The sequence below is a fragment of the Numida meleagris genome, chromosome Z, assembly GCF_002078875.1.
Source record: "Numida meleagris isolate 19003 breed g44 Domestic line chromosome Z, NumMel1.0, whole genome shotgun sequence".
NCBI lineage: Eukaryota > Metazoa > Chordata > Aves > Galliformes > Numididae > Numida > Numida meleagris.
Genome location: NC_034438.1, coordinates 69713729 through 69785817, shown reverse-complemented (window position 1 = coordinate 69785817; position 72089 = coordinate 69713729). Strand labels below are relative to the sequence as shown.

Below are 72089 nucleotides of genomic sequence, written 5' to 3'. Positions count from 1 at the left end.
AAACAAACTGGAAAATGAGACTGTCTTCACCCCATGACAGAAAGACATCGTGATGCATACTGTGCTAACAAGTGTGGTGATAACGGTTTGCTATTTTCTGTGCAGTTGTGGCTTTCTTAAAGATTAACTAAGAAGCAAGCTTTTTCATTTAAAAAACAAACAACAAACAAACAAAAGCAAACTGCATCACATCCTTATTGCCGGGAAAATCTAGATCTTAGGCTTTGGAACAAAGAAGGTATTATAGGCTGCAAGAGTATTCTGCTTGTTAATGTTCGGGTCCATCCTTTTTGTTGACATAGGATAGAGTATTTCAACTGAGCTGTCAGATTAAAGCACAAATATCTCTTCCAAAAATGTGAACACCAGACAGCTTTGATAGAGCTTGATTTTACTTCTGACTTTTGAATTGAGGATGTGGAGGAAAGGCGCAAGGGAATGATTTTGGTGGCAATACTTCACTATTAAACATGTTCAATGTTCCAGGTCAAAAACAGTGTCCATCAATATTGCAAGATTGCTCAGTGGAGCAGCTGTGGTGGTCCAGCATATGCAGGTTAGAAACCATTGCTGTGTATTAGCCACCTGGGGATGATTGGAAATGCCTGCCATTATCTGCCTAAGGCAGCAATTTGTAGGAGCCATAGTGCATTATGATGGATTAGCTCTGCAGCTGAAGATGTCATGACCCATTTCTTTGCATCTTCTTTGGAACACTGCAAAGCACAGGCTTTTATTGTTGCAGTTTTGGGAGCAGGAATCTAATTTGTAATGGTGCTGTAAGACAAAAGGGAGGAAATGCTTAAATAGCCACTATGCCAGTGAACTTGAACTTCAGTGCTAGACTGCATTGCACTTACCTGCTTCAGGGCATTCCTTATTCAGAAATTGCTTACATAGCTCTGTATACTCAGGAGCTGAGCCACTGTCACCAAACTGGGACTTGTTTGCCAGGATGCTTCTTCAAGTGTTGCTCACCTGCCCAGACAGTTCCTTCTGTCCCCCTCCTACTCAATGCTCTTGCAACCTTCTCAGTTGCCATCAGACATAAGCTACTCTGGTAGTCCTGGGCAGCTCAGCTCCTGGGAGCTGTCTGTGTTCCTGCCACAGGGACATGCACAATACTCTGTGTGATGCTAACTTGTAAGAAGTATTAGTCCTCCATGATCTTTACCTTTCATGAGTTCCCTTCTGATGGATCTCTCTGTCCTCTTGTGACTGTGGGACTATGATGAGATATCATTAAGTCAGTTTTTTCTTTTTCACCTCTCATATTCATAGAATCATAGAATCATAGAATTGCTCAGGTTGGAAAAGACCTTCAAGATCATCAAGTCCAACTGCAACTTAACCATACTACCCTAACAACCCACCACTAAATCATGTCCCTGAGCACCACATCCAAATGGTTTTTAAACACATTCAGGGATGGTGACTCAGCCACCTCCCTGGGGAGCCTGTTCCAGTGCTTAACAACCCTTTCTGTAAAGAACTTTTTCCTGATATCCAACCTAAACCTCCCCTGGTGCAGCTTGAGGCCATTTCCCCTTGTCCTGTCACCTGTCACCAGTAAGAAGAGACCAGCCCTGCTCTCGCTGCAATCACCTTTCAGGTATTTGAAGAGAGCAATAAGGTCTCCCCTCAGCCTCCTCTCCCTCAGACTAAACAGCCCCAGTTCCTTTAGTCACTCCTTGTAGGGCATATTCTCCAAGCCCTTCACAAGTCTTGTTGCCCTTCTTTGGACCTGCTCCACCACCTCAATGTCCTTTCTGTGCTGAGGTGCCCAAACTGAGCACAGTACTTGAGGTGGGGCCTCGCCAGTGCTGAGTACAGGGGCAGGATCGCTTCCCTAGTCCTGCTCACCACACCATTCCTGATACAAGCCAGGAAGCCATTGGCCACCTGGGCACACTGCTGGCTCATATTCAGCTGACTGTCCATCAGCACACATCCTTACATCTTTAACCCGGGCCCCCAGGAGGCAGCAGACCTCCCTGTGTAGTGGGTCTGGTCTACATATTGGGCCTTCTGCTCCCTTCAGCAGTGAGTCGCCAATGACAGTGACCCATCTTTTTTTCTTTGCTGAGGAGGTTTTAATGCTAAGGGTTGTGTCTGTGTGTTCTTACCTTCTCTTTCTGTCTCAGTTCAGTGAGCTGTACAATGAGTAGGAACAGTTTTACTGTGATAGAATTCCTTGCCTTTCTGTTAACACCACACAGAGAAATACTGATGCTTGACCAGTTGGCAAATATGTGCATAAAGACATGGATGTGTATACTTTCATGCATATGCGCATGCACGCACACTAAAACAAACTAGTGCTGATGCATATGTAAGCACTTTGGTGCTAGGCTCCTTACCACATTTAGCTGAGCACGTTTACCTTATTTCTGAAGCAAGCAGTCACAGGATGTTTTGTGTTTTTTCTTTTTTTCTTTCTTTCAAGGAGCCTAAATGCTATGCATTTTTATTTATTTATTTTTGAGTGGCACCTGGTTGTGTGGATCCCAACTGCTCTTTCTTTCTCACCATTGCTCTGACCTCTGTCCAGGCCAGTTTCCCCAAAACATCAAGGGAAATAGCTACATAGTTGTTGGCTTGTCTGCTCGGATTATTGCTAACTGTTGGTTGATCTTTCATTCTCCCTGCTCAAGAAAGTGACTGCAGCAGACCCTATCTCATACTACTACTTCTCTCTCATGCTGACACTGGCATGAGCAAATGCATGTCTTCAGTCCATACTGAGCTCCTCTGCAGTCTCTGATACCCAGTTGTATGCAAAACTGACGCATTAGGAACAGGACAAGAGTTAGATGGATGGGGACAGGACTGACACGGGTACAGGGGATTTGCTGTCTAGATGATTCTGTAGGAGTGTATGACGTTGATTCTCCCACAAAATGTAGACATTTTTAAACTTAAAAGTCCCTGTGACAGGAAGATTGACCTTCTGTGGATGTAATCTTTGAAATGTGAAGTATAATCTACACTTGAAACTATTTATGCAATTCTATTCACTTAAAACCTTACAGTACTCTTTCACTGGCCCTTTGAGAGGCTGACAGTTGAAAGACATGCAGAGTGCAATGTGGATACCAGCCAGGGACATTCATTAGTTGTTCCCGAGTGCTTCACAATTAATTGGAATTGTGGGGTTGGGACAGAAGGTTAACTGGGACGCTGATTCATGCATAAGGCAGGCATATTATTCAAGGGCTGGGAGATGAATGTTGTGCTTGTGAATTAAAGGGATCAGCTGTACATCAAGTAAAAGCAGACAGGATATAGAAGATGTTATCTCACCAAGAAGAGGCAAATCTAACAGTAACCTTGCGTGGTGGACACTACACTGTGGAAACATACTGTTTGTGTAAGTGGTGAGTAGTCCCAGACAACAGAAACAGAATAGTTCTAGTCAAAAGCAGCCCTTCTTTTGCTTTTTCTTCTTTGTGGAAGAGTTAGTGCCTGGAGGAAAACTATTTCACAGTCTTCTGGTGAATAGCGCTCTCTAGCAGACTTACAATTGCACATATTGAAGAATGGAATGGCTATAAGAAGAAAGTCTACTAAAAATTCAATGAACCTACATGTCCTGAGCACTGAAGTGAGTGTCAGCTCTTTATTTGTTGACAAAGAAACTCATCTCCTTTGCTGAGAAAGGGAAGAGGAAGATATGTCATTGTGTTATATATAGGTTTATCATTACTTTTTTTTGTCTAATAACATGATGTCTTTTGTACAACTAAAGTCTGGAAAGTCTCACAGAACAACAGTTGGATACTTTTACAGAATGCTCCTAGGGGACCAGCAGAGAAATTGGAATTTCTGTTAGCAAAATGCAAAAGAGGTTGCCTATTGGAGTTTTCATGCAGAGCCTGCCACACCAGATCATGGTAGACTGAAACTATTAACTCTGAAAGAGGTCCCACATATGGCTCAGCAATGAATGCAAGCTTGTGAAAATGTGAATGGGAGGCAGGTAAACTCAGGGGAGAAGAGTGACGGTGTAATTCCAAAAGTGAAAAAGAGAAAATATGTTAAGAATGTTCTTTAAAAAACACAGAATTCCCAAAAGAACTTTGAACGAAGTGTCAAGGCATGAGGGTGCACAGGGGTCACAGCCAGCTACTGTCATTGCTCTGAAGGAACACTGGGGCAGGGGACTTGTGTGACAGCTGCGGCTGAAGTGGGTGGACTCAAGAAATGACAGCAAGTATCTTCTCCTTGGGAGCTACAAGACACTCAAACAAGCTTAGGCTTATATCTATCCCAAGCACTCAGACAAGCTTAGGGTTATATCCAGGAACTGTGGTGTGCTTGGTGTCCAGACTGCGTTGAGGTCATGATACCATAGGCTTGAACAGGAAAACCCAAGCTGTCTGTAAGAGCTGACAAATAATGCTTGCCACGTGTACAGTTGAGTGAGGTACTTAAGGTAACTGTCAGGCTCAGAAATTTATAAGTGGTGCTGGAGTGTTTAATATACTGGTCCATGAAAAATTATGTAAATGTTTCTCAGAGAAATCAGTCACTGCCTGTGAGGAGGGACCATAGAATTACAGAATCGTTAAGGTTGGAAAAGACAATTAAGATTGCTAAGGCCATCAAGTCCAACCATGGACCCATCACCACCATGCCCACTAAACTATGTCCACAATGACATGAGTCTCCCATGTTGTTTCTTTTTCTGAAGCACTGGCAGCATATTTGCTGGGGTAGAATGAATGAAAAGGTGGGATCATGCCATACTGCTGCTCTTACTCTGGTAACACCTGTGTGACATTGGGCCCTCTTCTGGGATTCATCCAGCTGAACACTGAGTGCATGATGTCATGTACAAAGCTCCAGACCAATGACATGCCAGCTATGGAGTCAGCAGAGAAATGGTCTGCTTTCAAAGAAGGAGGTTTTTGCCTTGGTTAGGATAAAATTGGTTTCTGGCAATGGGGAAAACAGTATGCAAGTTGCAGGGATCTGTGTCGTAAGGATCTCAAGGAATTAATGAAGAGTGTGGTTTAGATTGATCAGTTTCAGCCCTGAACCGAGTTTCACAAGTCAGGAACTTTCTTTTCCTTACCTCAGAGGACTTTAGTGAGGACAAAGACACAGTTGGTGCTCAGATAACACAGTAAGGCTCTATGTACGGTGGATGTGGAAAAAGCCATGAGAAGATCTAGGCAGCGCTAATTGGCTTTTGTTATTTCTTTAGAACACCTTCCATGGCATTCATTCCTATGACCTCATTTCAGCGGCATGGCAGGTATAAGTTTTTTGCCTGCTGCATATGTTGTTTCTTAACATTTTGAAAAGATCTTATCTGTTGTCCTAGGGATGCCTCTGGAGAAGTGCTGGCAGTTCATGCTAGAACTGGTTAAGGTGTAGTGACCCTCGTCTGTCAGCAGCAGTTGCAGAGGGAGAATGGGCAGTGTCTCTTCCACCTGCTTGTAGGTAAGGTGATGTGTGTATTACAGTGAATTGAAACAAAATGACAAAAACACCATCCCAAGCAGAGGAGACCTCATATACTGGCAGGCTGACTTTGGGTATTTTTTTGAGCTGTATTCGGTCACAGGCCCTTTTCATACCCTTCCAGTGATTAAAGAAGGTTGATCCATTTTTTCTTCTTTCTTCCTACCTTTTCCTTCCTCCAGGGATTCGTCTTGAACCAAGACACGAGTGCAGTCTGAAGTAAGACAGGAAGAGGTTTCATAAAGATGTGCTTGAGCAGAGATGAGCTAAGTAACAGACACTCTCCTCTCCTTTCTAGACTCGGAAAGGTTTTTGAACAAGGTACTCAGTGCTGTCCTTCAAGGGTGCACAGGACTTAGCAGTCTCTCTTTGAAAAACAAATGTGAGCAGTAGTGAAAGCTGGCTTCTGCTGTTTTTATCATTATATTATTTTCAGAGCTGGAAAATAAGGCCTCCTCTTCAACATTTTCCTTTTCCTGTCTCTTTTTTGTAACCACCAGAAAAACAAGATCAATCACTTGACATTCTATGCTTGCTGATTAATGACTGCATTCAAAGGCAAGTGTGGAAGGTCATTACAGTGGAATTGAGGGACCTGGGATCTGCCACTGAGCTCCTCAGAGTATGCAATAAAATACTGTTCTGTAGTTGGAATTGCATTATTAATTGATTTCAGTTTTGATTTTCAAGCTATTTACAAACTGGAGTGATAAATATGTCCTTATTGTGCTTACCTAAACAAAACATTTCCCAACAAAGATTCAGGGATCAACACTTACAGAAATTTATTTCATAAGGCTATTATTAAAAAAAAACAATAAATCCTATCATGCAGTCCTGAAACTCATTAGCATTTCAGCCACACTGATTAGTTTATCAGTGCATCAATGTGTGATTAGATAATAATATAGAACCTTGTTCTAAACAGGGATCAGATTGCTGTTCCAGCTTTCTACGTATCCTACAAGCAGATGTAGGAGAGTGCACTGGGTATTAACCTAGTGGAAATGCATTAAGGCTGTCGTACTGTGAAGGCAGTACTTTATCAGATCACAGAACCTAATGCTAACAGTGGTGAGTGGCTTCAGAAAGCCTACCTATGTCTATCCTTCTATGATTAACATATTTTATAGTGAAAGATGTGATTACAGTCTAAAGCAGTTAAAATACTGGTTGCACTGGTTAAAATGACTGTGTGTCTTTGTATATAGGTGAAGACAATTTCTCCAAATGCTTATGCCTGTGTTCTTATCTATGACCAAGTCCCTGTATCTCTAATCATAAAGTGTTTACTCCAATTACTCCCCCAGCAATTTCAAATAGACAAACACAACTGATGAAGTGATGGCAGCCCAGGAGGATCTTGAGAGGGAGGTGTTGGAAATGTTAACAACAGATGAGGTCAATACATTGTTTGAGAAAGTTGTAGCTAGTGGACTCATTCATCATTATGACAGCAATACTGACAGCCCTCTGCAGTGGTTCATCTGTGAAATGATGGATCAGCAGTGAGGGTGAGCTGGTGAGAGGTCTGAACCTTTGAAGTGTGCCTTCTCTGTCATGCTTTATTCATGCTGTGTAATGGTGAAATGCAGGGCTGAATCACTGGCTTGGACCTTGACATCCTGACCGGTGATAATTTGCCTTAATCTGCATAATTTTTCTTTTTCCCTTGAATGCAATAGGGAAGACAGTGGCAGAAGGGGGAGAAGATGAGATCTCTTCAGGTGGGCCTGGCCACTTGGAGCTATTCGGAGTAATTGCATTTATAGGCCTGCAGAGGAGTTATCTAGGGCAGAAGGAAAATCCTTAGTGATTTGCTTCTGGAATGGAGTTGGCCCAGATGCTTACGACTAGAAATTATTTCAAAGCTATAAATCAGCCCACGAGCTTTATGCACAGAGGCAAATTAACAATGACATAAATCTAATGGTTTGTGTACCTCAAGAGCAAGTGGAGTTAATGCTATGACAACAGCAGATGTATTCAGTGAGGAAGTGAAATAGACTTTAAAATTTGGCAAAGGTAGTTTGAATAAAGATAATACCTTGTGAGCATGAGTGAAATGCTCCTTGACAGCACCATGAGACTTGGCTTTTTCTTCTTTAGAGCTGTGAAGCTGGTAGGAGACTTTGTAAAGGCAGAGAAGTAACAGCATCTAAAGCTGTGCTTTAGTTAAGGGTCAGTGTCAGTGCTTTCATTATAAAAGTTGTTCCTCCAGAGAATATAGTACTGCAACAAAAACACTCTCTCTGGCCTGAAAGATGCTGCATGACAGTTCAGTCCAGGAGCACAAACACCGCAGCGAAACAGCCAACTGAAGTACACTGAAGTCAAGGGCAAGGCTTTGGTTTGCTTTCTGATCAGGCCCCATGTAAGCTAACTGGCTGTGAGATGAATTAACAATGCTGAATTTCAAGTGTCAGCAGAGCATCAGCAGTGAAAGTGTGTTTTCCTACAGTGACTACCGACTGAGCATTCTAGTTTTACAACTTGCATATTAAATGAGGACACTCCTGACATTTGACACAAGTCTTGGTCAGCTGATGACTTCACCCTCCTTTTTCCTCTAAATACATAGCTATGAAATGGACAGGGGGTCTGGTCAGCTCAGTTGCACCAGGCATGGACTACACTGTTGCTTGGATCCTTCACTGCCAACGCTGGGAAATGGATTAAGATATCTAAGTTAGGATGTACGTGTGTGTTATAGTTCTGATGTCAGTGCAAAGAGAGAGAAAATTTCAAAGGCAGGCAGTGATGTGGAGGGGTATGGCTCCAGATTTAGCTCCTCACTCCAACGGACAACATGAGATTGGGAGCAGGGACTTTCAAGTGGTCATAAAGGAGTATCTACCAAGGCAAGGAACAGTTGTTGTTCTGCTGAGGTCCAGAGTCAGGTTCACCATGGTTCCTTACAAGGGAGTCGAGTTAGGATAGGTCTGGATACCCTGTGGAGGAAGTTTTCTTTCATTCTTTGAGATTAGGGTGATGCACGTTCCATGAATGGATGTCACTCACAGCTTCACAATTTCCTGTTAGGCAGGGATATATGGAGATGCTTCTGTCAATCAAGGCTTTCATACAAAGTGCAGCCAGGGCCTGAAAAACAGTGACTTTCAGTTTGTAGATCCCTAAAATGTGTGTAGATTGGAGATGCAGACAACTGTATACTGAATTCAAGCCAACAGATAACATTTTGCTTCTCTTCATTACCTTTTTCAGATGCATTAGGTATAGTCTGTGGGCCTCAAAGGGTGTGCAGATCACAGACAGAAAATCAGCTCCTTGAAATAGGGGTTTTAAATAATATCCAATTTATTTTACATCTTAATCAGGGTGAAGTAAATATCAGCATTAGCTCTATTCCTAATAACTGAAATATGCTCCAACACTGGGGGTTGGAGCTTGATGATCCTGGAGGTCCCTTCCAACCCAAGCCATTCTATGATTCTATGTGAAGAATTATGTGGTTGTTGAAGATGTGTAATGTCTTAGAATTGGAGTTCAGTCTTGCTGTTTAATAAGAGCAAGAGTTCAGTCCTCAGCAGGCTGACAAGTGCCCCGTCCTGGTGCCAGGGCGGGAGAGCTGCTCAATGCTCTCAGCTGATGACCTCAGCCAGAAGTATGGGAGAGACACTGGACAAAGGCTCTCTTCCTCACAGTCTGATTTTAATTCATCATTTCACTTGAAAATAGTGCTGCATAATGGGGCTTTGGCAGAGATAACAGCGGATAGTTTACTCACTGAAACTCCTTGAGCTGGACTGACATGGAGTTCACACTGCTGCCTCTTGGGCCAGAAGTGGCTGCTGGCACCCAGGAGGGAGGCATGGTGTAACATGCCACCATGTGAAGCTTCTTCATGCTTCGGATTGTGGGAAGGTTTGTTCTGTAGGCCTTCTCATTCTTTTCCTGGATCTAACAACATTTGTTACCATGACAACCAATTTGGTAGCAGGGGTGTATTTTCATTAATTTCAATCGCTCAGTGTGTGTGTTTTTTTTTTTAAACCAAATTCTGGGACTTCAGGAGGAACAAGTTCATAATTATTTAGGACAGTTGAGTTTGTAACTTTAAATGATAAATTATCTCCATGAAAGTAAGCACGGGATCATAGAATCGTAGAGCCATTAAGGTTGGAAATGACCTCTAAGACCAAGTCCAGCTGTCAACCTGTCACTACCATGCTCACTAAAGCATATAAATTGTAAGCCCATTTTCAACTGTTGTGTCCTAGTATTTTTACAGACAGAGTATTTGAGTTTTCTAAAGCAACTGATGCATTTTGTGGCAGTAGATTCATACATTTCTGTTACTCTTTGTTTTTATTAAAAAATTGCTTTTTTGGATCTTGTAAACACACATTTACATAGACAACCTCTAAGTAATTATGGTAGTTTGATGTTTGCTTACTGCTTCATCATGCTAAGAGGAATGGGAAAGAGCAGTTGCCAAATTAATTCAGTTTATACACTCATGCGTCTGAGTGTCTGCCACCCAAATTTGACCCAGTGATGTTCCCTGACATTTTCTATAACCTGCTGTTGTCCTTTTGTATGTTCAGGATCCATCCAGTGTACAGAACACCTGGGAGTAAGACCAAGTGTCCAACTAAGAAACCTTAAGGCCACATTTTACCTTCCAAGTACACTGCTACAATTGTTATGTGTTGGCATTACCCAGACATTTTGCTGAGATCAGAGTCCTGTCATCAGTGCACCTGGAAACTCATCAGAAATACCGTAAGGAACTCTCTTAAGGGAAGGATGACCCACTACTGTGAATCTGAGCACCCTCCACTGAGAACCGAGTGTGCTAGAGCTGAAATTTGTCTTTTCCTTCTCTAAATGAAATCACTGGACCAGATGAAGCATTAATCTAGTCAGTTCCTAAAAATTGCTGTATTTTGACATTTGGTTTCAATCAAGCTCAAAATCTAATAATTTTTTCACAAAACGAAAATTTAATTCACAAAACTTTACAATACAATTAATAAAAATTTGGCCTGTGTAATTTATTGTGGAGTTACTTGCAACTGGCCATACAGCCATTCATTGCTCTTTCCTGGTATATCCTCAAAACACAAAAAGCAGGATAGCATACATCAAGAGCATGCTTATCACTGGCATAACTACTTACCTCTTGCCTTATAGTCATCATGCACTAAATCTTTTAAGCTGAAAGCATGGCTGCAATCTGGAAAAAGGCCTAGAATGTCTTGAAAATGTTAAGGTTTCAGAAATGGGGAACTGAGGAATCTTGAAGAAACCAGATGCATGACCGCCTATAGAGCCTAAATTTGTAAGCATGGTCTTGAATCAGAAACCCACTAAACACTTATGTTTCTCTTGGAGTCACTGGAAAAGAGGAATACTCAGCACCTCTGTAAACAATGAGTATTTCTCTTCCTGACAAGAAAACCTCTGGGACCTGGTTTTAACACTTCACTACATGGAGGAAAACTCCTTGTCAGAAGCATTTAAGGAAAAACCCGCATGGAGAGGCACTATGCCCATCTCCCATGCTGTATCCCCACCAACTTGCAACTGCAGAGCTGGACCTACCCCATGGTGCAGGGCCCTTTCAATGTCTACCTGCACTGGCTTGTAGAGCTGTACAGAGTACCCTCTCCTATACTTGGTATCAGCTCTGCATAGGGATGGAGGGTTGGCAGGACCTGGTACTATACGGGGAAGCCACAAATTTCCAAATCCTTGCACAGCAGTGAGCGCTGGAGTTCACTGCAGGGGTTGGAGTGAGAGATGTCAACATTCTTATCCACATTTTTGAGGAAGCTTAAAATAAACTGCATTGTAATAGCTTGTGTAAAGCGCAGGGAGACATCTTCTGATACAATGGAATTTGTGCCTGTGCATTTCCTACTACAGCACTTGCAAAATCCACATAGACAAAGAGTTATTTTGGTTCCTAGGTGTATTACAACATACAGGCATTAGTAGAGTCTGTTACTACGTTTATGACCAAATGATATTTCACTGAAAAATACTATTTCATTGCGAAAGAAGAAAGGAAAAATGTCTAGAAAATACTGCTTCTCAATAGCATTGTGGGGTAAGAATGCAAATATGAAACACATGAAATCAGAAGCATATTTATACTTCTCATCTACCTCATTCAAGGCTATATGGCATGAAAAATTCAGGCAAGGTACAGTCCTCTGCCTAGAATTTTTCTAAGCTTGGCCCATGTTCTAGTCAAAAACATGTATACTTGAACTGGAAAGCCTAATAATAGGATTTTAAAATACAGCATTTTCACAAAATTCTGTTCTTGAAATTCTGAGATTAGTGCAGATCTGCACGCTTGGCCACAGAGGAGCCCCCGGTGCAGCAGTGGATGCAGCCTGGAGGAGGTACGGCCGTGGGTACCCCGCAGGAGCAGTGCCATGCTGGAGCTGCAGCCCAAGCAGAGAGGCCTGTGGGGTGGCAGGAGGATTGGGGAACAGTGCCTGAAGGGTGGCACCATGCAGGAGCAGTGCTTGGAGAGCTGCTGCCTGTGGGAAGCTTATGTAGGATCAGATTAGGAAGGATGGCATCCATGGGAAGGACCCACGTGCAGCAGGGGCAGAGAGTGACCATGGGCTAGCAGCAGAGACAAAGTGTTATGGGCTGAGTGCTCCTTCCCCTGTTCCCATGTAGGAGCAGATGGATGGGGAAAGGTGATTTTAGTTTGCTTTTAGGTCTCACTGTTCTTGTCTTTTAATAACAGGCAATAGGTTATACCAATCTCCCTATGCTCCATCTGTTTTGCCCACAATGGCAGTTGATGATTGATCTCCTTCTACTTACTTCAACCCTTCAGCCCTTTTTCATTGCATTTTCTGCCCCTGATCCAGTGAAGACAGAGAGTAAGAGAGCATAATGCTGGGGGTTATCTTCTAATCAGGGTAAAATCACTGCATCAACGTAGCAAAGTGCAAGGTTTTGCACTTGGGTTGGAGTAATTCCAAATACATATCCGGACTGGGAGAAGAACAGCTTGAGAGTAGCCCTGCGGAGAAGGACCTGGGGGTCTTGGTGGATGAAAAACTGATCATGAGCAAGCAGTGTGCTCTTGCAGCTTGGAATACCAATGGTATCCTGGGTTCCACCAGAAGAGGGGTGGCCAGCAGGGCGAGGGAGGTGATTGTCCCTCTTTACTCTGCCCTTGTGAAGCACCATCTGGGATACGGCGTCCAGGGCCCCCAGTACAGGAAAGATGTGGAGCTGTTGGAGAGGGTCCAGAGGGGGGCAACAAGGATGATCAGAGGGCTGGAGCACCTCCCCTACGAAGACAGGCTGAGGGAGCTGGGCTTGTTCAGCCTGGAGAAGAGAAGGCTGTGAGGAGACCTCCTTGCAGGCTTCCAGTATTTGAAAGGGGATTATAAACAGGAGGGGAATCAACTTTTTACAAGGGTAGACAGTGACAGGACAAGGGGAAATGGTTTTAAGGGAAGGTTTAGGTTGGATGTCGGGGGAAGTTCTTTAGAGAGAGTGGTGAGGTGCTGGAACAGGCTGCCCAGAGAGGCTGTGGATGTTCCATCCCTGGAGGTGTTCAAGACCAGGCTGGATGGGGATGTGGGCAACCTGGTCTAGTACCAGATCTGGAAGTTGGTGGCCCTGCCTGCGGCAAGGGTGGTTGGAACCTGGTGATCCTTGAGGTCCCTTCCAACCCAAGTCATTCTGTGATTCTGTGATTCCATGATCAAAGTTTTTTTTTTCATAGAATAGGTCAAATCATGAATGGGGATTTGGGAGTGCTGGATGAGGTTTGAAGAAATTTGAACACAGTTTGCCACATGCCTATGTCAGTTTCATCTCCATGAGTTTTCACTTCAAACATGTTTGATGGGATTGTATGGGTTTAGCCTGCTGATGCTTGAAGAGGAGGCGGACATCTCTATGCTACTGCAGTGGCAGCAAATAGGAACTGAATGCTGATATGTCTTCTGTCAGAGCATATTCTGTATGCATATACTTCCATTTCTGTCTCTCGGAGCTGTTTGTCTTGACACAAGGTCTTGCCATATAGATACTTTGGCAACTGCATAGAGTGCAGCACCATTTATACCCTTCCCTAAAACAGCTGTCGTACTTTCTACTGCTTTAAATTAAAAGCTTTTGCAGTTGCACATTTTTAGGGATGCATAAAACTGGTTGTGTTCTCAGTATTTCTTTTGATGTTAGGCAACTCAGGATAAGATAAAATCGTGAATGCTCCTTGGGTTATAACTTGAATTTACAATCTTGACAGCTCTGTTCAGGCACAGTGCCAAAAAGCTCTCCGTACATTTAAACAACGATAGGACGAAGTGATATTGTCTCCTAAGGGACAATAGGAAACAACTTGGCCTTTCAAAAATGTTACATTGATGTGCTTTCCTAGGAGCATCAAGTCTAAGTATGGCAATCTCCTGGTAAAGTATCTCCAGAGATCTCAATTGAAAGAAAGCTATGATACGATAAAACTGCTGGGTGGAATGAAAATAAGGAAAAAGAATGGAAATGGAAAAGCTGATTCTGATTAAATAAACCTTAAATCTACGGAAATAATTTCTCTGTAGGAAAAGGGATTCTTTGTTCATTAAGTAACAGTTTTAAGGGACACTCCTGTTGTAATCTTTGCATGATAAAAGTGCATGATGGACTCCCAGTGTAATCTAAAACTGCATTGTCTGATAATACTGATGAATTTGTCATTTTTTATTTTTATAGCAATCAATTCTGTTCCACCGTGGATGAAATGAATACCAAAACACAATCTTGTAAGTCATATTTCTGTCTCAGCAGTGAAAGGCTTACCAAGGAAAATGTGGGCTGAATAGCATGGACGATTTAAATGAAAAGCACTGCAATTCTGTCTCTTCCATAGGCTTCACTGGCAGGCTCTCCAGAGGCAGGGCTCAGGGACAATGAGAATAACCAGAAGGAGGATGAGGGCTGATTCAGCGACTACTTGCAAAACTTGATGCAAACAAGGCCATGGGATTCCAGATTTGCATCCAAGGTTGCTGATAGAGCTGGCCAATGGCAAGGCCACTCTAAAGCATTTTTGAAAGACTGTGGAAACTGGAGGTGATTCCCAACAGCTGAAGAAAGGACGATGTCTTCAGAAAGGAGAAAAAAAGGTAATTTGGAGAACTACAGGCCAGTCAGTCGCACTTTCATCCTTGAGACTGTCATAGCATGTGTCCTCTTGGAACACATCCTTGGGCACATGAGGGTGAAGACAGTAACTGGGACAGTCAGCATGGCTGGGTCAGACCTGGTTACCTTGTGTGATGAAACAATTAGATTTGTGGTCAGGCAGTGTCCTTCACAATGACTTCAGTATGACTTCCAACACAGTCCCACAATAGCCTTGTGTCCCAGTCAGATGTTAGGGTCTGGGTTGGTGCCCATCAGGTGAGTAAATACATGGTTCTGAGGCTGGGTTTGGAGGTGATGGCTACTGGGTGGGATCTGCTTGGAGGCCAGTGCCTCACAGGGTGCTGGAGGTCCTGGGGCCTGTCCTGTTTAACTTCTCTGGTGGAGAGCAGGTGAGGGAGCTCTGTCACGTTTGTAAGGCTGTGGGGTGGCTTTGATTCAACTGGGAGCAGAGAGAGCTTCCAGGCATTATGATAGGCTCAGGGATGAGCTCTTTACATCTGTGCCTGACTGCATATACAAAACTGCTTTTGTTTTCCAAGGATAATAGCGATGCCCCAAAGGAGCTGTCCTGAGAGCAGTGGGATCTCCATCTTTGGAGGCTTCAGGCCCAGAGCTGAGATCCTGCTTTGTGCAGGGGGAGACAAGGGCCTTCTGGGGCCCCTGCCTCCCACAGCATCTCTGGGAAGTGAGTCTTCTATAAGTTTGTGAAGCAGAGAACAACAGGCTATTGTTTTTTAAAGTGCAATTGAAGGTTTCACGTAAGCGCAGTCCTGATTAAGCAGTAGATGGAATTTTCACAGTCTTTGCTTTACTACAACGTTTTATCATTTTAGACAATAAATGGGATGAATCAAATCTGCTATCAAAACGCTGTGACTTTGCAGTTGCAAAGACAAGGGCAGCCTGCTCCCATATCCTCTCAGCCAGCTGCGATCTGCACGTCGGGTGCCGAGGTCTTTGTGTAGGCTCATTTACACCTCTGAAAAGCCATTGTAAAAGTGTTACAGTCCTGATTGCTTACTGCTTTGAATCTCCACTCACTACGTAAAAAACTGAGTTCCTCTTTTATCTCTGGCAACTGTGAAGTTTTAGCAATTTTCGGAAAAAATACCACCCTTCGAGAGTTTTATTTGCTTGCTTGACTGTACGGCTGGAAGAAGTATGGGTGAATAACCCCTTAAACGACTTTCTGAATCTAGTCCTTCTGCTCCTTTCAGACTTTGCCAAAGGTGCCACAAGCATCCACAGCTTTGTTTTTGCATTCATGTTAGTTTTGGTTTTGAGCTATCAGCCTTGCCACATACATAGATTGCTCTGAAAGTAATGCCTCATATTTACTTCCATGGAAACTACTACAAAGAGTACAATAACACTGTATGGTAGAGTAAATTCTCAGCTACAGAACACCATTTTTCAACGTAGTCACTACTATTAGTTATGCATTTTTGCCAGTGATGAACAAAAGCCTGCATGCCACACTCATAAACATCTGCATCAGCAGAGGTAGCACACTGTTTCCCAGCTGCTGTGGTGCTGGTGTTGGTGAAACACACCATCCACCACCTCACTATGCTGACATCCACTGGCTGGTCTCCGTAAATGTTCAGCAAGTGCCAATGAATGTCAGTGGGTGCATTTTTTTTCTGCATGCAGGAATTCAGTGACACAGCTTTGCTCCATACATGCTTCCATGTCAGACACCATTCTGTCAGCCTCCCTCTCTGCTGCCATCTGTCACATGGCAACAACATGTAATGCAACACTGGTGGGAAGGTTCAGCCTTTATCGCCACTCCTCCAACATCTGCCTCTGATGTCATCGGCCAACATAATAAAATAGGAGGCATTACTTTCAGAGCAGCCCTTGTATATTATTATTTAGCTGCATCTAGACAGTCTTGTCTGTACTGCAACATACATTCATTTTAGTACACCTGGGAGATTTTACAGTAATACCTATCATGCTAAGGAGGAAACATGCCAGCAGATTGATTTGCTATGGCAATAGCAAAGAGTCTGATACCTACAGGCCTAGCTGAAGGCTCATGTTTCACCCAGCAGGCTTCGGAAGACTGCACTGTTATTTCATTTCTTGGCTTAGAATAATGTGATAAATGACCTCTTGTCATGCTTTGTAGTCTCTCTTTGCTCCATTTATTTGTTGCCATCAAGCTCCCATGAATATTTCATCATTATTTCTACAAAACATCGCCCAGCAGGTTACATGCATGTTAGTGTCTGAGAAAGTAGAATCTGTCAGTACCCAGCTTTTGAAGAGGTTTTCCATTTACTCATAGCAGAGGAGTGGGAAGGGTCAGAAGAATTTTGCTGACTTAATGAAGAGATGGAGGAAGAGGTAGTGAAGAAAATTGAGAGAGCCGATCATTTTGCAAGCTGTTGAAGGCAATATAATAACACACACGTGTACATATATCTTTTTTTTCTTGTTTACTGTAATTGTGACACTGTGATGTCTTTTACAAACAAGAAAGGCACTGCAGATTCACTGACTTCATTGCTTTTGGCCAAAAGGAACAAGAAACCATGGAAGGAAATCAGCAGCAGACCCTGTGCATACAGCCCATTCAAGCCAGCTGGAAGCACTGTGCATGATGTGGCAGAGCAGTTCTTCCAGAAATAAAGAGATACTGCTAGAATAAAGACCTTGATGGGCTCTGGGCTGTATCTGTCTGGGAGAGGTCATCTGCGTGTACTTTCTACACTTTACTTGCAGTGTCTGGCCCTGAACAATTCCTAAGTCTACCGTTTCCCAGCTTTCATACATCCATGGTAGTTTGGGGGCTGAATATTAAAGTTCAGTGCTGAAAACCAAATTTTTGTGAGTTCCACACTGTGCTTTTCTATTACTGATTTTCTCTGTATGCTGTAGAGGAGATGGATATTTCTATGTTCTATGTTTAAAAACTGGCAGGCTCATGGAGAAACAACTCAAATACAAAGTGGGAAGAAAGGGTAGAAATAAGGGATGGTAAAAAGGAAGAGCCTGAGCTTTATTTGGGCAGAAGAGTCAACAGGTAGCTGCAGGTTGGTGTGGTTTTTTGAATGGCTGCTGGTTTTAAACAGTAACGCAAAGTGACATGTTAGTGTTAGCACTGCAGGGGTGAAACAAAAGCTCCTGGACAGCAGGAGCTCCAGTTAATCTTCAGTACAGGCAGATCTTTCTATGCTTAGTTGGGATGAGTCTTGATTCTTCTGAGGCCTGGTGCCTACATCCCATTGCCCATTCCTTACTCACCAAGTGGCATCTCCTCACATCTTTCTATTGGATTAAAACCAGCCCCAGTGATTGGACATCAGTCTGCCAGTCTCTCCAAGTGTATGGAGCGTGTATTATCTTGTGAAGTATTCACAGGAAGACCTCTAATTGCATGAACATAAAGAGGTACACAACCTTACATTCCCCTATGTATAAGAGTCAAAGCATGTATGCTGTTGCATCTACAAAATGGCCCTCTCCTGCAGTCAAGGCAAGTAAGGTTAAGAAAGCACACAGTTTTTAGGCCAGTTCAAACGTATGTTGGTTTAAGGAAGCTAATGCCACTTCTCAAAATGGTTCATGCTCCCAGTGTTGTGCCAGTTTGTTCCTTGCAATATCAGGGACAGGCTAACGCCTGGCACTTATATCTTAGATAGATTTGCTGGGCTTGAGTGGGCTTCTAGTATAGTTTGCTGTCTGTCTAGCCACAAGACAAAAACTCTTCCTCCCGTGCTGTCTCTACACATCTGCAAGAAGTGTTTGTTTGTCCCTACTTCAATCTGTAGTGCAGCCAACCCCAGCTCAGGTGAAAAGACTACTGTGCCTACACCAGTACAGATTGCCATCAGTGCCTCCTCTTACGAAGTAACTATTCTGTTTTGCAGAATACTCATCAGCCAGTTGTTCACCCATCACACTGTGTTTTTGTCTGTAGTGTAGTGAGAGGACAAGGGTGGTGAGGCACTTTGTTCTTCTCTGGATGTGTTCAAGACCAGGTTGTATGGGACTCTGAGCAAGCCTTACTAGTGGAAGGTGACCCTGCACCCATACCAAGAGGTTGAATCTAGGCGATCTTCAGAGATCTCTTCCAACCCAAAACATTGAATGATTCTAGCAAAAATGATGAAGCTGAAATGCAGATAACATTTTTCCATGCTCTCTGATGCTCTGTTTCATAGAATCATAGAATCACAGAATATTCTGAGTTGGAAAGGACCCACAGTGAGTCCAACACTGGCCTTCACATGATACCACCCAAAATTCAAACAGTATTTCTGAAAGCATTTTTTGAATGCTTCTTGAGCTCAAGCAGGCTTTGTGCCATGACCACTGCTATGGGGAGCCTTTTCCATTTCCAGTTGGCATGTGCAGGCTGGATAAATCCAAACCAGTGTAGAGAATTTTGTGTTGGTGAGATAGAGCTCTCACATCTCCTTGCCATCTGCACTATATGGATAGTGAGGGATAAAAGCTCTGAAGGAGTCTTCCTTCCACGGAGGAACGTGGAAGGTGAGATTCAGCAAATGTGTCTGCTTAGATGGAGTTTTAGTACTCAGACACCCTATCCTATTTGGCAGGTGTTCCTGGAAATGATAAAAATGCCCTGTGGCCACGTTGTCGACAGTGCAAACCGCAGTCAGTGCTCACACCCAGGAGGAGGCTCTGTCCATCACTTGTGCCCAGTGCTCGGTGTTTGCAGCACTCTCAGCTGGAGGATGGCTGCACACAGAGGTGCTGCTGAAAAATAAACTGGGCTCTGCTGAGAGAAGAGGGGACCAGTTCGAAGTGCAGATGTACATGCCTAGCTTGTATGCAGCTGTGCAGAATGCAATGAAGAAGACATGAGAAGGATGCTAATTCACCAGGACAGAACAAGGGCTCTCAGTCACTGCAAAGACCCTAAACAATTCTCTGCCAGTGCTTTGTCTGCAGAGGAGGCCGCTCCTGCTCTGGTTGCAATTTAGCACTGCCAGTTATGAACTGAATGTAAGAGAATGTCTAAAAAACACATTTATATGTCATAGGGGATGTACTATTTTAACTCATCCGAGGATCTGGTTTCCTGGATGTAAGTACCGGCTTCCACTGTTCTGTAATAAACCATGAATTATTCCCTGCTCCCAGGTTTGACCTTGAGGAATGGATACATGAATCTGCTCTTCTCATTATCTGCACCTAACCCACAAGTGGGCCTGCTGGGGATGTGTCAACACATTTTAGATTTTTCCTCAGCAGAGGTTATAGGTCCCAGGTGCTTTGATGCATTACTGCGAAGCTTCAGAATACGTTCCCTGATTATACGCTGCAAGTAAATTAATGCATCTTAGGTGGAATGCACGAGAGATAAAGAGAGAAGTCAACTAAATTATTATAATTATTTTCTGCTAGTATTTCCAAGACGCAGCAAATAAGGTGCTATATGAAATAAGGAAATATAAATAGTGGGGTTCTGTAGTATTAATAAAACACCGTTAATCACAGCTGGAGGGCTAAACACTGACATATGAGACAACGTCTCAAAAGTAGGGGAAATTGCAGAGTGTAATACGTGCATCAGGAGCGTGCTGTGCTATTAACTGGTGGATGTAAGACAAAGCTCTACAAAAACAGGGTGAGAAAGCAGTTCTCTTCTGTTATCTTGGGCCCAACGTGAAGAACTAATCATTAATCATGAGGGATCCTGCAGAACAGGGAAGGTGCTCCAGCCCTCTGAACTCTTAAGCTTGTCAAGGTCTTTGCGGATCACAGCCGTTCCCTCTCCTATCACCTACCTATATCTAAAAAGCTGAAAAATTGCAGACTTGCGTGTAGCCCAATTAGTCTGGTGGACTACTCTTACTTTAAACCTTCAAATACCTCAGAACAATTTGATACCAGTCTGTTTCTGCCCAGTGGCAGATCAGGGCTGATCTGATGAGGGTGTTTTTTTTTAACAACATGTGCAAGGCTGGTGTTCAAATAAGAAGCTTGGTATAAATAAAATTTATTGCCATGGTTTTATACAAGTTGTACCGAAGTTCATTGGGGTGTGAAGATGTAGCACTTTCCACTGACAGCTTCATGAACCTTGAAGAGGGCATGAAAGACTCCATGAGATGACCATTCACCGACACTTCCTGGGGCAGCATGGCTTAAAGTGACATCCTCCTCATCCCTGGCTTTCGGACACTTGCTGCTCTAGGGATGCTGCACTATGTTTGAAATGCCGCCATCTCCTTGCTGTCTGATCTCCTGCTCGGCTTGTGGGAAGCAAGGAGTAAGATGTGGAGAGCAAAAGAGTTTTCCAGCCTAGAGGAGAGATGATTTTGGCCAGGCCCCTTTTATGTGCAGCTGAGAGAGAGGACACAAAAGGTAGTGGAATTAACACAGGAAAAGGTGCAAGCATTCTCACTGCTCGTGTTTTCCTATTTTCCCCCAAGGGGAATCTGGACATATGGGATGCTGCACGGAGGTGGATGTGGTATATTTAAAGTGAGCAGAAAGTACATTTTGTTTTTGAGTGATAACTCTAAATGAAAGCTTATGTATTAACAAATACAGAGCTCTAAAAAGGTTGGTGCTTTTTGTTTATGCTGCATGGTCAGATCCTTGACAGCAGCTCTTAAGGTGTAGAAAGTGAGTTAAAGGTTAACCAACGGGATTAAAAAACCCTTCCTTTAATGGCAAATTATTTTATCGCAGTGTACGTTAGGAGTTTGTTCATTTACATTCATCTGAAATCTACAGCAGAGATACTGGCCTAAGCATGCCTGAGGTTGCAGCCAGGATAACAACTTCTATAAAATTGTCCTTTTGATGAGTTTGCTTGTTCTGAGACTGCAGGATGAGCATTTTCTCTTTTTAACTGTCTGTTTTTAATTTCTGGATAAAAGAAGCACTTTAGAAACTCACTTGCACAGCAAAATGAAATACATTTATCTTGCTCCTGTTCTTTCCACTGTTCTTACCAAAGAAAAGGACTGAGCAGCTCAGTGGTGGAGAAATACCAGTGGAAACACGGTTCTCAGAGAGAAGACCTGTGTTTCTCAAGTCACAGAAATACACCAAGTATCTTGATGTCAGCAATGCCTTCACATTTGATATTTGGTAAGGCCAGTGTCGCTGTTGTTTCTGTGGTGCTATCATCTGCCTTTATTAGGGAAAAAAACCAAACCCAGACATACAGGTTACAGGTGTTATAGCATAAAGATTCAAAAGAGAAATATGACACAGCCACGTTCCTCAGATTCACAGCAGGGTTAAACATCTCAGACAGCAGATATTAGTTTGAACCTTAGCTATAAATCAGTTGCTATTGAAATTTCACCCGAAGAGCACCCTGCATCTCTGAACTAAAGCATATTTTGGAGTTGTAAGCTCTTTATTCTGTTTACTTTTTTTTTTGCTTTGTGATCTGTCTTGGACAAATATGCCCTCTTGAGCTCTTTGAACTGACAGACGTGAGAGAGTTTTTCAACCTAGAGGAGAGATGATTTTGGTCGGGCCCCTTTTATGGCCGCTGTGTCCATCTCTAGGACAACATGTCCTCCCAAACATAGACCTGACTAAAGCAGTTAAACTTATCCATGACCAGTCCTGTCTGACCCCTAGCCACCCCTTCATAGGAAGCACTGCCCACACTCCACCAAATCCTTCTCACAGCTTTGTTCCTTGAATAATTTACAGGAAAGCAAAAAAAAAACTGAACACAAGCCCCAAAGCTCCTAAAATATAGAGGCCAAGTTCATCTGTCTGAAAAAGCGTATGAGCGTAGTAGGAGGCAAAGGAGAGACTTTATGCAGATTGCTCAATCTCTTCTTCTCCAAATTGCATCATTACTGAATGTCGTTCCTTACAGAAACACTCTACAGAACACAGGTTCAGACAATACTTCAAAATGGCTCCTCTGCATGTGCCTCTGTACTATTTGTTTATTTATATTTTTGGGGGGATAATTACCCTGCCACTGACATGAGCAGCTGGAAGGGGATTGGAAGAATGATGAGAATGAAAGAGGTGGAGATGTTTGTATTACTGTAATTCTGGAGAAAAGAGTACTAAAACGGAGGTAGACATGAAAGAAGAAATTATCTTCTACGGGCAGTTCGTGTTGACATGCTCAGCAAAGCACTGGATGTCTGTGGATTTCAGCAGATTCTCTTCCCTCTGTGAAAATTGTTCCTCAGCCACCTCCTCAGTAGGAATCCATGGGATGCTCTGGGAAATGCTTGGGGCGTTTGCAGTTCTCCTTTCACACTGTCTCCATGGTACATGATCACCAATTATTTCTACCTTGTTGAAAAACCTGCTCAAGACAATGGACTTTTGACCAAGTCTTTGCTTCCAAAATCATTGGTTTCATCTTAGTGCAAAGGCACTCTGTGTATTTTCTGTTCACACAGGCTGGTTTTTTTTTTTGTTTGGTTGTTTTTTTGTTTTTCCTGTCTATTTCTTCTGAAATGAGTTGTATTCTAGATGGGGAAGTGGAAGGAGTAAAGTATGAGGAAAGGAAATGAAATAGAACAAAATCAGAATTCCTGCCAAGTTGTACAGTAAGAGCTGCAGGTTCCCTAAAAAGACTGCTGTCCCCACTGCTCCTGAAGAAAACAGAGTGGTGCAGGATCAAGAAAATATAGTTGTTACAGCTCTGTAACAGCTTCTTTCACAACTTGGGTTTCACACTGAGTCCTGCTGGACTTGGCAGGAAGCCCAGCAACAGATGTCTTGCACACATTGACATACAGTAGGGTGAGACCCAGGACAGAAGTATAACTTTGCAGCAGGCGTGCAAAATAATTTTTTACGAACTCATTTTCTGCAATCCAGTGTACTATATTTTGGAAACAGGAATAGAGCTGCTTTGACACCTGTGAGCACAAATGACTTTGGATGAAGGTCGGTGCTGGGCTGCAGCATTCTCTCTCCAAGCTCCACAGAGAGAGGGCTGGATGGAGGGACTGCTGGTAAGTAGTTCTAGCAGGCAAAGGGGTTTCTGCAAATAATTCATCTTTACGTCTTTTTTTTTTTACCTGGATTGCAAATTTCATTCTGATGATTTATAAGGACAGTATCTTCAGAAGAAGGCATTCTGATGGTGTTTTGATATCTCTTCTTACTGGTGAGTCCTGTGGTAACACGAGAGCCCTGTGAGGCTTTAACACAACACTTTTCTGTACAGACATCACAGCCACTGTACAGTGGGCATGACCCAGTGTGTTCGTTATGGCAGTAGGCACTTCATTTTCATTCTCAGGAGCCTGTGTAATCGTCATGTGGGCCATTCTCTGCTGAATTTCATGTTTTTGCTCTTATTGGTATTTCATTTGCACAGATTCAAAGTCTAAAAATGATAAGACAAGGGGGAATGGCTTTAAACTAAAAGGGAGGGGGGGAAATTTAGATTAGAAATTATGAAGAAATTATTTGCTCAGAGGGTGATGAGGCCCTGGCACAGGCTGCCCAGAGAAGGTGGGGATGCCCCATTCCTAGAGGTGCCCAAGGCTGGATGGGGCCCTGGGCAGCCTGATGTAGTGGGTGGCAGCCATCTCCTGGCAGGGAGCTGGAGCTGGATGGGCCTTCAGCTCCCAGCCCAAACTGTTCTGTGACTCTGTGATGATCCTATGGTTCTATGATTCTATGAGGAGGTGAAGAGTTGAAGTCTACCAAACCAAGCAGCCGTAGTCAGGGGAAGGACAGGTGCAAGGTTGGTTGTGGCACTGATAGTGGACATTGCCCACTTAAAACGATGGTGGAATTTTGGCTCAGATTCACTCTTCTGTTCGGCCACAAGCTGCATTATTTGGGAACAATAGTTTCTGTGACGTGGGGATGGTGATGCTTTCCCCTTTTCTTGTAAGTCTGTAGTTCGGGTGTTGAGATTCTGAGGACAAAAGCTGCCTCCTGTGAGGCATTTGTACACAATGCAGTCTGACCAAGGCTGGAGTTTTGCAGGCTCCTATAATGCAGAGAATAGCAGTTAATAAGAAAAAAGGGAAGCGATGCAGAAGAGAGCTCTGTTTGACAGCATGGCTGTCTGCACTGCAGTCATACTGGATCTGTGGAAAGATCATTTGTGTAGGCACATTTTTGCTTTGGGAACAGGGGCTTTTATTACTACCCAGTCAGAAACAGGCATATCAGATGGACTATGTATCCAAAGGAAACAGCAAGTGGTTTGCCTTAGAAGTGTACAAAGAGAAGCGGTGTGATGAAAGACACACTGTGTGCACCCAAGAGCCCAGCCACTGGTTCACAAACAGCTTACGAGCAGGTGTGTGTTGCATAAATGGGCGACCATTAATTGCTTGTCCCTTTCCAGTATAGGACAGTGATTCCCAAAATCCTATGTGCAAAATGTGCGGGATCCAGACTGCCTGCCCTGTAAGGAATGGGGCACCATGCTCACCATTCAGACTACAAGAAAACTTCTGTTTTCCAGTGTGGAAATAGTTCTAACATCACTTCAGGACTCATAAGTTGATGAAATCTGACTTTGATAAAAGTCTGAATCCACAAAGTAATGAAAACAAGGAGCTCTTTTCCCCTTCCTTTTCCTCTTCCCCTTCCTCCCTCCCTCCCTTCTTTCCTCCCTCCCCTCTTCCCTTCCTTTCCTTTCTTTTTATTTTAAATATAATAGTTCAGATCACAAACAGGAGAAAGCAAGACTAAACTTAACTGTACCACTATTGGTGCATAAGTAATAATGACATTATACTTGAGAATAATTGAGACCTGAGGGGAAAATATGGGGGAGGGAGAGATGTGATAGGCAAAGAGACAGTGAAAATAATCTTGAATAAGATTGACAAGCAATAACTTTTAATTATTTTAAAGGAGAAGTGAGAAATGTCTTTAAAATCATTTTAAAATAACAAAAAAAAAAGAAAGGTGGTTTATACAGATCAATCTCATCTGCCTTCTAAAAGCTAGGAATTGGAACTGGTGATTGCTGTGGCTTCCAGCAAAAGCCTGATTTTGAAAAAGCAGAATTAATGTTCCTTCTCAGTTGTTAATTTGATTTTACTGCTGGTGAGCTGTCAAAATGTACAACTGGTGCTCTGCAAATCAGCTATGCACCTACCAGAGAATTGCAAGGGCTACCAGTACATAATGGATATAGCTAGGTCTGCTAGTATATGAGAGTCAGGTCCTACACAAGCTCTGCTCCTCATGTCCACAGGAGACTTCATTAATTCACCTGCGGCCTCCATGTCTCTGAGGTGATCAGGTGGGGCTGAGGGACATGCAGGTGTGGAGATGCCTCCAGCATCCCTTCCATAGGGACCTGCAGAGGGAGGCATGCCCAGCTGTGAAAGCATTGCTGGAGGAAACCAGCATCTGGGCTGGGGATTTGCTGCAGACCATGGCTATTACCTACCCCTGCACCACAGCCTGCAGGTGTATTGGTGCCTGACACAGCTGGTGTCTGTCAGGGTGAATGAGATGAAGCCACCAGCCCGTTTTTAAGAGAGGCTTCCTGCTGTTAAATGGGGGAGGATGGCAGTGCAGCTGGGTAGTGCTGCCTGAGCCCTGTCTCCTGACTGGAGGAGATGCTCCCACTTGATGCTGCTCACCTCCAGGCTCAGCTGACAGAGGCAAGCACAGCCTTTTGCCTTGATGCTTGTTTGCTTTATTGACCTTTAGCATGACAGCAGTGCACCTGCTTACAGCAGGCCAGTGACAAAGAAGTGCTGTTATTTATGTCAGCTGTGAGTTGAAATGAATACTGTAAAAAGGCAGTCTTTTGGGCGTTAATGCACTCATCTCCAAAGCCTCTCTCCATGTAACTCACACCCACCCCTTGAGCACCCTGACAGGCAAACCACATGCTGCAGTACAGCAGCCCTCAGTGAGGTACCAGGGTAAGCACACATTTCAGTGTCCTTTCCCCCGTGCTGTCCTGTGAGCTGGTGACAGCAACACAAATGGAGGCGTTCTCAGGGCAGCCAGAGAGGTGAAAAAGAAAAAAGTGCAAGAATGTACGTGACTCAACAGGCACCAGTTCCTTTTTCCTCCATTGCTTGATGCATTTTGTGGAGACAGATGTCAAGAAGACTACAAGGAACTGCTGTAGAGGAAAGGGATTGACAAGGTGGTAAATATGGGAGAAAACACTGTAGGGACGTGTAAGTCTTGCAATGTCTTCTGCACAGGAAGAGCCTGTGAAGACAGTGTTGAAGAATACAGCAAAATCAGAAAGCAGAGCCCCTGCAGGCTGAGCTGAAGAAGCAACCCATGCAGGTGGGGATGCATTTAAACCTTAGGTGGACTGAAAGGAAAGGACTATGTGACAGGGGAGTCACAGAACTTCTCAACAAAAGGAACTATCGTCTAGGTAGCCCAAATCTTGCCCTCTTAGTTGTAAATTCTCCTTAGCAAGTACTGGTAGGAAAGGCTCAACAGAGCCTTTGGGCTCTGGTGAGCAATGCAGCCATCTCAGTCTGCTGGTGGTAGGCAGGCAGAAGCACACAGCCCAGCTATGTGCAGGAGGGCTGGCTTGCAGCTCCAGGCAGTGCACACATTGATGGATGGAGGAGCTGCCAGGAGGGTCTGTAGACTAAATTATGGTCTGTGCTTGTGAGACGGAAGCCTCCGAAGCACCATAGTGGTGCTTTCTTGACTGTCAGTGTTAATCAGTAAATGGTGTGAAAAATGCCATGGGGAACAAAAGACAGGGGAAGCCCTTCACCTTTTAAGTCCCTGTTGATAATGGATTTCAAGCTGTGCAGGAATTTCAGATGATCCAAAAGTGCAGGCAATGACCTGCTACAGAGCGGAGCAAATTCCTTTTTTGTTTTCACTTCCACAATTCTGTTACACCAGCTAAGTCCTCAAGGAGACTGGAGGCTGTCTTGACCTTCAGATCTTTCAGTAGGACAGAAATGGTGAGGAACAACAGAAGACTGTGGTTTGACTGGCATAGATGGAGATTAATTCACTTCTGTAAAATGACTGGAAGGATTGATTATCACACAAAACCATCCTGTTTGCTTAGTTGTTTTCAAGCAGTCCAGCAGTTAGATGACAATTTAGGATACCTCATAAATCTTTTCTAATTTCTTTTTTTTTCTTTCTCCCCCTCCCCCCTTTTTAATCCTGACTTCCACTGAAGCTTTCCTAAAGTAGTAGTCTCTTCCAGACTGATTGTTATTTTCTTTACTTTCTTCTTGCATTACTCCCACATACCTTGAGGCCACTTCTGATCAGCGCTGGTTGTGGTGCAAGGGGCAGAGCTGATAAAACACAACTCCTAGTGTCATTCTCCAAACATGAACACGGTAATCCAGTGTAGACAGCGCCACTTGATAACTAAACAAGCACTACCAACTTAGGCAGCTCCAGTAGGGTGCACAGATGACATTTCAGTTTCTGAAACCAAAGACTTTGTGTCCCTCAGCGTGTCTGGATCTGACATTTTTTTGTGCACAGAGCTGCTACATATAGCCAGTTCCAGCCTTTCCTCCATGACATAAAAGACAAGAGGAAGAGCAGTCTTATTAAGAAGTTACTGACATGGGGTATGATTATTTCTTCATGTTACATGGGCCTGCAGAAGCATTTTAGTTGTAACTGGACTGTACACACAGAATCAAGAAGTAGATTTCCCGTTTGGATTTTGCCCTATTTACAGTAGCTTGACATGTTGAGTACAAAAGTACTCCTGGTGAATACCTAGAAGTAATCTTTTTGATTGACAGACAACATTGTTTAACTAGAGACATTGTTATACACAGAATAATTTTAGCCCCTGCACTAGAAGAAGTGTTCGAGTTCTTGATTCATTTCCTTACAAGACTTTATGAGGACGTCCTTTGCAGTGTTCAGTCTCAGAATCTATGTAGTTATCTCTGTACTCAATTAATCTCAAAATCATTACTCTTGCTGACAAAACTAAACTAGCAGTTCTTCTCTTTTTGCTTAGCTCCTGTGGGTCCCATACTCCCATAGGAATGGAAAGAAAGCCATAGACTTCTTCCTTGTACATAGGAACAGGCTTTGTATTTCTGTACAGGCATGAGCTCCAATCTTTTTCTAGTTATGTGTTTTCAAACTCAATTGCAGACAAAGCCCAGGCATGCAAATCTGTGACTCTCAATTGGAAGGAATATAGCACAACATAATTCATTGGAAGATCTTTTGGAAGAGGAATGTGGTATTTCTTTGAAAAGTCTTTAAGCAAGCTGATTTTATACATTCCCTCTCCAACACTCATAGACTCATAAACATCAAAATTTAGGTCTGCATGGTCTGGACACAGAAGGCAAGGAATGCTAGCTACCATGTCCTCATCTTTTTTTTTTGTGGCTGTTCGTGACAGGAGACATCAAGCTACTTTATGGTCATTCTTTTTACATCCCTTAGGAGACATCTGTTATTATGAAGGAATTCTTTGCCTTGAGTTTGTACTTACTTCACTTTTTATGAATGTTATGTCACACTGCTGTCCACTGGTGTTTTTCCGTTGTGTAAAATACGTTCTAAATGTCTGTTACTGCTGGTGCATGGACTGCAGTCTTCTACCACTGGGTTATCCCAGTGGTTGTGACAAAAACAGTAACTTCCCTCAATCTTGCTGTTTGGAGTGGTGTCTAGGGAGCTGTGCTTCTTCTGGTAGTCACGTATACATTGCTGTTCATTCTTCATTCATACTTCCTCATATTTTTGTCACAAATCTATACAAGCATGTATTCTATATAATCAAGTGGTACTATTGTGCTCTGGTATATTTTAGTGGTGGGTACAGATTTCAAACCTAATTTTTATTGGCCTCTGAGGGAAAGAACCTAGGGAAAACATCTTCTTAGGTCTTTCCGAAACCTTGTTGAAGATGGCTCCATTAAAACTTTTACTGACCTTCACTGACATGCTAATTTCTTTCCAGAATCTGTGAGAACCTCTTCCCTAAGAAGTAAATAAATACTGGAGAGAGATGCTAATCACAGGACAGGATGGGAAACTATCAGTGTTCTTGTGGCTGTATCCAAATGCAAGGAAAAGAAAAAATTTTCAGAAAAATACCCATATTTTTAGAGATGGAAAATGGCTAAAGTTCTCTCCTCAAATTACCTGAGCCAAAATTAGATGTAGTTTTAGTCACACAAAAATCAATGATGAGCTTGCTCTGCATCATGTTCTTCAGGAAATTATGTCATACAGTGCACTATGTCCCTTTTAAGATGGATCTAATAGATCTCTAGAAAATGGACTTTTCAAAAATATGAAATAGGCAAATATCATTGGTGAGCACAATTATATACTTACAGGCTGCAAGTAGGTCAGAATTTTCAGGACTGGTATTGACTTTCTTGTTCTTTCTCCTCTACTGCTAAACACCCATCTGTATTGCAGCTTTTAACCCATCTTCCCACTCCAGTGGTTGTCAGCCAGTCAACTGGAAAGCAGGTCTGGAGAAGGGAAGGGGAAAGAATGCGATGCTTGTTCACATTTATCCTGCTTTTCAGTGATTACAGCCTCAGTTGATGCAGCTACTGCGCATGTGGTTGTTTGGTTTTAAAAAAAAACTTGTTTCTAATGAGAGCTAAAATCTTTCTATTTGGCTGCAAAATAAACAGATCAAGGTTTTTAACACTCCCAAAACTTTTCTTCATCACACCATAATGAGAAAGAGTCAATAAAAGACATTTGAATGAGAAGGGGTTATTCTCTTCTTTTACTGTTCCATGACAGATATTCCTGAGATTCAGACTGTGAGCTGTAGTCTGTGCTGATTTTCTGACAATATAACTGAAGATCTATGGGGCCTGCAGGAAATCTGGGGTCAGTCATGGTATCTGGGTTCCTGTATGAAAAGCCATTAAGCATCATCAACATACTCATCTTTCCAAATGAAGTTATGAGAATTCATGTGGCAGAGCATTCTCTTAAGAGTTCGTGGTTAACTTGAAGGATTGATGATTCAAAAAATGTCCATTTTTAACAGTAACTAAACCTGTTCAAAACTCATGTGCACGTGGCTAAGCTCTCCTCTGCTTGTCTCCTCACTGTATTTTGGAATTAATTCTTCCCAAAATTATTCCCAAACTTCTCTTGAGTAGGATTTAGTTGGCACCAGAAAAAAAAGGTGCCAGATAAAGTCTTGATGATTAAACTTTGTGAAGAGACATCCACCAGTCCTTCAGCCTTCTTTCTGTTCCTCTTCAGCTTACTTATACAGTTCCAAAAAACACTCAACTTCCTATACATATCATGGAAATAGATTAGTCTGTTAAATTAAAAGATGCCATCAGTTCCCTTGTAAAAGAAAAAAAAAAAAGATAAAATTTGAACTCAACCTCTGTTAATAATTAGAGTTCCGGAAATAGGCGTGGGACAATTACCAAGCCACTGGGGACCTAATTCCTCAATGGCTGTTTCTCCATGCTAGAGAGAATCTGCTGCCTAATGAAGGGTAAACTTCATTCCCTCAGTAAGTCTCAGTTAAAAGTCAGCCAGCCAGAACAATCAAATCCGCTGGAAATCAGTCCCTGGGTTGTTCACAGAACTGATGTTATTATTGTGTGTGTCCAGATGATTTGCAGAACAGACTCTGGTACTCTCTATCCTCAAGAGGTTTGCAGAGGATGGTGTGGGGATGCTGGAAGTCAAAGGTGAGGCTTGCTTGGGCATCTCATCACTCATGTTTTCCACTGTTCATGCTGTGCCTTTTCAGACAGGGCTATGCCGGGTGCCTGCCAGCTCTGCTTAACCATGAAAAGTCCTGTGAGCCGCGAGGCATCAGAGCGTGGCACTGTGCAACCCAAATGACTCAGCCCTCCTCATCTCACTGATAATTCCTGATCACTGCTCTGGATATGAGCTCTGAAGGACCAACCTCAACCTTTGCTCCCATTGCTTCAAACTGCTTCATCACAGATCGGAGAGAGCATTTCACCCCACATCAACTGCCTTACATGTAATGCAAATGATTGCTGATTCCTTATGATGTGAACAAGATTATTCCAGGGCAATTAGATTTGTAGAGAACAAAACCAGTTTTCTACAGCAACTGGCAATTTCTCAGTGTCCTCACGCAAATTTTGGATTGTACACTATCATGCTGTTTTTTACCTGGCCTAGAACCAGGAGGGCAGTATCATTACATTGACTGCAAATGACATTATAGGAAACAGGGACAACTCCAGTGTGACAAATCATCTCCAGAGCCAGATAAGCAAATAAGAGCTATTTCAGCCTGTAGTAATTTTAATAAGAAAAAAATTCACTGTATTTTATTCTACGTAACTTGATAATGTGTATTGCTGCTCAGGACAACCTCTGAACTGTCCATATATAGATGAGATCCTATTAAAAGCCACAACAGACATGAAGATATGCTGAGACGTATACCATAAAATTCTGTTTAAAAAACATACAAAGCATGCCTATTCTGAAAGAAAAGTTATTTTATCTGTGAAAATTAAGACCAGAGATTTATCAACCTTGTTTTACTTGCAAGAGAGCTTCTGTTACTTTCACTTCATCCTTCTGCTTGGAGAAACAGTCAGAGCAAATTTTATTAATCCCAACACTTGAGATAACTCCATGGATTGTAACAGAGTGGCTGGAGGGGAAAAAGATGGATTTGCATTATCATATCAAATCCTCATGTCATGTGACGACTCCCTGCTCCTTCAAGAGATGGGGGATAGAAGAACTTTTCCTGAGAGGTGAAGCATTTGTCATCGACAGATTTGCTCGGAAAGCTCTTGTGGAAACCACAAAGAATATGAAAGGATGGGAGGCATATAACCTTGCTGAAGTGGCTCTGCCTCAGAGGAGACAATACCAAACCTTATGATCAAGTGTTACGGGAATGCTCTGAAATAAAATGTCATGTGCTGTTGGAGACGACTAAGTTCTAGGAGATCCACTGGCTGCCCTACAGTTAAACCTCACAGTTTTAGGCGGGAGTTAAAAATAATGGTTATCTGATGTGAGGGTGTTATTTGAAATGGGAGGCGCTGGGTTTCCTGAGCAGCTCAGAAATGTGAGCCCATTGTGGGTGTGAACATCTCCCTGGAAGTGCATAACGTAAAATGTGAACAATCTTCAACTGCATCAAGGAGAAGGAGAGGGAGGAAGCAAAAATGCCACCCTCACCTTTGATTTTTGGCTTTAGACATCTTCATAGTAGATCATTCAGATGCCTAGGGGAGCATCAGAGACAATATCTAACCCATGACATTTTATACATTTTTTTCCTGTCTAACAAGACTTGCAATGCTGTGTCAGCCAGGGATTTCTCTATTATAATGTGACAGTTTAGACTACATACTGTGAAACATAGGCTAAAATTTCTTCTATCTTGACACTTGCAGTGACATGTTTTCAACTCGAGTTGTAATTAAAGACTAAGTTGGTTTCATTTTTAAACAGCAGGTTTAACCATACAATGTATGTCAGAAGATATAACTTGCGAGAGCAGTAAAGTAAACCGGAATTGACGCATTTCAAGTGGTGCGAAATGTTAAAGAATTCTTAAAAGGTAAAGAGTGCATACTTAGGTGGCTGGTGGTGTTTGAGATAACGTGCTCCTAAAGTGTTGAAAAAGACATTAGTTTTGATTCTTTACTAAGAGGAACAGACCAAAGCGTGCTGTGCGTACCACAGCATCTGTTGCAGATGGGTTCAGACTTGGGTTGTGGCCCTGGTGTAGTGTGCTGAATCTCTTCTTACCCTTGGTATATCAGATATCATGCTTACTTGTATATGGGTAGCCTGTTGGAGTGAATTCAGGAGAACATCTAAGAGGAGAACACAGAGGGGCATGAGTCATTAGGGTACGCATGTTTCTGAGTTTGTTTTTCTCCAACTTCAGAAAGAATTTGGCTGTTCCATTAAAAAAAAAAAACCACAAAAACAATGTGTTTCATTTTAAGATTGATTATTTTTCTTGTAAATTACTGGTATGTGTATACAGCCTGATCCACTGTTTTGTTAATGGAGATAGCTGTCCTGGACCACACTGAATTACTGAATATGGTTCACTTGCTGTTTTCACTGCATTTTTTCTATACAGGAACCTACTTAAGACAAGTCCTCTAATAGTTGCTCCGATTTTCTCTCACTTCTGCTGATGTTCTCCATATCCACTTGCTCCTTTTAAAAGGATTCATTCAGTTCTGCTAATCTTTCCAAGTTGCATTACATTTTTTCTTTCTAGACATGTCAAAGCTATCATAACCTGCAATTTATTTATTCCTCCAGGTAGCTTTGCATGGCACAGATCATGTCAAAGGGCTCCAGAAACTTTTACAATTAACAGTTGTAGCTGCTTAGCAAGTGGCTATCATTAGTAGCCTCTGTGTTCGGCTTACTTAATTGGTTACAGCCAATCACCAGTGGGTTGTTGTTCTCTGTGCAATTTGTCATGGAGTCAAATAAGCTTTTCCCTGACCCATTTAAAAGTCTAATGTGGACTGTTGTGCTTAATTGATTAATAGCTGCCTGGTGTTAAGGCACTAATTGGAAGCAGGCCGTTGGTGCTGGACTGATGAGCAGAGTTTTCTGTAGGGATGGGTAGCCCAGGGTCAGTGTAACTCACTTCACAGATGAGTCAGAGCAGGACACTCAGTATAATGTGTGGGGACACCAAGGGAAGAGACATCTTTTCACCATGAAACATCTAGATTTTATGATAAAGCCGATAACTTTGTTGTCCCCTGCCTTTACCATAAACATGGCTGTAAAACAGCTCATTAAAATGTGCTGTGACAGGAGCCCTATTATTTCCTGAGCAGATCAGAAGGATTGGACACTCCAGACCTAGGCAGGGAGTATAGGAAAAGGAGAGCAATGCTTCTGTGCTGTGCTCCTCTGTGCCTAAGACAGCTTGTCAGACAAGGGGATGTCATTTTCCTCTCTAATATCTTCTGAGCCTCATCAGAAATTTCTCTGCTGGCTTGAGAAGGCTGCTAGGACCACATAAGCCTCTTCCCAACAATGGCTATTGGGCCTCCCAGATGTATTTCTTGCAGGCAGCCTGAAATTGAAGTTGAAATTGCTTTAAGAGGATGATGTGCTTGCCTGAAGATGCCCAGTTCCAGTTTGCTCATTTGGATTGCTGAACAAGCCTTATTCCATCCTCTGAAACACTGATTTCTTCACAAAGCTGAATGTTTACTGGTTTGAGTTTAACCTAGTATTTAGTGTGTAAACCTAGAAAAGCACTTCCTCATGCCAGAAAATTGTTGTGTAGCTTTCTGGTGAGACTGTGATCTGGAAGCCTTTTGCTAGGGAGCGCTGTTCGATAGTAATACCAAATGCAATTTATAGAAGGCAGGTAAATCTTTAATGAACAGCATTTGTGTGCTGAACATATGTTGAAATGAATGCATAATTGAAAAAGATTTGTTTATGAAGGTTCACCTGAGATTTGAACAGTAGCAATTTAAACTGAACATTGCTATTCTCGATGCGTGCCCATTTGTCAAGTTTTTCTAAACACGGACTGAGAACAGCAAGTGAAGCTTGCTATGCTAGTACAATACTTTTGCACTAACCTGCACTGGAAATGATCAATATTTAAAGCAAAGTGAAACTAATTATTCTCCCTCTAGGCACTGAAATCAATTTTTTTTGCAAATCCTACTAGAGTGAAAAAAAAAGAAGGTGACATTGTTTTCTGCACATTTCCCTCTCATTCACATTAATGCTATGAGAAGATTGGACTCAAATAATTGCAACAGACCTATTATGTATCATGCTGTAGCATGTAGCAGTCGGAAAGATCAACACCTTGGAAAAGGTGATACAAATGAGCTGTAATGACAGAAGGACCAGCACGATAAAAAGGTGCTATAAAGGAAGGGAAGAAGACTGCTCACCCATCTCTGAAGATCTAGTTTTGCATTTCCTGCTGAAGGAGGCTCAGTACTTGACCGGAAAGACAGAAACATTGCTGTTTCACATGAGATGGTTTCCCAAATAGCAGACTGTTAACATGTATGTAGCCTCTTCAATTTGTTTTTGTATTTTCTTTCATCTTATTTATGCGTTATCTGCCTTCAACTGTTCATTGCAAAGGTGATTTTTACATTGTGCCCTGGATGCAATCCAACAATGTATGCAAACTATCTGTGAAGCAAATGATGATATTTAAAACTAATTATCAAACCAATTAGCCAAATGAAACATAAATCCTTCTGGAGATTGAAGTCATGGTATTGATTGTGGCTAAATTCTCCTTTATCACCCATTTAGATAGAAAAAAAACTAAAATAGTTTGCTGGAAGCATTCATTAAGTCTGTTTTAGTCTCACTTTGGAGCAGTTTTGAGTGCTGAATCTAAGCTGGGATCAGCACTTTCCGTGCTCACACTTAAAGTGCTGTATGTATATCATTTAAGCATCTGGGTTTCTGGAGTTATTCTCTAGCAGGATAGCTGCCTCTTCATGTAATGACACTTGCCTATATTTTCCCAAGAGGTATTTTGCAGACACATTTACTGATAACTCTAAATCTGTCCTTTATGAATTAATTAAAATGGTGTTTGTGTTTCCTTCTCCCTCAAGGAAGAATGTAAATGAACCGTACTATGCTTAGAGCATTACCATTGAGTTGTCTTGAAAATCTCTGTTCAAGAATGTGAATATAGTAAGCACTGTTCAGGTAAAGAAACAGAATATATTTGTAATTCTTTTACCACTAAATATACAATGCAAGTTTAAAAGAGCCAATCAGAAATCTCCCAGTGTAACAGAAAACAGTAAAATGTAAGAGAGAAAGTGCATCACATTTCTCTGTAGAAATGTGTGTATTTCAATGCTAGGCTACATAGTTAGGCACAGCAAAAATCAGGAAATCTGAAAAAAAAATTTCCTTTTTTTGCCCAAAGTATGGACTTTTGAGATCTTAATTTCTGTGCATCTTCCAGACACTTAGAGCTCAATTAAAATGAAATGGATGACAATTTATTGAAAGAGGCGGAAGCATTGCCATTCTTAGTCCAGGGTTATAGAGAGTATTCTTCTCTTACCAGATGCAGCACAGTGATTTCAGAAGCCTGGTAGCATTGATACTGGGACTGCACCAACCGTTTGTGGATTTGTAGATATGCTGTCAATCAGTATCAAGTGATCAGTAATATAAGCCTTGGCAACTGCAGCCTCTTGTCATCTGGTGTGCTCAAACACTTCATCTGAGGATGGGTGTACTCTGGGTTTTAAAGAGGGAGAAAATGAGGCAGCGAGGTAGGAGACTGTTTTCCAAGTAAAATGGGATAGTTCAAGTTGCCATTCGCTTGTCCTGAGGGAACAAGCATCAGGAGGTCTTGCTGGTGCATGGCAGCTGCCAGCCTTTCAGAAGTTCTGAGGTTGATAACGTTTGAATGTCAGCAGGCACATTTAAACATTTAGGCAAGGATGCCCTACCTAGATGCAGCAGCAATTTACTGGTAAAACATGATTCTCTTGTTTCTCAGAGTATTTATTATGCAATTGTCCAAAAAAGAAAGGAAAAAAAAGAAGAAATGCACTCATGTTTCTCCTCTCATTATTATTTCTAAAATCAGTTGCTTTTAAAAGTCTGAATATCTGTATGACAGGCTGACCCAAATTCACTGCTTTTTTTGGAGCTGCTTTGCTGGAACAAGATGAACAAATGTCAATTCTCATTTTCTGTTTTTATGGGAATAGACCAGAGTGAACGTATTTCTACCAATAAGATAAGGAAGGCACTGTGAAATGTTACATGCAAATTAGGCTGAGATGATGTTTCTATCGGGGGAAATAAAAGCTCTTTCCTGAAATTCCCTCATCATTCCTTTCATTTTCTGCAGATAAGCTGTATGTAAAGCTGTCAGGCTGATAATTAGGCAAATTATAGGGACCTTCTCATAAGAAAACTAACACAATTTCCAGAGAGAATTTCAAATGAAGATGCCCACAAGGAAGGCAGAAGTCTGAGCTTGTTTTCCTTTATTGAGACTGATTCACAAATACCCAGGTTTTCCCCTGTCTCCTCTTCACTTCAGCAAGAGGATTTAGAGGAGGCCTTTGTTGCAATCAATAGGTCTCTGAACAACACTTGGCATCCTGAAAGTAGCATATTTTAATGCAATTTCATTTCTTTGAAAATGTTCCTGCTAGCTCTGGCAAAATTGTGCAAGCTGTCCGCACGTTGCATGATTTTCATGTGAAGTCATGAACCAGTGAAGGTTTATTCCAAAATCAGCATGGATTTGTGAAGCTTTCAGAAATCTTTCCCAAGAGAGAGTTTGTGGGGAAAGCCAATTATAAACTAGGTTGCATAATTTGTCACAAAGTCTCCATATAGAGTTCTACAGAGAAATAAAAGAATTCCTTGCTTGTCAGGGCATGGCATGATGCTATGAAAGTGTGTGATGATCAGCCTTTGTTCTTTTAAGAGAAACAAATAACGTTCATTAAACAGAGAAGAGTGTGCTCAGGAAAGGTAAATATAATTATCTAAATAGATTGGAGCCACTGCTCAAAGTAATCAGCGGAAAAGTTTTGGGAAAGTATAGTCAGTGGTAAAACAGATGGTAATACGCTGCATGCATTCAACTATTTTTGTGTTGAGAATTGTGTTGTCATAAGATGCTTACATTTCTGACAGGCATTTTGCTCACTCCTGAATGGTACCTGTGTAAAAAAATTAGCATTTTTCAAAATCAATAGAAGCAGTTCATTAAAAGATAAAGGAAGTTAATCATACTGGCACATCATCCAGCTGGCTATTTCTGGTTGAGGTCTCTGGCTGAGGTTCACAGTCCATAGTTATTACTTTTTAATCAGTGGTGTGGAAGAAGATATTGTCAAGGCATGCAGGCTGGGCAGCATTTACCTGGAAAAAACCAAATGAACAGATCCTGAGAGACTATGGGACGTGACTTAAGAAACTGCTGGATGTGAGAGAGCGCACCAAGAAACTGAAGGAAGATGCAGATGGTGCCGTAAAGGAGTGGCTGGACTTCACAAGAATAAAAACCTGCCAAAGCTGACACCCTGAGGAGAAACACCCATCCCTCAGTCCTACTGTACTCATGAAAAGACAATGAATTTAGGTAGGTAAACCATTTCACTCACCTCATCTACTTTTCTTACCCTCTTTACAAACAATTCCCCAAATCCTAATTTCGTTTCTGCGAGTACTTCTGCTGATTCTTTTCAGACTGTTAATCTCTGGCTGATATGTCTGTGCCTTTCTTCCACAGCCTCATATTCTGGAACAGAACCCGAAAATTAAAAGATTATCTGTTCCCAAACACTGGTCCCTGATCAGGCTGGAAGCGTCTTTGTTGTTGAGTGGCAGATTGCCATTTGTGCTTATTATGTTGCAATTAAATCTCTTGAGAGTGATTATGGAAAGTTGGAAACCATTTCATAATAAAACGGCTTGGAGCCATTGCTGGAGGCAAAGTATATTCTCCTGTATCTATTCATGATATCGAGCACAACATGTATAAAATAATCTGGCAAGGAGCAGCACAGCCAATTTAAAGCAGAAATGATTCATGCTGTTTTTAAAGTTAATCTTCCAACAAAATATCTAGCGACAGGATGTATTCTCCCTTTTCCCATTGATTGAAGGGGTTAATCTCAGACCTGTCTGCAAAGCGTGTTGTGGTTCATATGAAAGCTGCGGACTAGTGGCAGGGATCAGTGCATGAAACAGCAATATCCAGAGGTTAAATTAGATAGAGAAGTGTTCATCTCCCCTTTAACCTGTTGTAAATTCCCACATTTCACCAAACTAGAGAGATTTCTGTTTATATTGATCATTTGTGTTTTGAAGATTGGTCTCATAACCCCCACCATTAGTGACCATGTTTACATTTCTGATGGAGTATAAAGCAATGTGACCATGACCTTACATAGAATTTTCATTATTAAGACACTCTGTCTGGTGATCCATGTATATAATGAAGTAGAGTCTAATATCCACCCACAGCAGGGAGAAACTTTGTATTTTTATATCTGCACTGCTGCAAGGATAGGACACCTCCACACCAACCCTTTAATTCAGTTATCTTAAAAGCCAAATAGCAAGGCACTCTAGGAACAGCAACCCTGTAAGCTTATGATGGTAAAGTGCAACTTTTCACATCACAGCTGTACTACTCTCTCTTGATACTTTTATCTATTCAGCGGCTGAAGAATCTCACTGCTTTACCACGCGTGTTTTAGGAACCACTCTGATGTCCTGGAAATCTTGATCAGCAATAACCTGCCATTGTTACTGGTATGCGTGACCCACCATGGGATGCCTGGGTGTGGAGTTGGTAGGGTGGGTTGCTGGCAGCAGGTCGCAGGTCTCCTCTTATGTCAACTGAGGGAGTGGAGATAGCATTGGCATCACTGAGATAAGATGCTAATGTCATGGTTATGCTGTCTTGAGACCACTGATATAAGCAATAAGGCACGATTAGGGAGCCTTGTGATGAACTGCAGTAGACCTCATCAGGGTTTTGGAGCTGCAAGGAGTACAAAAATGTGTGTTAGTTGTTAGTTAAGGAGAAGAGGAAGAGGCAGCACAGCACAGTGGCTCTATGTGAGCAGAGAGGCAGATGTGGAAAGGGTGATGGTACTGGATTACCATGGGGTGCAGGTATGCAGGATAGTTGGATATTGGGAAAAATTCAGGTTGGATATTAAGAAAAATTTCTTCTCAGAAAGAATGGTGAGGCATTGGCACAGGCTGCCCAGGGAGGTGGTGGGGTCACTGTCCCTGGAGATGTTCGAGGAACGTGTGGATGTGGCACGGAGGGATGTGGTTAGTGGGCATGGTGGGGATGGGCTGATGACTGGCCTGGATGATCTTAGCAGTCTTTTCCAACCTTAATGATTCCATGGTTCTTTGATTCTATAGTTTCTGCAGCTCCTGTCTAATGTGTCAGTACGTCCACAGCAGTAACGTGTGACATGTGTCTGCCCCTCTGCCAGTGCTGAGCCCCTTCTCTCCCATCTGAGTCCATCTTCAAATCTGAGTGGGAGACAATGCTTGGCTCCTCCTGCTGCAAATACTGCCTTCCAGCCCACTCACCACAGCTCTGTTCTGCCCATCAAGGTCTGCCTTCTTTGTGGTAAACAGCCTTCAAGATAATCATCAGTCAGACCTCATTAATGAAAGGGGATAGCAGGGCTCTGAGGATAACTAATCTACCAGCACACTGCTTGATAGTGTATTCCCAGCTGCTAGGCTGTGTGCAAGATTTCCCCCAACAACTAAGCCAACCAAACTCAGCATCCACAGCTGTGTCTAAGTAATTTGTTTTGTACGTAGCAACACTGCATACCAGGTGGGGAAAGAAAAAAGTATAATTCTTTTCCCCTGCCAGATAGTTCGGGAGGAATGAGAGAAGAGTTCTTACCTGCAAAATCTCTTGCTGTTTCAAATAATTAAAACAGTTCTTTTCCCATGCAGGTTTACCTCCTCGCCTTTCATGTGTGCCTGGGACTGGGAACCCCCCTGTGCTCTGCAGTGGGTAATTATCCTGCCGTGCTCAGCAAAAGTTCTGACGAATGGCAATCAGATGGGAACAAGCAATGATTACAAATGACAGTGCAGGCTAAATGCAGGAGAGATGAGAAGTCTTTAGAAATCCCAAACAATAAAAGCGATCACTCAGTAAACACAAGTGACACAATTAATTAGTAATCATTATGTTTATTTTACTTTCCTGGGATGGTCTTCTAGATCTAAATATTTTGCTTCATTTAAAATATTTCATTTACGTGTATGACTTGACACAATTTTCCCCTTCTGTTGTGGTTCTTATCATATCACTGCAGTGAACTACCTTCACTCTCCCATCCACTTTCCTTCCCACTCGCTTTTGCATAATTTTAAAGGCATACTTGCTACTGCTACTTAGAGCAGTTCTTCAATGTATTCAGACCATGTTTGATGCTATAAAGAGCATTTCTTTTGCTTCTGTGATTTGAGAGCCTGAACTTGTAAAAGAATATCATATATATATTTATATATATAAATTAGGATGGGAAACTGTAGGGAGAAAGCTCTTTGAACTGTCACGCTAATGCAATTTTATTTTTAAAGCACATTTGGAGACCCAGTGCTCATATTTTTAATGCACTGCCTTTGCATTTCTCAATCCAAACTCGGAAGCGGAGGGGTGGGTGGGAGTTGGTGCACGTGTGGTGTCACAGTAGCCTTCTCTGTGAGTCTGCAGATCCAGTGGCCAGATCTAGAGTGGACTCCAGCGCTACAAGCTCGGTTGAGAAGGGTGTTCTTGCTTACAGCTCCCACTGTCAGCTACCTAATTCAAAAGAGCTGTCAGTTTCAAAGATACTGTGGGTGCAAACCAAGATAGCCTTTAACTGACAACATCTGTCACACAATTAGTAAGAGCAGCGGGAAAGGAGGTATGCACAGGTCAAAGTGCTATCATGATGTCCTCTGTGCATATTCTCAGCTACAAGGAGGGCTTGGAGGTGCACATCTGTCTTTCCTCTCTGTGCATCCCAAAGATGGATCCAGTTGCCAGTCACTGTGATTCCTCTTCTTGGTCTCAAGGAGGAAGGAGTGCCTTAGACTTAATCTCCAGAGGATGTGCAGCTATTCCCAGGATGGAGACAGCCTTGGAAAAGCAAGAGGCTTAAAAGCAACTGAGTTCTGCCCCTTTTTGGATTCCTCATTTTCTGATACTGCCACCAAAGCTAGGCTGGTGAGACATGAGGATGAGAATACCCAGATTTGGCCATGCATGTTACTGGTTGCCCTACGCGTTGCTAAGGAGTCCCGTGACACATTCGCGGATCTATCACAGAAGTAATTATATTAACATCTTTCATGCTGAAGACTCCATGGGCTTTTGTTTCCTTACTGTTATGTTGTTTGTTTGCCTTAATTCTAGCACTGATATTGTGTGATTCCTTTTTAACATATGCTTGGCAACATGTATTTAGTTATCTGTAACTAAGTTTTTGGTGTTCCAGGTACAAAGTTTAAAAAGGACTAAAGTGGACACAAATGTGGACAGACAGAATTTCTCTATTTTGAGAAAAGCTGTGTGCCAGGACCCTACTGGCAGTTCTCCTAGGTTTCTCATTCACTCCAAAAACATTGATACTTTGTGAGTTCAAACATTCAGGAAGGAAAGCTTGGTGTCCTATCTAAGATCTCAAGTTTACTTGAAATTTTCAGCCTGGGAACCACAATGCTGCTATCAGACTTCCACATCACTTACACTTTCTTAGTATAATTATTCAGCTTGATGTTCTGTAGAGCTATAATACTGCTTTTACCAATTATTCATAAATCTATACCTAATTCTGTTCTCCACTTCTGTTTAAAAAACATTCACATTTCAGTTGCTTTCCATTAATTTCAAAGAGTTTTGGCTCAGTCTCCCCCATGATTCCTGATTCTCCATGCAGCCTGAAAAACACAACCCAGTTTCTGTAACAGTGAAATAGAAAATCAGAAGTCAGTAGCACTCACATGTCTCCAACAGGAGGAGTTTGCAAACATTTAAAACATCTTCTTGTTTTCACAGAAGATGAGGGACAAATTTAGCTTGCAGTTTTATGATTAAGTTTCCATTCCATCATCCTTGTTACATGACAAGTTATTTTCTACAGAGAGATAAATTCTAGGGCTTTAAATTACTATATATAATTTGGCCTTTTCCTAGATGTTTCACTGCTGGGGCTAATTGGTCAGAGGAAGACTTCAGTGAGGACTATCCCATTTCCAGGGCACTGTGTACTTTTCCCCATCGAGCTGTTGCATTCACAGCTGGCACCATGAGCGCTGAGGATGCTGGTGGACCTTAACTCCCCACCAGCCTATCCCAGAGAAGGAGACAAAATTGATGTTGACTAACAGAGCCAAAAATTCAAGAAATTCAAAATTTTGCTGTCTGCACGTGTTTTAGGAACCACCATGATTTCCTGGAAATCTGGAACAGCAATAATCTGCTGCTATGGGTGACCCACCATGGGCTTTAAGGTCCCTTCCACTCTAAGCCCTTCTGTGATTCTTCTGAGGAAGAGGACTGCATTGTCTGGACTCAGTGTGGAGAGAGAAAACAGTTCTTCCACACAGGATCTTATCAGTGAATTAAATGAAATAATCAAGAACAAAAGCACACACACTGAGGAGCAAATCTAGACGGCACTTTTTGATATTTGCACTAGCAGTGTTCATAACTCCTCCTCCTTTCTGCAGCACAGCTGGCTGGGGTTAGGGCTGTTTCACCTGCTTGGCTCTTGGCCACTGCACTAGGCAGGAAAGATAGTGTCTTCCATGTCCTCTGGCTTTCTAGGAAATGGATCTCCCTTTGAGAGCACAAATGTCTTATTTTGAGGAGAAAATAAGGAATAAGATTTCAGGCTCCAGCATTTGGTAGAAGCCCTTCCTTTTCTGTTCCCATTTCTCCCCAGTATTAAAAGGAGAACAAAAGGATAATTAAACATAATTGTTTCTTCTTGTACCTAGTCAGAGGGAAACTGAGGAAAAGATGACCTGCAGAGGATCCCTGGATAAGCACATTTTATGTGTTCTTTTTATAGGATGATGATCAGCAATTAAAAGATGGTCGTATTTCCTCAGCAGCTGCATAATCTGCTTTCATGAAGCAGGTGCTCTGAGGAGATAGGTTGGTTATTATTGCAATGAAAATCCATATGATGGATAATATGGATTTCCTTCCTGCCTGCCTTGCTGCCTTTCTTCTTTCCTCCCTCCCTTTTTGCTTTTTCTCTTTCTCTCTTTATAGTTTTCTTGCTCTTTGTCTGCTCTTTTTTTATTTCCTTCCCTTTCTGGCTGTTAAGAAGCCTGATGAAGGGCTAATTCAAGGATAAAGCAACAGTGTTTATATTTATCCTGTGTTTGGTCACAAGAGATTCTCTTTCATTTCATTTGAAATCCTAAAACATAGTTAGCTTATACACCATAAATAATGTTAGCTTTCAAAAAATCTTTGAAAGAATGGCACTGTGTCTTTGCTGAGGGCAATTTAAAGCCTCTTGTGTGAGCTGATCAAATTAAATAAAGCTTCTGTGCTGTCAAGGTTCAAAATCTACTGATGTGCCAACATTCATTCTTCAGCTCTGTATTTAGCTTCCCAGGCTGACAAGGTCAGCTGCGCCTGATTGATCTGGCTGCTGTCTTGTAGGAAGACCATGCGACTGCTCCTGCAAGAAAGGGTGTTTTCCCCCGTGCGACTCCCGGAGCCGAGCAGCAGATCTGCTTTCCTCCCACCAGATGGCATTCTTAAACTAGGGAAAAACTCCACACTCCTTTATGCACCTCTCCCTTCCGCTTGGGGAAGTGGGGGAAGTGAGCTTGGCTCAGGTTATTTTCTCGCTCTTTTTTTTCTTCCCGGTTTAAAGAAATGTTTTTACTACATCAGGCTCACATCCATCTTTTGGCACGATTTGTAATGTTTAGATAAATAAATCAATAGGATAGCATTTGCTGTCAGCTGTTGAGTAACTGACAGGTGCCAAGAAGGAAAAGAAAAATGGACTGGAATATACAATCCATCCCCGAGTCTCAATGAGCGAAGGCAGAGAGTCAGTGGCTCTACACAAACAAATAAGTGTGCCAGCCAAAAGAGAGGTGTTGTTTCCAGGCTGCCGGTGCTGCATGGTGCAGCTGCGGTGCTGGCTGTCCCAAAGCCAGACGAACCCTTGGCTCTCATGAAGGGGCTGCTCCGTGGTGTTTGTGCCATCATAACCTGACAGCAGTTCCTGGAGGATGCATGGGGCAATGGGCAGCTGCACTCGCTTCCATCTCTAGGTCTTCAGTGATCTTGCAGCTGCGATAGAACCTGATCCTCCTACCAGCTCCCCCTCAGCAAAAACACCAAACCACACCCTGAGAAACAAATAGCTGGCTAATTTGCCTCTGAACTGAAGGTTTCCTCCACTAATCAGCCTCTTCTGCCACCATAAAGTGTACCCAGACCCATTTGCAGCCAGTGTTGGGGCGCTATGTGTCAACCATCTGTTCCACAGAAGCATGTCCCAGCAGGGAAGGGGCAGCTGTGCCAGCAGTGACCCTGTGAGCAGCCATGCTGACAAGTGCCCAGCAGATTCATGCTTCTCCCTTTGGCAAGGCCCTGCAGATGGAGCCTTTACCTTGAGGAAGGCTCCAGTAACAGGAGAGAAATGGTAGGGTAGTCTGCAGTCATAGGGTTAGACAGGTGGGCTCATCCAGTTCCATCTCTTCTTTTTCCTTCTTTCTCATCTATTATTTTTCTTATTTTAATTTAAATTTTTATTTATTTTATTTATTTTCCCCAGCATTTCTCTCCAGAGCTATTTCTCTCCAGCGAGGGGTCTGTCCCCAGTACATACCATCCCATTTTCTGTCCTAATGACTGGAGAAAAGTAGTTCCCATTTCTTTTCTTTAGTTTGCTTTTGAGTAATCTGTTACCATTCATTCAGAATACCTGTATGACTTTGAGGATAACTTGACTGGTGCTTTTGTTACTGTTTCATAGCTGTTCCTAATAACTAAACTTTTAAATGGTAAATCAGTGCCACAGATTTTTGTGGAATTATGGCAGATTAGCTTGAGGGAAGTCTGTACAACAAGCACAATTATATGGCATATTGAACATTGTTAAAATTCAGGAGCCCTAGTTCTAAGACTTAAATACATACATTTCAGCTATTTTTACTTGCTTATGTTCTTTTTTTCTTTTCTTTTTTTTTTTTTTTTTCTCAGCATTAGGGGAGGCTGGAAACCTTTGTTTTTCCAAAACCAGAAACTCATTCTGCTGTTATCACACGGCTCCAAGAACTGAAGCTTTACAAAAGGCTCCAGAGTGATAATACCGTAAAGCCCAAAGAGCTACCTCAGTGCAGGCTGTGGTGAAGCAGCGCAGCTGAGCAATACAGGTGACAGGCTGCACGTGTCTGTCTGTGAAGTCATGCCCCGAGGACTTTCCTCATGCTTCATTTCTCTCAGGGAGAGGATTATGGGCTTTGGAGTTTCGTACTGCGCTTGGTGGGTGTGTATGACTTTTTTTTTATTTTTTTTTTCTTCCTTTGGGATAAGCTGCTGCAAAATCCTGCAGTGCCTCTGCGGGAGCCCCAGGTGTGCGTGCGGAAGCAGTGGGTGCCCCCTGTGACACCAGCACAGCTACCTCTCTCTGGAAACATGCAGCATCCCTCTGAAGCTGGGCAGGTCTGTCTGTCAGCGTGACTCATCTCACCTTGCGGATGCTTCTGAATTAAGGGAGCTTTTGAAAGCATTCCCCCAAGGAGAGAGCAGCTGCTGTCAGAAAAGCCAGGCGGGGACTTCTAGACACCTCCTCAGGCAAAGAATCCTCCAAGGGACACAAGAGCCTGGTGCCCTTCCCAGGCTGGAGGAGAGCTGTGCCAGGCTGGCAAGCCTAGCAGTGTAAAGATAGGTTAATTCCACCCTCAGCCTCCCTTACCAGATGCCACTGAGAAATGCTTCTGCGCTGGTTTAGATGTGGGAAGTCTTTTCTTTCTGCTCTTGCTGGGGGCTTCAGCTCTGAATTTTGCTTTGGTTTCCAAAGTCAAAATTAATTGAGAGTTCACTTGGTTTTGTGATGGAACACAAGGGATCAGACCGATCTGCGGGTTTTGGCACAAGAGCAATAAAACCACGCCAGGTTTCCCTGGGCAGAGAAGTACTTTTCCTTTGTTTTGTTTCATCTGGTAAATTTTCATCATGTAATAAAGTGGGAGCCCAGGAAAGCCTTGGATTTATTCATGTCTTTTAACTCATCTTACTTAGCTCAAATTTTACTACTGGTCTAATGTGAAACTGCTGTCTCTGAATTTTTCCTCTTGGTTTATGGTTCAACTGCTGATGCACGAGCCAAAATAAAATATGATCCCCTTTCCATATGTATGATGACACTGCAGTAATGACATAACTCAACGATAATAAACCAAACCAAACAAAACTTCTTATTGCTGCTAAGAAAGTTCTGTGATAAAATTTCAGCTAAAGGTAAAGGATTTCACATCCACATAAATAACTTTTCAAGGGCAGAAATGGATTTTAAAGCCATTCATCTCAGAAGAGAAATGCTTTCAGTTCCTCTGAACATTGCTTTGCTCAATGATGTTTTGCAGTCTGTAGGATTTGTTTAAGCACTAATCTGTCAAATACAGAGGGAGCTAAGATCGCTGATCTGAGTCATTTGTGGAGAGGAGACAGCCCTTCCACCTTAAGCAAATCTATGATCGCACTGAAGGAATTGTTTGCATCAGAGCCACCAAGTGGGAGGTTGAAGCCAAGTGTGCTGTCTGGGTTCAGATATACGGAAACCATCAGAAAAATCTTGCGGAGTGTGATGCAGATACATCAAGGTCCTGTCTGCAGGTGTGCCTGCACCTGGCTTGGGATGATTCCTCAGCTCTAGGTGCTTGGATGTGGTGGAGTTCCCGAGGGACTGCTCTGGGCACGTGCCTGGTCCTCATTCCTCCCTGGGCTGCTGGCTCAGACACACCAGAGACAGGATCCCACAATGGGTGAACATACAGCCTGCAATGCAGGGCTGCTCTGATGTTACTTAGGTGCAATTTTTTTCTGTGCTGTTATCTACTGGCGTTATTAAGCTCTCTTGTTATATGTAATAAGATAAAAAAACCTTTCCTACTAATGTAAGCTTCTAGTGAATCCTCCTCAAATAAATGTTGTGTTTTGTTGTTACTGCCTTTCTTTGCTACAGCTAAAATAAATCAGAAACCCCATCTTAATGCCTGAAGAGACAGGAACGTTTAATTTATAGCAATTTCCTTTTCTTTTCATGGTTTCTACTAAACAGAACATGCTGGGTCTCAACCTGCATTTGCATTTATGCTAAATTACGAGCAGAACAATCAATACAAGTCTCTGCTCACGCTGCCCACAGCTGAACAGCAGCAAGGAAAGCAAACAGCTAAGGAAATCTTTCCCACCCAGCCAGCTTGTTAGCACACAGCAGCGTTTAGTCATCTCTTTATTTATCACAGTAGCCCTTGGCGTGCCTCCTGAGCACTGTGGTGAAGAGAAGAGGAGCTCACAGCTTTTGCAAGGCACCCCAAGATGGCCTTGGTGGGATGGACAGAGAGGGGTTCTGGGCAGGACCTCCTCTAACACAGGATTAATGAGACTCCAGGGGTCTCCCTCCACTAATCAGGAGGTGCTGGTCCTTATGAGTGAAGCACGGAAGAGATAGCTGGTATTCTAAAGGCAGCCACTGTTCCTGTTATTGCAGTTACGACGCTAATGACTGGAATGTAATGTGGTGAGGTGCAGCTAATTCTTCGATGGGAAGAAGGGGTCTGTGAAGTGTCAGTCTCAAATGTTATGGAAATCACACATCTGTTTTTTCAGATTTTTTTTTTTTTGCCTATCCCCACGCAGGTTCAACCAGGAGCCTGTTCCATGGCTCAGAAGCAAGAAGGTTCAATAGAAATGCAACAAACTAATCATTTCCCCTCCATAAACCTATGGTTATAATTGTGGCTGCGATTCCCTGTTATGTCTTCTCTGGTGCAAGCGACTTTATTCCCTGCTGTGATGAAATAAAATGAACCAAACCATTGTCAAAGCAATTCAAAGTGCTATGTTCCTTCAGGCAGAGGAATCAGCTCTACAGCCTGCTTTGCCTTTTAGCTCCTCCAACTGCTGAAGAAACAGGTGCAGGAAAAATGATAGCCTGGCTAATATTATTTTGTTAAATTTGAGTGCTGTGTTTGTTTTATCAGGAGCACGACATAGCCTGCAATACTGCCTTCTGTCCTGGCAGGTCCCACGTGTTAAAAGAATAAATAAAAATCTGTAGCTACCTGTGAGCTATTGCCTAACATGCAGATGAGCTTTTTATGAATATGCATGCACAATCATATAAAAGACACAGAAAAATTAGCAGCTGTGAAGAATGCGTTCTTCGTCCCTGTTCTGTCACACTGTTAGGCTGGAGAAGCTGCTGGTGAAAGCAATACTCAGTGTACAAAGGATGCAGCACAGCTTCCACAAGGGCATCAGGGGTGCTCCTCTGATACTGCAAGGAATTTGTGCTTTCTGGATCCCTTGTTAATTGCTCTTTCTATCTGCTTGGGAGGCAAAATCAGCAGCCCCCCATAGTGCACCTTTGCACATTGCGTAGCCAACTAGGCAGGGTCCTTGATCAAAGCCTGAGCTGTAACAACTACCTGGCTGCTAAGTTTGATGCCGCATGCTCCTCTGCTGGAAAACCAGTCCGTAGTGGGAACGAGGGAAAATAAGTTCCAACATTTTTTTACCAGCTTGAATATAAATTTTGACTTTACTACTAAACCTTTATTTCTGTGACCCTTTGTGGCAATTCACTGCATTGCTTGGCTTTTCTGACGCTTGGAGAAGTAGGAGCCTCTACAAGAATTGGGGCATATGTGCTCTGTGAAAGAAATATCCATCTGTCCATTGGCTACTGAAGTGTACGTGATGATGAGCAACAGTCATAGGATATTTAGGATCAGTGAATCTTCTTTCTTTTGCACAGAAAGTCATTCTTATTATAGGCGCTCACACAGCTCTGACAGCAGCTAATCTCCTGTTCATCTTCCCCTCAAATCCTGAAAGTCCTTGCATGAAAAATAATTTTGCAATTCCATTTTACTTTTGAAAAAGGGAAAGAATGTGATGGCCAAGAGTATGCTTGGTCTTTGAGCAGAGAAGGAAATGTTATTAACCATACTGTCCTTGGCAAGACTTACTGCCTCCATCTCCTGTCCTGTATTTGTAAGGTTTCTTTTACCCACTATCTTTGTTATGGTAATTAAGTCCTAACTTCCAGTTTCTCTCTTTCCCTATCTCCTATTTAATTAACATGGTGGATGTTGTCTTTTGTCTTGTGCTTACAATGAACGAGGCTCCTGTGAAAACTAACATTTTTTGAAAACCTTTTTAATTGAAATGGCATGAATTCAAAGACTGTCAGCCAGCTCTAGTCATTTTGTCACATGAAAGTTGCTTTGGAGACTCTTCCCCAACATACATACACTTTAAAAAAAAGAGCTAGCTTTTAGCTTAGGCAGCAACTGCTGTGCAAAGGAAAATAAACTATACATATGAAAAGAGAGATTTAAAAATTATTAAATATTTTCTAAATTTGAACAGTTATACTTAAGAAGTTGCACTCAAGCCTGAAGTCATTCTAATTTCCAGTATCCGTCCTCTCTCTAAGGCAGTGAATAAACCTCATTTACAGTGCTGAGGAGCTGCAGGGCACAGTGTGCACACAGCCATGGGAGATGTCCTGGGTGAACACCCTCAAACAGAGCTGTGGGTGGTAGCTGCAGTGCATGGTCAATGCTAACATATCTGCTTTCAGGTATAGCACAGCATTTGTGGAAGATAGGGAGAGCTGCTCCTATCTACATTGATTCCCCTTTCCAGAATGCAATCTAGTGTCATGGAGCAGCTCAGGGTGCAAAGGATGTGATTTAGAAGGGGTCTGATTCTTGCTCCTCCAGCAGTCATTTACCCAATGCAAAATGGAGTGTGAAACTCTCATTATAACTGACTAGCATTTATAAACCTCCTGGGTCCTGGTGCCAATACCTATGTAATAGAATAATAACAGAGATCATGGCCCTAGTCCGTACTTCATTATCACAGTCACTCCCACTCTTAAAAAGCATGGGATCATGGGCATCCATAGTGATTTTTACTGCACAAAAAGCCACATTATTTTTCCACTGCAGGGACCTTTTGTTGTTACTTTTAAGATCTACTCCAGCCCTGTTTTTACTGCAGACGTGCAGGTATGACTTGTTTTGATTCACTAATAGTCATATCAGTTATAAAGAAAAAAGCATTTAATTACAGTCCCTGCAGCTTATGAGACCTGATTCAAAGCCCACCAAAGTCAAAGGATGCTTTAAAGTAGACTGAAAGGAGTTTGAAGAACATGGAGGAATCCAGAGTAAACTATGACTAGTGAATGCCATGTACATCTTCCAAAACAAGAAAAATCATCTGTAAAACAGTGATTCAGGTTTAGAACTCCACTTCTAATCTGTTCTAATTTATAGGCTTCTTTTTTCCTCAACACTGTTTTTCTATTGCAATACTTGTTCTTTTGATTTGATATGCTAGCACTTTGAGCTTATACGAAAGCCAGAGTGGGGACAAACATTCTGCAGTGGGTATTTGTAAATATCCCGAACTTGTGAATTAAAATAAATTGCTTTTAGTGACTGAATATCTAATTTCACATACATTCTGACCGAATTAATTTGGCTCAGCAATAGAATATAGTGCATATTTAGGTACTGCCCTACTGGAAATTCTGTTCATGTCTTAAACTTTTTCCAGGTGAAGATTTACATTTATCAGTCACATTTAATAATACAGTACAACAATACAGCAGATTAAAATGTGTCATAAGCACTTGCATTTTGCTCTTTTCAACAAATGGCCAGGATGTTGGTGAGCATGTACCAGCAACCCCATTGAAATCAGTGGCAGAAGGGCATTTTATAGAAACCAAACACTGCTTCACCGCTGTGAGATGTAATAAGGCTGGACATGGTTTGCAGGTGCCCCTGCTTTCTGTAAGCACTTAAGCTAAGGGGAGGTGAATGCAGAATTTCTGCTGCTCTTCTGGCTTGGTAGCACGTTTATTTCACAGAATCACAGAACTGTAGGGGTTGGAAGGGACCTTTGGAGATCATGCTGTCCAACCGCCCTGCTAAAACAGGTTCGTTCCCTACAGCAGGTTGCTCAGGAAAGCATCCACGTGGGTTTTCAATGTTTCCAGAGAGGACTCCACAGCCACTCTGGGCAGCCTGTTCCAGTGCTCCGTCACCCTCACACTGAAGAACTTCTGCCTTCATGTTTGTGTGGAACTTGTTGTGTTCCAGCTTGTACCCATTGCCTCTTGTCCTGTTGCTGGACAGCACTGAAAAGAGCCTGTCCCCACTCATTTGTCTCCCACATTTTAGATATTTATGAACAGTGATAAGATTTCCCCTCAGTCTTTTCTCCTCCAGGCTGAACAGCCTCAGCTCTCTCAGCCTTTCCTCACTGGGGAGATGCACCAGGCTCCTGGTCATCTTTGTGGCCCTTCCCTGGACTCTCTCCGTAAGTTCCCTGTCTTCCTTGAACAGGGGAGCCCAGAACTAGACACAGTGCTCCAGATGTGGCCTTGCCAGAGCAGAGTAGAGGGGGAGGATCACCTCCCTCGACCTGCTGGCCACTGTTTTTAATGCGCCCCAGCTGTATGCACACAAATATTCCACAGAGGGAGATGTAATTTGGCTCTGCAGGCAGGAGGTTTCTGGTGACCCTCCAACTAAAGTGAGCATCATCATTGCTGCATTATTCATCACTGCGGCATTTGTTACACCATAGAACCATACAGTGGCTTTTATTGGAAGGGACATTCAAGCCTATTCAGTTAGAGCCCCCAGCTGTGGGCTGGTTGCCACCCACCAGATCAAGCTGCCCAGCCTTGAGCATCTCCAGGGATGGGGCATCCGCAGCTTCCCTGGGCAGCCTGTGCCAGGGCCTCACTGCCCTCTGAGTAAAGAATTTCCTCTTAATAACTAAACTAAATCTCTCCTCTTTTAGTTTTAAAAATGTTAATTATGCACTGAATTAATTTATCCCTAGCTGGATGTATAGAATTCATTAAGTAGCCCAAGTTTCTTTTAAACCTGGTGCTAATTCTTCATGTGACAACAGTAAGCAACCAAGAACACTCTGCTTTGGATCATGGACATTGGGGTCCATACTTCAGGGTCCTCAAGGATAAAAAGCACCTACTTTAACAAAAACTTAACAGAAATTATTTTGTGGTTTTTATCTGTGTTTTATTAATATTAGACAAATTCCTGTATATTATTTAAGAACTGTGAACTGTAATGATGGCTTAATAAAACAAGCTTGCTCTCCAGCTCAGACAAAATAAGCTTATATTCGATTTGTGCACTTTTGGACACAGTTGCAAAAAGCCTGAAAGATTTTCGTATCTAGTACCCATTTTTCCCATGATCTTTCTTTGCTCTGACTGGGGAAGGGAAACTTTCAAAAACGAGTGACAACATCTACAGTCTTTCACCGTATCTGTAGCTATTAATCTCTTCTGAGAGTGAAAGGGATGTGCTTGGTGAAGTTAGTTGCAAATTTTCCATTCACTGAGCTTTTCACGTTCTTGTACAAGTTATCTGCATTTTCCAGGTGTCCCTGAAGTGGTTCTGCTGTCTTTCACACACTAAGCCTGAGTGATTGTACTGTGTTTGAGTCCTGCAACTTAGATCATGGCAGAGATATTATGAATTATCACCTGTCATAGAAGAACTGAAGTTAGCTATTTTGTGTAGGAAAGTAAAGTAAAAATAATTTGCATTTAGTTTCTACTATCTTTTAGACAGTCTGTCTTGTAGATGTTTGCACACTTTGCACATGGTTGTCATTGCGGTCCAGTTCCTCAGAGTGTTAAGGTATATTCTCAGTATACACGAGACAACAGTGCTGGAAGCTTTCACTTCACTAACTTATGGTAATGTTTTCTATGCTGCCAAGGGTGGGACAGATCTCAGTGAGCTACAGTGAATCCAGTGACGATGGAGCTGTGTTTCTCAGAGATGTGCACATTCCTGTTGGAGCTCTTTTTTGGGTTCGAGCCCAGGGTATTTGTGCCTTGCCTGCTTTCAGCAAAAGAGCATCTGATTGTGATCTGGACCTCAAACCATTTTGACAGGTGTGACCGCAGCTGAGACAATCTGGCCATGGGGGTATCAGGGCTGTGAAATTAGATTCCACATATTGATTGGGATTGTTCTGAATGCCACCAGCAGCATTAGGATAAATGACTTTTCTAACACCTCTAAGAAAAGGGAGAAGCATTGCTCTCAAATATTTAATAGCTATTGATGTTTTCCAATGTTCATATCATTGACTTACAGAGCGGATTATCAGGAAAGAAAAAACATTTAAAAAGAGACATTAGCTTCAATGCAGGGAACAGCTGAGAAGAGCGTAAGCGTTAGACTGTAACATCCCACCTATTATCTGCTACAGGAGATATATGAAATGAGGAAGGTAGGGCAATACACAGTGCAGCTTGACTCACATTGAAGTGGTCCTCTTCATATAGAATTCCTGTGAAATTATAAGGATTAATGTACCTTTTTCTATACTAAATCAAAGCTCTGATGCTGGCTTGTAAACAGTTCTGAGACTACCATCCTTGGGAACTGTTCGTGTCCTGTGAATAGTTTTGACAGAAACAAACTAGTGTTAAGGTTTGCAATAAAAATAACAAAATTTTCCATCTGGGTTGCATGTCAAGAGGTTTTCTAAACGTATGATTGTTGCAGTGTGTCCTGGTACATGAGCTGTAAGAGGCAGACTAAGCTGGAATGTTTAAGAGAGAAATGGAGTACCATAAACAACAAAATTGGATAATTGCAATCCAGGGAAATAAGTTCCTTGTAAAATGAGACCTGCATTCAGTCAGGCAAAGCAAACAATGACATCTTCATACAAAACACTGGTGCCAGGTGTAAAATGGTGATAGGAAGCCAAGTATCTGTATCCTGCTTCCTGAGCTGGACTGCTGCAGTGCAGCAACAATGCAGAAGTACCTCCTTGGTGCCAGCGCGTGCCCACCTCTGTCCTTGTTCAGACAAGTCCTTTGACATCTTTTTTCCTGCTAGGTTTTTTTACTTGCTCTAAATGTTAGGATGAGCATGTAGGAGTGGAGTGTAAGGAAAAGCTGTGTTATTCACACTTGGCTTTCCACAGATCTAGGTTTGCAGTATTCAACAGGAATTTTTTAAACACGCTTTTCAGCGTCGTCTGCTCATGAAAGAAATGACAGACAGGCTTAATCACGGAAGGGGAAAACAGAGAGGTGTGAGGAAATGTGTGCATACAGACAAGTCAGAACTGATGGTGCTGTGTGGCTGGCATGCAGGGCCTGTGAAATCTGGAGAAGAAATCTGGAGGTTTGTAGTGGAAGGGGAAGGAGGCAGCCAGGAACATTCATTTGCTGACCTCAGTGCCATCAGAAGCAGGAGCACTGATAATGATGAGCTGCAGTGAAGCTTACTTCCTCCTCCCTGTACTGTGTCAAAGTGCCCTCATGCCCCTGTGCGCTGCTGGTCACTATGGCTGATAAAAAATAAGACTGCAACATCAGGGATGAGATAGAATCAGGTAATGCTGACTGATAGATGTATCTGAAGGTAAAGGCAATCTTTTTGTTGTTGTTCATTTGCTCTTAAATGAAGTAACTAAGAAGAAAATCTCTGTAGGAGTTTGCATGATTAGTGAGAAATTGTTTATGTCAGTGTGGTACCACCATACCACACAAGAGTGATGCAGCCTCATATGCAGTGAGCTTGAAGGCTCTTTCTGTGCCCCTTCTCCAATGCAGAACCTCTCCATGCCATGCTGGCACCAGGCTGACCTGGTGCTGCTGCCCTGAGGGACTGGTGTGTGAGCAAGGTGGTATTTTTCTTGGGAAGTTCCATGCTCAGGTTCTGCTGGAGGTGGTGCAGGACACCTACTGCACTGAGCTCTGGAAGGAAGAAGCAGCCTTTTTCACAGCCCGCTGCTTGCTGAGCTCATTTGGAACCTGTTGCTGGTTACTGAGGGTATGAACATCTGGCTCTGTACCCTCTGTCATTGATGCAGAAAGTTTTCTTTCAAGTGCTTGGTTATTACACAGGCAACTCAAAAATGCTGCACTGATTTGGGTTAGACAACATGGGAAAACATTATTTTCAGCTGGGCACGGCTCTCTTTTGCCTCCTCTGAGGAAAACAAGCTGCAGTGTTAATCCCCTTTACTTCCTGCACGCTGGCACGATGCTGAGGTGCTAAACTTGTTTAAATATGGATCAAGCCCCACAAAGTGAAGACAGCTTCAAAAGTTCTGGGTGAACTTGTATGGGTATGAGCTGTTTGCTCAGGCAGAGCACTCGCTGTTTTCAGCCTATGGACTCCCCTTCAGGCAGGCTGGAATGGGAATTTGCATGAGTAGAAACAGCTGGATCAAGCTCTCTGTAAGTAATTAACACACAGGAGAGACAGTTGTGCTTGCACTTTATCAAGCCTCTTGGTAAGATTATGCACTCCAGATAATTAATCATTACATTTCCCTATACGCATAATTACATCCACTTTCTTGCTCTCCCACCTCCACACATATAAACAATTCATATGCATGTATTTACAGAGTAATTACAGAGTGTGTATGCTGTGATTAAAGGCAATATAAACTGTGTTACCCTAATTACAAGAGAAAAAACAACAAGAAAACAAATACCCCAAACAAATGAAAGCACAAGCAGAAAATGGCAAAAATTCTTTAACTGAATCCAAAAACCTTTCTTTCTGAAAAATTAAAAAGAAGAAAAGAAATTATCTCTACTATGTGTCTGGCACAAAAACTGAGGGTACAAGCCAGCCCAGCAAGTCTCCTGTTTGTAAATTATTTAACGTACGGGACAGAAATCAGAAAATAATGTTGCTTGAAACAAGATGAAAGAAATGCCACATCTCGAAGTTTGAACATATTCTGCACCGTTTGGGCTCAGTACTCTCCCACTGGATGAGAGAAGCTCCTGTAGACTTAGCTTCAGTGGAAAATAACTGCGTCCCACACAAGGTGAGCGAGGGCACGTTTGTCTTTGAAGCTACTTGCTGGCTTTGTTTACATGAGGGTTCTGGTGCAGCTCTTGCACAAGTGGCAGCACTGTTCCCTCCTTCTTAAGCTTCACATCACCCTGCAATGTTTTGACACACGAGCTGTGTGTTTTCTGCGGCAGTCTGCTCTGATACTTTCCTTCAGCGATTTTTGGCTCAGTGCTCTTCCAGACTGCTGGCAAATGAAGAAATTCTGTGGGATGAGGAGAGTAGGATCAAATGTGTGGTTCTGTGTTTTCTTCTATTCTTCTTGTAATTCTTCTTTTTGTCGCGTTTCATGAGGCAGCGTAGTAAGAATAGCCAACAAGGAGACAGGAGGTGACACTGAAAGGCCACAATTACTATGTGTGTTTCACTTGGCACCAAGCTGCTTAGCAAGTTCCCACTTCATTTTTGCCAACTACAGGTGAACAATGAGACCATCTTTGTCACTTTTGGCTGGCAAACACTGCTAAGAGATGATATCCTTCTTTCGATACGAGTGGCTGTATGGTGGTGGTTGTTTGTCGTTTTAACCACTGCTGGGTCAACTAAAATAGCCTCTACCTGCACCTCAGTGCTGGCTGTGGAGTTACAGCAGAAAGGATTTTGCCAGAAGAGGTCCTGGACAACAGCTTCAGGAGCAGGTCTGACCTGCACTCTGCCACACGTGAATCTCTGTGGTCCATCACCTGTGTGGGTGTCAATGGTGTTGTCCTCTGGTGTTCATACTGGAAGACTCTGCTTATTAGTTAGTGTACTGGGCAGACTCTCGACATGTCTTTCTAGAAATTGAAAATGTACACTGAAATGCTTCCTGATTTAGTATCTGTGAGGAATTTGGTGTGCTTTGTGGGAATCTTAATGCTGAGAAAAGAAATTGGGAAATGTGGGAGGTGAAAGTGGAGAGAGAAGAATAAAATGCCAGGGATGCTGGGGAAAATGTATGTCATGGCAGAGGGTTGACAGAGAAAAGGGGGAGGATACTGGACAGAAGAAGGCTGAGAATTAAGATAAAAGAGATATGCTGGTGACAGAGGAGTCAGAGTAGTCCTAAGCTGCACTTTTTGATAGAGACAAGAAACTAGACAGATAGTACCACCATCCCCTGTAGAGCTGAACAAGTGGGAGAACAGCACCCTGGCATCTTGTAGCTAGATGAGAGTGCTACAGGCCTCCTGTGTTGGATCAGTGTGAATCTGTGCACTGGTCCTCCAGCTCTCCGCTCTGCCCATGACGCTGCTAGGGTCCTGTGTAGGACTCCTGTGTAGGTCATGATATTAATTCCTTCTTCATCCTGCTCGCCGGAATAGTGTGGACTAGCAGCAGGAAGTTAGGTTGAAGACTTGGCCTTTTTCTGGCACTTACTTTTTTCTTTGCAGCCTTCCAAGATATTTTAATATTGGCCTTGCTGCACAATTTCCTGGGTGATTAAGAATGAAATACTGCCTTTCTCCTGGTCACCTGAAATTTGGAGCCTGGCTTGATCTTTCTGCAGAAAACATGGCTGGAGGTCCTCTCTTTGCAAACCCTAACCCTTCTGTTTCTGGGATCGGAATGAGTGACCAGTAGAAGTTGTCTTATTAATTAATGAAGAAGCCAAGAAATGGGATCAGTGCCAGGTGGCTCGAAATTCTTCTGCCTTTGAGGTGAAATGCTGTACAGTTTGAGGCTGAACATGCTGAGGCTATTTGATTCCGAAAGAAAAGGTGGCCAGTTGAAACAATGTCTGGAATGGAATCCCTGTCCTATTTGAGCTGGAGAGGCAATTTAAGCCAGTACAATGCCATTACCTGAAGTGCAGTTTAGCCAGGACACAAACCTGCACTTAAAAAAGGCGCTTGAAGTTCTTTAATTATCACAGCAGGTCAGGACCTCAGTTTTAAATCTTATCGGGAAGCATTTACCCCCTGACATCAGGCTGAGTCACTGGCTCAGCAAATAGCTTGGCAGAAAGAGCAAGTGCGCCATGTGTCAACTGACAGGAACTCTTCTTATACAGAGATCTTTGGCCCAGAGGGAGGTTGGGATGATCTATGATTAGTACTCTGCATTATCTGAAACCAGTTTGCTGGTCAGATAGATTCACTCACTGTGTTTGTAATGCTTTCAAAGCATTTGATAATTATTTGTTCATCAAGACTGTACATATTGGACATTGTGCATGTTGCTCTCTGTATCTTTTCCCTGCCAAGTATGGATTTATTTACAGTGCGGAGTTTTAGTTGACAAGTGAGACCATTCCTCAAGTGAGATAATTTGCATTCCTCAGTGCACAGAGGCAGCAGTCTCTGTAACAAGTTTGTAATGAGTGAATTAGAAAGGAAGGAATATCAGAAGAGAGTATCGTTCAGAGCTATGTTGCATGGCCTTTGTTAAGGTGGTGGCATGGCAAAGGCCTGGGCTTCATAAAGTGCATTCATTGTGAGCCTTGCTGGGGGAATAGCACAGGCTCATGCTCAATGAGACTCACTATGGAAGGAAAGTGAGGGCCTTGGATGTCAGTCTGGACTGGTGATGGATGTCTTGTAATCACATTTGTCCTTGTGGCTTAAATCACACACGCATCTCTCACAGACGTGCGTACTAACCAGGAATTATTTCAGCTGTAGACAAAGCAATTAGGTTAATTTTCTCACTGTGTGTAGCATGTCAGCAGCTGGCAAACTGTTTGCAGAAGGGCTCCTAAAAGTGCTAACATTAGCCAAATTATTGTCATGGATAATCAGGGATGAGTTTCCTCACACTGCCAGTGAAATGAATAAATCAGTTAGGCTTTGGGACGGGAGAGTTAATTGCAGCGAGACATGTTTTTCTTCATGTACGGTTACTACAGTAAAACAGCTTTCCTTTGATTGGTGAAAGACTTCCCTATCAGTGTTAAATCTGGCATACAGAAATAATAGCTAAAATTTATTTTACTGTTAGTGGTGGGCTAATCCCTTCATTCCTTCTGGAGCTGCAAAACACAATTTGTTCACTATTTTGTCACCTAAATTGCATAGCTAATGTTGAATTAGAAACACTGCTGTCTTGCTCTACCAGCCATGTGTGGGCAGCAGAAACATGGCTGGATATTAGTTTTCATTTCCGACCTTCCTTGCTGGGCCTAGTGCCCAGAGCTGTGGCCAGGCCTCAGCCCAAGCAGCAAAGGGTTCATGCCTGGCTTTACCTGGTTGATAATTAAATATAATAAATAATATTAATAATAAAGGCTTGCAAACCTGGGCACTTAGAGCTTGGAGAAGAGAGGCTAAGCTTCTTGGTGGGCATAGCATTGTGTGTTTTCGCTGGTATGGCCACCTCCTGTCCCATGGTGCTGGGCATTTAGGCAGAGAGTGCCCATGAGAGAAGGCTGAATAAATTACTGCTTTAAACCCAGGCAGGGTAAGATCATAAAACACGAGCTCAGAAACTTAAGGCTGTGCCTGCCAGGGCAAGATAACATTGATAGAAAAGGATTTTCACATTGTTTCAGAGGACTTATCCAGGAATTTACGCACAGGGGCAAGCTCATCTCTGTTGCAGTGCCATTGATCTCAGTTCTGCAGTTATATGGTAATGGTTGGCTGTGCCCCTTGAACTGGATTTGGGGAGGAAAATAAAAATGCCATCAGGTCCAGTAAGTGTACCCTCAGCTGCAACGCTGTCTTTGAAAAGGTCTGTTTGTCACATTAGCCCTTTAGTTTTCTTATGGCTCTTTTGATCTTCAAAGAACTTTACGGGTATCGATTAATCTCAGAGCAGACCTGGAAGGTAGATGCAGTGAGTAAATATCACCTCTGCTTCAGAGGCTGGGAAATTGAAACAAAGGACTTTTGGCCACAGAAGAAACTGAATTAGCCCACATGAGTGCCTGACTATTCACCCTGTCCTCAGACCTCTCGATCATGCCTCTGTCAAATAAATGAAGTATTGTCCTACATTTTGCTCCTCACTACCCTGGAAATCACTTCTTTTGAATTAATGTCTGATCCCATGGGACATTGAACTCAATATCAATCTATTTTTTTAGAAGAGAACCTGGCTGGAGTTATCGCAGAGTAACTGGCCTAAGTTATCAGAACCAGTCTGCATCACTCTTTCTGGAGAAGGCGTGTGGGAAAGTCCATCTGCAAACAGAGACCAGGAGTGCTTATTTGGATTGCCACTCAAAATCATCATTGTCAAGCACTATCTTTACTGGATATGAAATCAAAGTGGCTGCTGTAAGGTGTGAAATATGCACTGGGTGTCTGCGCATTTCACCCTGAGCTGTGCAAGCAGTCATGTAATAGATAACGAGAAACACACTGAAGTTCATTTGGGATCATGATAAAGAAACAGAAAAATTTGTGGACAGCTGGCATTAGCTGAGAAGCAGTTTTGCAGTGAACTAAACTAGTCATGAAGCATCACAGAACTGTGCAAAATTCCTTTATATGGTTGAAGTTAGGGTGCAAAAAAAGGAAAACAGTGAGAAAAGTAAGTGTTCCCATTTCAGAAGAGAGGTTTGCTTTGAAACATAGCTGCATTTTATCCGAAAGAGAAAAAAATCAGTCAAAATGCTTGATCTGTGGCATTTTGATTGTCTTCTGGAGAACTGCTACACAGCTGTTAGCCTTCTTGGTAAAGACAGAAGGGCAAACGTTGGGTCATTTTGCTTTGAAAGTCGTGAGATGTTACAGAATGCACAACTTGATGATGCCAAAGGTTATCTTCCAAGCAGAACTTTTACCTGGTAAACTCACCAGTAAGTATTGCAAAATAAAGTTTCTACTCCTGCCCCGGGGAGTGATGGTTCAAAGGTAGGTGGTATTTAAAAATGATGTTTCTTAGCCTGAGGTACCCTGCAAATATTTACATTTTCAACCTGCACCTGAATTAATGCTTACAGACAGATGGTGTAAATACTCCTTGTGTCTTCCTCTTTCAAGAACCAGGTTATCAGTTTGCCTTTGGTGAAACTAAATGCTCTTCTGCAGCCTGCGTACCACATTTAGTAAGTTATGTGCTTTTGGAGGATCTAGGTGTAACTTTGATACTAAAGAATTAAATTAAAAAAAAATTAAATTTTATAATAATTCCTGCAAATCCTGAATGGTCTGATAGTGGTGGTTAGTCTCCTTTAAAAGAGAGATTAAAAGCACCCTTTCTCTATAATCCATCCATTCAAGACTTTGAAGTTAGACCACTGGAAACCTAGATTTAAGCTACAAGTAATTGTATCACATTGTCTTCTGCTGCTTGTAAAACCCACAGCAGTCTGTGGAGTTTTGACCATATTTGTTGGCAGGACATTATATATCTAACCATACTTAAAAGTTTGCTATGTAATATATTCATTCAAATATGGTGAGGAAATCTGTGGATTTTATAATCATATTGCTGGTATTTACAATTATATAAGTTATACTCAGAAATAATCATATAAAGCAGAAATAATTTCCTGTTGTTAACTGAATTTCAACTGAATCTGTACCATTTAAGTTGAAGAGCAGTAATTAAGTGTCTTTTCCTAACATTCATTTCCTGGAATTCCTTATTTCCCCCCCCGTAACCCCCCCCCCCCCGTCTTTTATTCCCTTTTTGAGAAGTACTAAATGAAATATATCAGTAAATGCAGAAACAGGACTTTTATTACAGATGCGAAGGATGGAGAATATAGTTGAATGCTAGACCAGAGCAACACATGACAAAGTACAACCTCGGTATAAAAGAGGTCTGTTCCTTTTGAAATGAGTGATGTGAGAAAAAAGAAGATTTTTCCTTCAGGGGGGAAAAAAACCCTTAAGAACGTTAAAGGGGCCATGAATTAAAATGACCTTTCAGATTATGAAAGAGAAGGAATTGCTCAGAGAACTGCTTGAAGAACATGATGAGGATATCTTAGTAAAACTGAATTAAAGGTAGGTTTCTTTAAGTGCCCGTCTTCCTTTTTCATAACATAGGGTAGGAAATATGTGGCTCTTCAAAAATGGTGACGTGCATCTGAATCAGAGCACACACATCAGCTTTTCTCCAAGTGCCTGTTGAGTCAGAGAGCAGCTATGAAGTAAATATTGTCTCTTGTTATTTTGAAGAGTGGATGTTTGATTCATCCTGGGTCTCTCAAAAAGCCAGCGCCCAATTCAAAAAGCCTTTGCTGGACCCATTTGGAGTCAATCTGAAAAGTGTAAACATACAGCAATTTGAAATAACCTTTCAGTATAATTGAGCAACCCCTGATGCCCTCTTCAGAGCAGTGTCACTCACATCCTTCACTTGGTATGAACTGTCCATGCAGGAAATTTAACTGGGGAGAGACATTAACAAACTGCTAGATCAGGGGTGCAGAGATTCAGGGGTGGGTGAGGAAGTCTTGTAACTCCTGGAGCTCACGGGAGATGCTCTGAGGGAACTCTTGCCTTTGAATTTGTCCCCTTGTGGCAATGTTTCTTATTTCTTTTGCTGTTCACCTTCCTAATCAAATCTACTACCACATCTGTTTTGTTTTGTTTTGTTTTGTTTTATTTTATTTTATTTTATTTTATTTTATTTTATTTTATTTTATTTTATTTTATTTTATTTTACTTTATTTTTTGCCAAGCAGAGGCTGCACTGTAAGCCTGAACTGTCAGGGTTAAGAAAAGATGCTGGAACTCTCAGGTAAAATACAACCTGAACATCCCAGCCATCATGACCAACAGAAACCCTGTGTTATACAGAAAACTCTCTCAGATGTGTGTTTTCCTCTTCCTGCTGGGACTCATTTCAGAGACTAACCTAAGCCTGAAGAAAAGACAAAGTGGGAAAAATATCCTTTCTCCTCTTTCATCTGAGGAACAAATTGTAACAATTTTAATCCAAGCTGCACCAATTTTGAAAGGATCTTTCTCTATATGTTCCTTCTTCAACTCCTGAACTTTGGTCCCAGGTGGAAACTGATGCTGTGCTCAGTACTTGGTTGCTAAGTGACCCACACAAAATGTCGCAGTGGTTTTCCTTCTCTTGCACATTTGACCATGGATTTCATTCATATACCATTTTTTTTCTAAAAGCGTATATAATTTTTTTCTTTACTTTCGGGATTGGGAAGGAAATAATTTGCATTGCCAGATCTCCAGCTTCTGGATGAAGAATTTCAGGAGAGTGGGAACATCACTGCAAAACAAGTATGTGACAAAGAGAAGCAGAACTTCAGTACTGACTCAGTGAGCTTTTTGTTATCCTCAGCACTTAGGTCTAGCTCAATTTCAGTGGAAAGACAAGATCATAAAACTGGGATGATAGAAAGAGCCCTCATTTCCTTTTCTTGAGGGATAGCTGGTTGATGGATGGCTGCTGAATTTGCCTGTTCCAGAGAGGAGGCATTTATGGACATGGGTTAGTGGGCATGGTGGGGATGGGTTGACATTTGGACTAGATGATCTTAGAGGTCTTTTCCCCATAAGCACAAACAAATGTTATTTATAACTCATCATTTTAAAAATAGGCCCTTATGTCCCTGAGCCACCTTTGCTGTTTTTTCTGCTGTACCCAACAAAGAGCATGGCAACAGTTTGGGAATACTGTGAAATAAATATGTGTTCTTGTGTTGAGTTAGGCCTGGGTGGAAAGCTCACAGGAGATCCTGCTCAAATGAAGTTTTTTAAGTTCACTTTGACAGATCTGAGAAATATGGTCGAGATTTGCAAATCTCTTGCATTTATTTAGACTGTACTTGAGCTGTATATTAATAATGTTTGTAGCTTCTACTAAAAAAAAAACCAACAAAACAAATAAGTAAGAGTGTGTTCTGAACCACTAGAAAATTAGACTGTGTTCAGATTTGCAGAGTGAGTTCCAGTCTGCTGAAGTATTAATGACTTATTTTCCAGAGGAATCAATGGAAATGATGTACCTATATATCACCCAGGTTCTGGATATGAGGCTTTGTCTCGTAGTGCCTTGTGATGATGCTTATGCAGGAGTGGAACATCTCATTCTTTTCAGGGATCTTGTGCTAATTTTCACTGCTATGTAAGCAGTATCAAATGAGCAATTCATTACCAAGCAACCTATTTTTAGGCCAATGTCTAGGGTTGGAAATCAGTAGTGAAATACATAGTGTGTTAAATACAAAGTTCTTCTCCCTGCGAAGTGCATGAGAGATTTCAGCTTTCAGTTGATATTTCAAACAAATAGATACATAAATAAAGAAGATAAAAAAGCCACAGCACCCGCTGATTCTCTCCTCTCTCCCACTTTTCATATTCAGGCTATTTAACAAAGTGCTTGTTATAATTGAATGAATATCACATATATATAGATACATAAATCATTGTTGTGTTCCCTCTCTCAGGTTGTTTGCATGCTTTCCTCTGCAGACATGACTGCGGCAGTCACAGGAGTGTTTGAACGCCCAGCTTGAACATGTCTGCTTGGTCTGGACCCCTGAAGGACAGCTGTGCAGTGGTGCTGGGTGCAGGGTGGGATACCACACATGGCACCAGGGGCTGGGTGGTGGGGAAGGGGCCAGGGAAGACCTGGCACTGCTGTCTCCTGTTCCAGCAGCACAGAATGGGCCTTGGGATTGGTGTAGTTGTTTTCACCCCCTCGAGGGATCCTCTTCATGTCCAGCACAGGCTCCACAGGTGCCCTACCTGATGAGCAGAATGACCTGTCCACCCTGCAGGCTTTGAGTGTTCACTGGATGGAAAGCAGCCACAGTGATGCTCTGTTGCATGGAGGCTGTCAGCCTGGAAAGGTCCAGCAGAAGCCCTTTACTGCTGCTGGGTGTTTACTTGGCAGGAGGCTCTGCGGCAATCTGTTAAGCAATCACTGCTGTGCATGTATGCAATACAAATTTGGAGCTTTCAGAGTGCTGCCTGTGATGCCAGATGTTCACAGCTCTTCTCTTAACTTTTCAGTAAGGGTTTTCCATGCTGTGCAATTGTTTATAGGCTTTGCTCACTTGGTGTTTGGCAGTCCCTGCTGTGCCTAACTTCTGCTGAGATCTGAATAGGCATCAGGACAACAGCAGTGTCTTGAGGATAGCAAATATCTCCCCAGTGCTTATGCTGAGAGAGAAAAAGTTAAACAAAATACCCTTTCCAAAACTTCTGATCAGTAAAAAAACTGAGATTCTGTGGAATTAAAAGGACTTCTTTTAAAAAGGAATGGGGGAAAAAAAAAAAAAAGATGGATAAAAAATGGGTGACACTGGCTAATCGGTGAGATGAACAGGGATCCTGAGTCACCTGGCACAGGGCTTGCTTTGTGCAGGGCAGCATGGATGCTGCTTTGGTGCCATTTGTGCAGCCTCCCACCCACCAAGCTGCTTCTGCTGGTTTGTGAACCTCATTCTTTTGGTTGGACCTTGAGAAATGCTGAAAGGGGGTGTGCTGGGGAGCTTGAAGTTGTATCTGTAGGAAATACAGCCGACACAAAGCTTTACTACTGCGTTTCACCGAATGTCAGATTTTTGTCAGCTTCAAAGACATTTTCTTCTGGAACAGAGTGTCCAGCTGGTGGGAAAGATGGTGGGAGGGTGTGGGTGTGAGCCATTTGTGCTGCAGACATAATTGTCTGAACAAACTTTCTGGTGTTGATTAAGCCCATGAATCTGTTTGCTTGACATGAAGTGACAACCACTCCCACTTCATGCTGGTGTTAGCCAGGTGAGGAGGGAAAGGCATCAGGTCATGGGGCTGCTGAAACAAATTCTGAGGGTGCTACCGCCTTTCACTGCAGGAAAGCCAGATTGATTTTCCATGGTGTTATGTGCTCATTTACATATATATATATGTACACATGTGTTTCCTGACAGTTTTGAAAACTCAGCCTGGATATGAAAGACAAGCCTGGTACAATGCGTCTTGCATTACACGCTGTGTCTTCTGACAGGTTACCATAGCAGGGATGGATAGATTACAGATATGAGGCCAAGCAAAACCTAAGGCTGAGCAGCCGATCCTTTTTTAACAGCCCTCTTGCTTCAACAGATTATATTTATTTAATAGCTAGAGCATTTAATCAATATCCTGAGTTTGATTTTAAGTAGCTTTGTACAGTCTGACGGCAATATTTTTATACGAGAATATTTTATTCATTCTATATCCCAGGTATTTAACAAAGAAATTCTCTTCTTAGTAAATAAATACACATCTCAGCAATTTTGAGCACTTTGGTGTCTTTAATGGAGCAGGGAATGTCTCAATTGTGAGCTACAAATATGCGTAGAATTCAAATCACCAGCTTTTATGAAACCTCCAGAGATAGTTATCACTTATGACACTGTAAGACAGGATTAACTCTGTTGCAGCCAGTCAGATCTCATGAAGATAAAATGGATATACTAGGCCAGCTACACAGACGAATAGTAGAGGTCGGTTTGGGATTACGTTGTTATTGCTTGCTTACTTTTATCTCAGCTCACTAAAGAGCACTCATTCTTATTAAGGCAAGAACTGATATTTTTCATGGTCCATAAACAGGTAACATCACTGGCTGTGTACAGTGTTATATAAGAGTTGTTACAGCAGTTAGATGTTATATTTCTACAGTCCCTCTATTCCTGGTCAAGAGTAGTGTTATTGCAGCTCAACCTGCAGCTGGCCTCAACCCTCTGATGTGCTGTAATCAGTGGAGCAGATGTGGAAAAAGGTGAAAGCAGTGTCTGCGTGCTCCCACAGCACCTTATCTCCTGCTTGTTGCAGGTGTTAATGCCACGGGGAAGGAGACAGTGCAGAAACATACCCAGAAATTTAGCGAGGAGAACTAAGCATATCTGAAAAAAATTATCCATTGCCTTTCTTCCTTTTCTCCTCTCTCCCCCCATTCACTCCAATAAGGCATTTATTTTCTGCCTGTAGTGAGTACTGCCAGCCAGAAAACTGCAAGAAAATTGGTAATTGTTGGGTTAAATTATCTGAAGTCAGAGTCATGGTGCAGTGCTATCCCAGAGATTGTCTGGAAGCATTAAATAAAAAGGAAATATAAGAATAATATACATCCTTCTGCTTACAAGATATCAAATAGCTGAAGACCCTGGATCTCAGGAGCAGAAGTCAAACAAGCCTGGCTTAGTGTAGAAAGCTTGTTATTTAGGGTAAAGGGATTTAGTTATAAAGTTACAGAGGTTGTGATGGTTTTGCTCTCTGATCCCTTAATCTTCTTCCAAAGGATGTTAGAATGATCTACCTTTCAGAAGGAATCCTTGCAGAATGTTCAAAATGAGATTTCCTTTCAAAGACGCAGTACCCTAATTTAGAACAACAACAAACATGTTTGTAGCAATGGGTCAGATTCAGAGTTCAGCCTTGATGCTTCCATTATTCATCTTGAGCTGTAGCTGTTTGCTTTGTGTATTATGTTTATTTATTTATTTGTTGGTCTTGCCAAAAAAAAACCTGTCCTGATTCCTTGTTATTCATATTACTTTTGGACTAGAAATGCTTTGGAAGGAAAACTCGAGGAAGAAATCTCTGCTAAAATTCATGAATGGAACGGACATCTTGCTGTTTAACTATGAAGTTGCTAAACCAGACTTTATGTTAGCTTATGTAGTTGCAAAAGAGGAAGTGTCAAGAGTTGCTATGGAGAGATCACACAGGATACGGGAGTCCCAAGGGTAGAGGTTTATCGATACTGTCATTGTAATGATTGGGACTGTGCTTTGGTATTGAAAAGGACAGGCAGTTTTGATGTCTGGCAATTAGATGTCAAGCTGAGAGAAAGTGCTGGCAGCCAAATGAAACATGAGAGAAGACTGAGAGACAGTGAATTAGGTTTGCTTTTGCTGAGATCCTTCCGATACTGCTAGAGATCTTGAAGGCATTTAGTTTAGGGAGAGCCAAGGCCATCGCTATCAGTCCCTGGCGGAATGCCTCATCACTGGAGAAACAAGGTAAAATTCCATCGTGGACAGCCTTGTAGAGCAGAGAGTCCCCCAGAAGATACCATGTAAGGTACTAACTGTAATTTTCAGTGATATGTAGGGGCAGGGGGAATATTCCCATTTGCTCCAGTACAAATTCACCTAATTCCTTCCTGTTTTTTATATATATATAGTTTATATAAAAAATAGTTTTAAAACCTCTTTGAAATTGATGCTTCCATAAAAAGTGATAATAATAAGAAGAAGTAGGGAAAGCCATAAATCTGCAATTCAAATATCTCAGCTTGCCAGGAAATGTGATCGACTGCATACAAGGGTTGCATCTGCTCTGTTTTATTTCCACAGACTGCAAGCTGCCTATGAAGACCGCACCTCCTCCTACTCCTTCTCTTGTTCAAGTTGCTGAAATGCTGCCCAAAACCAACAATGCAAAATCATCACCAAGGCACTTTTTCAGCATAGCCACTCAGGGAGGATATCTGTTGCCTCCTGGTTTGGTGTTGCAAGGCATTAGCAACAGTAGTTCAGCCATTTAGCTGCTTTGTTGGCTGGCCAGTGCATTCTCAGGACAGCTGGCAGTACCATCACAGGCCTCTGCTGTGGTTTGATCCATCCCATCCCTGTGATGGATGAAGATGAGAAAGGAATGAAAGAACTCCTGTCTGGGAAAGGAAACTGCTCATGTTTCTAGGGGGCTTGTTTTCACTGGTTCTGAAAAATCTATTACTTCTCTCTTTTAAGTAACTCCTCTGTAGAGATGCTATTTTAATAAAGCTCTGCAAAATGGCTGCAGCTAGAGGGAAAAGTATGTATGTGAAGGAGGCTTCAAAGGGATATGCTTTTATTATGAGCCTTCCCTGCTCTCCTTCTGATTTCATTTTCTTTTGTGCTCTGGCTCACTCTTGGTTTGTTTCTAAATTTATTGTCTCTCCCTTCTCCCCAATGGAAAAGAGATGTAATGCAGCTTCCAATTTATTTGGAAACCCATTGTCTCGAGGGAAATCTGAGCACAAATATCTTGATACTTTATACCGGAGCTTGTTCTGTGGAGGAAGGTGAGCGTACCGTGCATGTGGGATGTAACTCTTCCCATGTGGAGCATATCTGACAGGCTGCAAGGTTTGTTCTCCTCTTGTAACTGCATTCTTTAATAAAGTTAATACATGTCCATGGTGAGGACTTGGGTGTATCTTTTAGATGAGGCCCTGCTGTGCAGCCCTGAGTTACTCAGTGAACAACTGTGACAGACGTCTTCCTCAGCAAGCTGCCTGGAGCTGGAGTGAGCTGTAAACCCTAAGTATATCTGATCCTGTACATGCTGAGCATGGAGACACTTCAGGATCTTTGGTTACAGTGGTCCTCCGGCTTGACTTGCTGTCCCAGCTCTGTGGCGCAGGCTCGCCAGCTTTTCCTGTGTAACGAACTGCGACAAAGCAACTGGTGTGAGAGTGGAGGAAGAAGCAATGACAAAGTCTCATTTGCTTGTCTGTATCTCTTCATGGGACTTTATTGGTATCCACTTCTGAAGTGGAGAGCCCAGAACAGCAGTAGGTGCAGAAGGATTTAACATCCCTGGTGGAGTTACTCCTCTTTTGCCATGCGGCACAGATCCCCACTAGACCATGGGAGCCCTGCTTCAGTTCTCTGGTATGAGTTCCACGGGGTTGTGACCAATCTCCTCTTGGCCAGAAGCTCATCCTGGCTGGGGAGGATGCCAGGAGCCTTCATTCAATGGTGGGGAGTGATTGGAAGGATTAGCTGCAGGGAAACTCTTTTGCTGAGCATTTCGAGTTGAGCATCCAGGAGAAATCAAAATGACAGCTTTTGCTCTGCCCACATGGAGGGCTCTTAGCCATTTCTTTTCCTGCCTGCAGGGAGAAAGCAGCTGTGATGAGAGCCAAAAAATCTGGTCTGCTTCTCATGCCACTCTTCTACTCTCCCTTAAGGGAGAAGGGATTTCACAGATATTAGGAGAAAAACAAAATCCTTTCCCAAATTGTGAGAGAAGTGAGAATGACAACATTTATGCTTGTGAAATGATTGCCAGATGTACCTGCTGTCAGTGCACTACACCTGCTGAGCCCCACTCTGCCCTTTGCCAGGAGGTCCTAGGGCAGCCTGAGGGGCAGGATGTGGCCCAAGGGGAGTAAACATACCTCGTACACATCTGGAGTCATTTAGTGAGCTGATCTTTACTGTTTGCTGAAGTGCTGCAGTCTTGATGCTCCTAGAAAAAACAAGCACTAAAGCAAGGTGGTGGGTAATCTATATATTCACTTGCATCCTGATCAACTTCCCATTTTTTTCCCTTTGCTTTCTATTTTTAAATGCATAGTTCATTCTTGAGAAGTGGCCTCTTCAATGCAAATAAAAATCTAAATCAGAGGCTACAAGGTGCTTTGTGTGAATCTGTAATTCAAATTGCTTCTATGGCATGGAAATGTCACAGGATCTTTCTGACAGACTGCATCTGCTTTGTGTTAGTCCCAGAAAGCCTGTCTCTCTCTGCTGCTGTAGAAGTACAAGAAAGGCTGGCAAAAATAAGGGAATGGTCATCCTTAAGAGGATACTGCAAGGGATCTGAGCATTCTGGTTGCTTTCTGACCAGCTAACACCAGATGTATCAGAGCAGTGGTGGTTGGTAGGATTTTGCAAAGCACATAATAGCCGCATACTAGGTTCCCTATAAACAGGTTTGGGATAAACGTCTCACACAATGCTTCCTAGAAGTTGTAAAATGTCAGGAAGGGCAAGGCTTAATTTCTGAGTCTTTTATGTATGTATTTATTTATTTATTTTGACATGAGGAATAGCACCTTCAGCATTTGTACAGCCTTACACTACAGACTAGGAGCGGATGCTGGCAAGAAAGCCAAGAAAATACCATGGCCAAATCTTTCTGCTTCTCTAAAGCTGTTGCAGCACAATTAAAGAAAGGCAGAAACCACACACAATTAAGATTTTTTCTGTTCCATCTGAGAATATCATCTGGAGAACAAATGCAGTAGGTCGGGACTGCCTCATGGTGCAGCACTGAGGCATCCCAACATGTCTATGAAGTACAGAGGCT

General features: G+C 42.4%; 1 long non-coding RNA gene across 1 annotated transcript; it reads left to right on the top strand.

Annotated features, from left to right (window-relative positions):
- LOC110390159 lies at positions 24139-48221 on the top strand. The gene is made up of 3 exons (XR_002433603.1): positions 24139-39801; positions 40984-41044; positions 46262-48221. It is a non-coding gene; the product is annotated as an uncharacterized LOC110390159 (long non-coding RNA).